This window comes from Zea mays, chromosome 3 (assembly GCF_902167145.1).
Source record: "Zea mays cultivar B73 chromosome 3, Zm-B73-REFERENCE-NAM-5.0, whole genome shotgun sequence".
Lineage (NCBI taxonomy): Eukaryota > Viridiplantae > Streptophyta > Magnoliopsida > Poales > Poaceae > Zea > Zea mays.
In genome coordinates, this window is record NC_050098.1 from 39,283,127 (window position 1) to 39,355,215 (window position 72,089).

The following is a 72,089-nucleotide window of genomic DNA, read 5'->3' on the forward strand; positions in this document are numbered from 1 at the left end:
TCCTCCAGCAGCTACTCCAGTGGCTCGGGCGCTCAGTGGTGGTGCAGGGGGCGCTTCCAGTAGGAGCACAGGGGAGCAGCTCCTCACAGACTCTATCTCCTGCTGAAGCGAGAAAGAAGAGTGCTGCTCCAGCTCCTGTCGTTGATGCTCCTGCTCCTCGTGCAGACGGTGGTGCAGCCTTTCCATGTGGCTAGACTGACCAGTCACTGGACGGCGAAGCGGACGCTCCGCGAGATGAGAGGGCAAGAAGGGGATGACAGACTTTCGTGCAGTGTGTCTAAGATGAGCCATCTACAAAAGACACCGTAAGCATAAGAATGAGAACAGAACTAATATGACCAGCAAGTAGACCATAAATGAATGAGGAATTATAATAAAATAAAATTTTCAACAAGGTATAATAATATATAGTAGAACATAGGTTTGGTCGATATGACCAACTTTTGAAGGGATACCAAAGTCAAGGTGATAATAGGGGTCTATAATCCTTAGAACGACAATTCTATTCTAGGTTAGCGGTCCTACAGTCAGCACGGCTTTGATACCACCTATGTCACACCCGGTTTTAGAAGGCAAACCGAATGCGAACCATTTACGTGCCAGGATCAGCAATTCACGTACACAGTAGTTACATAACTGGACATCATCACGCAGTGCTCAAATAATGACATAAAAGAGGGTATAATAGTCGATTACATCATGATGTTCGAGACATCCATATAGTCTTTAACAATAATCAAAGTGCGGAAAAGAAACGTAGATACACACGGCCTACACAGGCAGCCGACTGGGGTTTGCCTCTAACCCACGCCTAGAACTCATCGTACTCTTAGAACTCCTGGAAGTCCTCCTCCACGACTTCATCTTCACTTGAGCAGTGGTTGCAACGCGGACAACCTGGGGGGGGGGGTTGGTGTGTAAAGCAAGGGTGAGTACACATCAACATACTCAGCAAAATGTCCCGTTTGGCTGTAGTGGACTAGCTTTATGTGGAGTTAAGCCAAGCAGTTGCTTTTAGTTGGTCAGGTTATTATTTACTAGTAGAAAGCCAGGTTTTAGCATTAACCCAAGTTATTAACCTGATGTACCCTTTCCAAACAGAAAGAATACCACTTACCAGTACCATAAGCATAATCATAACCATCATCCCCATCACCACATGTAAAAGATACATCTCTCATCAAGTATCTCTAATCAATGGAGCTCCCTTGGCCGCTCATAACCGCGAGCAAGGCTGATATATCGGTTTCATAACACTCTGCAGAGGTTGCGCACTTTACCCACAAGCCATGATTCCCTCTTGCCTCGGGCCGATCAAACCGTTAAACACTACCAAGGTGAATAGGCAGGGTCTCACTACGTAGCCTTTACAAAGATTCCCTGGGGCTGTAGCCGCCCGTTAGGTTTCCTAAATGCACCGCTGTAACATCCTAAATCTCATTTTGAGAATATAGTAAGATTTTTCAAAGATCTTGAATAAGAATATTTTTCTTTCTTCTTTAGAATTCCCATAACATTTGAAGTCACATCTCCTTAAATAAAAGTTTTATAACAAAAATTCAATAAAAAGATTCTTATATAAATTAGCATTTATTGAAGTTTATAAGTATTAATGTGAGAACATTTTTTAGAGATCATACAATGTAAACTATTTTTCTTAAAATAATTACATGGGTGCTACATATTCAAAAGCAATTGCTTATGAAGAATAATAAATGAATGAATATATATATATATATAATTAATATTGCATCATGCTAGATTCTGATTGTGCATTTTGTTTGAGATAGAAAATTCAAACTCAGATTCAAAAGTGAATTCAATTGGAAATAGAAAACATAAAATAAAACAAAAAAAGAAACAACCACCCCACCTGGGCCGGATCTGGCGTCGCTCGGCCCATCTGCACCTCTCCCGCTTGCCTTTCACGTGCGCCCTCCCGTGTGACTGTTGCGCGGACCCCGCCTGGCAGGTTCCTAGCGTGGCTGAGCGAGGTCACGGAGTTGGGTCGCTGCTGTGTGGGACCCCCACATTAGAATCATCTTCACCCACGCAAGCTTCGTAACAAACTAGTGCGGGCGCCGCAGCCTTCGTCGGGATCTCCGCACGCGCGTTTCGGAAGGCCGACACAAGTCTGGTCTATAAAACCGAGCCAACGCATCTCCCCTTATCTCCTCCCTATCCGAGAATTTTACTCCACCACAGGGAGCAACTCGCCACCATGATTCCGCTGCGCCGTCGCGGGTGGCTCCACTGCACGGTCACCGAGGCATGAAGACTGTGCGCTGCGCGAAGCTGCCACCGGAGTACCTGGAGCCGCAAACGTCGTGCGCCCTCGTCGATCCCTCGAGACCAACCAGGGATGCTCGCGGAGCCTTGGGGAAATCGTTGGGTCAATGCCAACCAAAATGGGAGCCGGGCGCGTCAGTATTTGTATGCCGGTGGTGCTCCGTCGTTTCAATGCCGCCATGCAACGTCGTCGGGCTTCATCGGCGCCGAATCCGGGGTAAGTGGCCTCCTCTGTGATTCGTCGTGGTCCGCTTGTCGCGCTGAGCCTTTCGGATGGTGGTTGGTGCGTGGGTGTCAGGGCATGGTGTGCCCGCGGACGCGCTCGGACCCTATGCGCCGCCGCGCTCGGTGGTGCTGTGAAGGTTGGAGAAGATGGGGCTTCTGTCGTCAGTTGCCAGATGTGTGGCTCTGATTAGACGGGGAGCATACCTCTTCGGTCGCTTAATCCAGGCCACTAGACCTTTGGCCAATGGCCAAGATTGGATCTCCGGATAATGAGATAGCACCGTTAGATTTAGATCCGAGGGATCTCGTGGCGTACCGGTTCAATGTTTGGCCGATCTAATCAGTCCTGAATTAACCCGCAGTCGCATCTAAAAGAAAGAGTATAGCAAATCAGTCCTGCTATTTACAAAACGCACCCTGAACTCTCGAGATTTTGTTTTGCTGGTCCAAACTCTATTAAAATAAATCCCAGAAATTGTTTTTAGGTCTAAAAATAATATTTATATATCTAGGAACTTGTAAAATTCATATCTCATCCATTTTAGCTTCAAATTGATCCATTCCTGTTGCAATAATTTTGTATTAATATTGTCTATCAACTAGTAACATTGTTTAGCCATGAAACTTGAATTAAAATTGTTAATTTGGATTAATCTATTCTAAGCACTAAATAATTTCGGAAATTCATAACTTAATAACTGTAGCTCCGAATTTAGTGGTTCTTGTTTCTACGATCTTGTTACGCAGTGTAGAATATTCTTATTCAGTTGTTCTTATGTTTGGTGTGATGTTAATTTTGCCTATACATGTTTGTCTGTATTGCTACGTTTAGCAGTGAGGTCACGTGTCACCTGAAGAGCAAGTTGGTACCTGGAATCTCAAGTCCCAGGCAAGTTGTGCCCTTGATCACTTCTTTTTACCCAGTCATGTTCTGATTAATCATAATGATCTGCATAGGTTAATTTTGATGGGACCTAATAGGTTACCCTAGTTTGACTATCTTTATGCCTTGTTTACCACTGAACTTTTTGGGTAGTACTTGCTAGTGCTATATGTGGATTTGGGTATTGAGATACACATTATTTATACTTTTGTTATCAATTGTTATTTACTGTTCATGATAAGATCATTATGTTAATTGGAACATGGAGCGACCATCCGGGAAAACAGTGCTACCACAAGGGTTTAATGGGACGCCCTTGGCTGATTAATTAGGAAAGCTAGTGGAGGACTACCTTACCCGAAAGGGGCAAGGGCAGTAGGGGAGTGGTCAGTGTGGGGAGGTCCTTGGTTGATTTTGCTGCGATGGCGGTCAGGCAAGGGATCCTTGCATAGGAGCTTACTATAAACTGTAGCGGGTTTTCTGAAGCTAGTGGAACTTTGTAAAGGCCTCGTAGTGTTACCCTGCCTCGCTTCCTTGGTAGAGGTGTATGGGGCCCGTACAACCCCATGGCAAATGGGTAATATGACTTGTGGGTAAAGATGCGCAACCTCTGCAGAGTGTAAAACTGGTATACTAGCCGTGCTCACGGTCATGAGCAGCTCGGACCCTCACATGATTAATTTATGGAACTTAAATTCAATTTGTCATATGCATTGCATCGCAGGTGATGTTGTTACTTCTGTTCTACTACTTAATTGGATTGGTATTTACTTATACTTAGTAATTGCTAATAAAATTTTGACCAACTTTAAAAGCAATGCTCAGCTTCAACCATCTTCTTTGGTAAGCCTCACACTTCACATGAGCTCCCACCTTTGGCGAGTTCATGCACATTATTCCCCTCAACTTGTTGAACAATGGACGTATGTGAGCTCACTCTTGCTGTCTCACACCCCCCACAGGTCAAGAACAGGTACCACAGGATGAGGCGCATGGAGGATGCTGCGATGTGTTCGTGAGAGGTCTAGGTCGTCGTCTCCCAGTCAACTTTGGGTTGCTGGACCGTTGTCTCCTTATAATGTAATTATTTATTTATTTTGTACAGAACTCCTATTATATAGTAAAGATGTGACATTCGATCCTTTGCCATGATTCATCATATGTGTGAGACTTGGTCGTAGCACACGTTGTGATTATGTTCGCGCCCGGGTCTTGGTGCCCCGAAACCCGGGTGTGACAGAAGTGGTATTAGAGGAATGTTGACTGTAGGATGAAACCTAGATAGAACTGGACAACCATTCTCTACTTACCTTTGCTACTCTGATTCTTTCTAAACTTTTCTTAATCTTTTCTCATCTATTTCCGCTTTACTCTTATTATTCTTACCTTTTTCCTTCTAAAGACAAAAGTGGATTTCACACTTTGAAATCCTGTGCCTAGAGTAACCTTTAGGAATAGGAGACCTACTCTTAGGAACAAAAAAACTATTTTTTATATATGTATCTATGCACTTGAATGTTTGTTCTTATGATACTTGTCTGATTTGGATCTTTGATTGAGTGTGATGAATTGTGGAGTAATGTTCACAATTACATCTGCATATGCATATAGGAAAAAATGCTTATAAAAATGATAACTAGACAAACTAGATTATTCCCCATTAATGTAGCTAGCCTAACAATATCTATCTCATCTTAAAAGATTCTATCCTACACTCATAGATCCATCTCCTTTCAAAAGATCCTAACTTATCCTAATCTAGCTTAATAGATTTACCTTATCTTAAGAGATACTCTACTGCCTTAATAGAATCATCCTATCTTGAAAAAGATTTCATGTCATCCTAATAGATCTAACTGACCTCAAAAGATTCTACGGGATTCATCCTACCCTAATTAGCATATTTATCCCACTCTAGAATAACAACCATGAGCTAACCCAACCAATAGAGTCTTGATGGATTGCATAATCTATTAACCCTCACCTGACCAACCAGATTTTGACCTACATCATGTAGTCCATCTCACCCATAACTATTCTAACCATATTTCCCCAACTCCGATAATATACACTAACCTCGAATCAATGAGCTCAAGACCGGAGAAGAAAAGATCAACCTCGTCAAGGAAGGAGAGAAGTCAAACTCAACCTTCGGATGCATTACCACCCAACACGGAGTTCTTCCTCACCATAAACTTGCTTACCTCTGGCTATTCTTGCCCTATCCTATCCATCTCTTATATTCTACATAATAGGTAGCTGATACCTATGCTCTACTAATCACCCATTATTGACTAAAAAAATTAGACTCTAGATTTTTGGAACCAATTATAGAAAAAAACGAACTACAAACCAATCCTTCTATATCCCTTTTCTTACAAATCTCGAGGACGAGATTATTTTTTAGGGGGGGTAGGATTTGTAACATCCTAAATCTCATTTTGAGAATATAGTAAGAATTTTCAAAGATCTTGAATAAGAATATTTTTTTTCTTTCTTCTTTAGAATTCCCATAACATTTGAAGTCACATCTCCTTAAATAAAAGTTTTATAACAAAAATTCAATAAAAAGATTCTTATATAAATTAGCAGTTATTGAAGTTTATAAGTATTAATGTGAGAACATTTTTTAGAGATCATACAATGTAAACTATTTTTCTTAAAATAATTACATGGGTGCTACATATTCAAAAGCAATTGCTTATGAAGAATAATAAATGAATGAATATATATATATATATATATATATATATATATATATATATATATATATATATAAAATTAATATTGCATCATGCTGGATTCTGATTGTGCATTTTGTTTGAGATAAAAAATTCAAACTCAGATTCAAAAGTGAATTCAATTGGAAATAGAAAACATAAAATAAAACAAAAAAAACAACCACCCCACCTGGGCCGGATCTGGCGTCGCTCGGCCCATCTGCACCTCTCCCGCCTGCCTTTCACGTGCACCCTCCCCTGTGACTGTTGCGCGGACCCCGCCTGGCAGGTTCCTAGCGTGGCTGAGCGAGGTCACGGAGTTGGGTCGCTGCTGTGTGGGACCCCCACGTCAGAATCATCTTCACCCACGCAAGCTTCGTAACAAACTAGTGCGAGCGCCGCAGCCTTCGCCGGGATCTCCGCACGCTTGTTTCGGAAGGCCGGCACAAGTCTGGTCTATAAAACCGAGCCAACGCATCTCCCCTTATCCCCTCCCTATTCGGGAATTTTACTCCACCACAGGGAGCGATTCACCACCACAATTCCGCTGCGCCGTCACGGGTGGCTCCACTGCGCGGTCACCGGGGCATGAAGAATGTGCGCTGGGCGAAGCCGCCATCGGAGTACCTGGAGCCGCAAACGCCGTGCGCCCTCGTCGATCCTTCGGGACCAACCTAGGATGCTCGCGGAGCCTTGGGGAAATCGTTGGGTCAGTGCCAACCAAAATGGGAGCCGGGCGCGTCAGTATTTGTACGCCGGTGGTGCTCCGTCGTTTCAATGCCGCCATGCAACGTCGTCGAGCTTCATCGGCGCTGAATCCGGGGTAAGTGGCCTCCTCTGTGGTTGGTCGTGGTCCGCTTGTCGCGCTGAGCCTTTCAGATGGTGGTTGGTTCGTGCTCGGTGGTGCTGTGAAGGTTGGGGAAGATGGGGCTTTTGTCGTCAGTTGCCAGATGTGTGGCTCTGATTAGACGGGGAGCATACCTCTTCGGTCGCTTAATCCAGGCCACTAGATCTTTGGCCAATGGCCAAGATTGGATCTCCGGATAATGAGTTATCACCGTTAGATTTAGATCCGAGGGATATCGTGGCGTACTGGTTCAATGTTTGGCCGATCTAATCCTAGCCCTTGATTTCTAATCCAGAGGCTAGAAAAGCTTCGTACCCCTTCGGCCGTGTCATTTTGTAAAAGACACCCTGTGATATTCCTGAATTAACCCGCAATCGCATCTAAAAGAAAGAGTATAGCAAATCAGTCCTGCTATTTACAAAACGCACCCTGAACTCTCGAGATTTTGTTTTGCTGGTCCAAACTCCATTAAAATAAATCCCAGAAATTGTTTTTAGGTATAAAAATAATATTTATATATCTAGGAACTTGTAAAATTCATATCTCATCCATTTTAGCTTCAAATTGATCCATTCCTGTTGCAATAATTTTGTATTAATATTATCTATCAACTAGTAACACTGTTTAGCCATGAAACTTGAATTAAAATTGTTAATTTGGATTAATCTATTCTAAGCACTAAATAATTTCGGAAATTCATAACTTAATAACCGTAGCTCCGAATTTAGTGGTTCTTGTTTCTACGATCTTGTTACGCAGTGTAGAATATTCTTATTCAGTTGTTCTTATGTTTGGTGTGATGTTAATTTTGCCTATACATGTTTGTCTGTATTGCTACGTTTAGCAGTGAGGTCACGTGTCACCTGAAGAGCAAGTTGGTACCTGGAATCTCAAGTCCCAGGCAAGTTGTGCCCTTGATCACTTCTTTTTACCCAGTCATGTTCTGATTAATCATAATGATCTGCATAGGTTAATTTTGATGGGACCTAATAGGTTACCCTAGTTTGACTATCTTTATGCCTTGTTTACCACTGAACTTTTTGGGTAGTACTTGCTAGTGCTATATGTGGATTTAGGCATTGAGATACACATTATTTATACTTTTGTTATCAATTGTTATTTACTGTTCATGATAAGATCATTATGTTAATTGGAACATGGAGCGACCACCCGAGAAAACAGTGCTACCACAAGGGTTTAATGGGACGCCCTTGGCTAATTAATTAGGAAAGCTAGTGGAGGACTACCTTACCCGAAAGGGGCAAGGGAAGTAGGGGAGTGGTCAGTGTGGGGAGGTCCTTGGTTGATTTTGCTGCGATGGTGGTCAGGCAAGGGATCCATGCATTGGAGCTTCCTATAAACTGTAGCGGGTTTTCTGAAGCTAGTGGAACTTTGTAAAGGCCTCGTAGTGTTACCCTGCCTCGCTTCCTTGGTAGAGGTGTATGGGGCCCGTACAACCCCGTGGCAAATGGGTAACATGACTTGTGGGTAAAGATGCTCAACCTCTGCAGAGTGTAAAACTGGTATACTAGCCGTGCTCACGGTCATGAGCAGCTCAGACTCTCACATGATTAATTTATGGAACTTAAATTCAATTTGTCATATGCATTGCATTGCAGGTGATGTTGTTACTTCTGTTCTACTACTTAATTGGGTTGGTATTTACTTATACTTAGTAATTGTTAATATAATTTTTACCAACTTAAAAGCAATGCTCAGCTTCAACCATCTTCTTTGGTAAGCCTCACACTTCACGTGAGCTCCAACCTTTGGCGAGTTCATGCACATTATTCCCAACAACTTGTTGAGCAATGAACGTATGTGAGCTCACTCTTGCTGTCTCACACCCCCCACAGGTCAAGAACAGGTACCACAGGATGAGGGGCATGGTGGATGCTGCGATGTGTTCGTGAGAGGTCTAGGCCGTCGTCTCCTAGTCAACTTTGGGTTGCTGGACCGTTGTCTCCTTATAATGTAATTATTTATTTATTTTGTACAGAACTCCTATTATATAGTAAAGATATGACATTCGATCCTGTGCCATGATTCATCATATGTGTGAGACTTGGTCGCAGCACACCTGGTGATTATGTTCGCGCCCGGGTCTTGGTGCCCCGAAACCCGGGTGTGACAACCGCACTCCTCCCCAAGGGGCGAACCAACCTTGGCAGAGCGAGCCGCATACACAGAGCCCCATTAACAGCACGACGGCGAAGCGAACTACACCCTAGTTCCTCTAATTACTCAGCTAAGGGCGTCCCACTCCACCCTTATGGTTGCACTGTTTTCCCGGGCGGTCATCCAACGAACAGGTCCTTACGGAGAGGCACTCAAGAAACAGCTCGAGCCCCCTTAAGGGCCACAAGTACCATCATCATAATCAAAAGGGAAAACAGCGTATCATAGATAATCTCATCATGTTCATTGATTAATGTGAAGCGCTAGCATAAATCTAAACTGAAATAACCCAACCAAAATAGGTAAACAAGGACAAGATAGACAAAAGCTAGTCAATCCTTAGGTATAAACTGTATAAATACGGGGAATGAATTATAAGAATGAGTAGGATATAGATGGGGCAAGGGACACTTGCCTTCACCAACCGACTGCTGCTCAGGGTCTTCACCTGCAACTCCTTCGGACTCTACCAACTGATCGTTATCTATACGAGTTCAAACATACATTCCACACATTTAATACAAAAAAAACAGTACACCATACAATGGAATGCAATAAATAACCAGACGTTCGACGCAGGGCTCACACTTACGACTAAGCGAGAAAGAGAAAGTAACGGTCGAGGCTACGGTCGAAGAGCGATCACGTTACACGATTATAAATTAAAATACTCGTTTAAACATAATAGTATTAATTTAGCCATCGCGTTAAGCATAAGGTAAAGTCATGTTCCATGTTTAATTATTATAAGCAGATAAAGGTAAATTAAAAAGGATTGTCGCGCGTAACAACTCGTCGCGCGACGGAGTGCGCGACGAGACACTTGCATTAATTATAAAGAGACGTTAAGCATCGCGCGACGAAACACACGACGACATACGTCATCTGAACTGAAGTTAAAACGAAATGTCGCGCGACGAAGCGCGCGACACAGCTCATTAATAAAGATGAATCGAAAATGAATCGTCGCGTGACGAAGCGCGCGACGCAGCACATCGACTAAACTAAAATTAAAAATGGATTAAACTGAAAGTTGAACGTCGCTGAAAGGGAAATGTGCCCTTGGGCCATTTCTAAGTATTTTGGTGATTTAGTGTCCAACACAAGTGCCTAAGTGTAAAAAGGTGGACAAAGTACAAATCAAGAATAAAGGTATGTTTCTCAGACTTAGTACATTGTTTTGTGGACTAATGTATTGTGTCTAAGTGCTGGAAACAGGAAAAATCCAATTGAAAATGCCTTGGCTCGAGCAGCCAAGAATCTGCTCAGTCTGGGAGCACCGGACTGTCCGGTGGTGCACCGGACAGTGTTCGGTGCGCCAGGCTGGCTCGAGCAAAGTGGCTGCTCTCGGGACTTCGACGGCGGTGTACGGCTATAATTCACCGGACTGTCCGGTGGTGCACCAGACTGTCCGGTGGGCCGTTCACAGGCGAACTCGTCGCTCTCGGGAATTCATCAACGGCGTACGGCTATAATTCACCGGACTGTCCGGTGTGCACCGGACTGTCCGGTGAGCCAACGGTCGGCCGGGCCAACGGTCGGCCGCGCGATCTGCGCGGGACACGTGGCCGAGCCAACGGCTAGAAGGGGGCACCGGACTGTCCGGTGTGCACCGGATATGTCCGGTGCGCCAACGGCTCTCAGGCTGCCAACGGTCGACTGCGCCATATTTGGAAGGAAATCGGGCACCAGACACTGTCCGGTGTGCACCGGACTGTCCGGTGCTCCAGTCGACAGAAGGCAAGATCAGCCTTCCTAGATTGCTCTCAACGGCTCCTAGCTGCCTTGGGGCTATAAAAGGGACCCCTAGGTGCATGGAGGAGCACACCAAGCATTCCTACAACATTCCTAAGCACCAAGACATCGATTCCGCGCCTTTGATTCTTTGCGATAGCAATTAGAGCTCTAGTTGAGTGGTGAACTCATTGAGTTGTGTTGTGAGCTCTCGTTGTGACTTGTGTGCGTGGTGTTACTGTGATTTCTTGTCTTGAGTGTGTTGCTAATCCCTCCCTTGCTCTGTGCTTCTTTGTGAATTTCAAGTGTAAGGGCGAGAGGCTCCAAGTTGTGGAGATTCCTCGCAAACGGGATTGAGAAAAGCAAGCAAAACACCGTGGTATTCAAGTGGGTCTTTGGACCGCTTGAGAGGGGTTGATTGCAACCCTCGTCCGTTGGGACGCCACAACGTGGAGTAGGCAAGCGTTGGTCTTGGCCGAACCACGGGATAACCACCGTGCCATCTCTGTGATTGATCTTGTTGGTTATTGTGTTTTGTTGAAGATTCATCTCTAGCCACTTGGCGGTTATTGTGCTAACACTTAACCAAGTTTTTGTGGCCTAAGTTTTAAGTGTTACAGGATCACCTATTCACCCCCCCTCTAGGTGCTCTCAGTCGCACACGCGCCGGGGGCACGCGAGCCGCGCGGGGCACGAGGCCGCTGGGGCACGAGAGCCGCCAGGGCACGTAGCCGCAGGGGCGCGGACGCGGGGGCTGCCGGGGACGCCGGGGCACGGGCGTGGGGCGCAGCCAGGGGAGGGCGCGGGGGCGCGCCCGAGGACGGCGCGCGGGCGCAGGGGCGCGGCCAGGGGAGGCGGCGTGGGGGCGCGCGACCAGGGGAGGGGCGGCCAGGGGCGGGCGTGTGGGGTGGGGAGAGGAGGAAGAAGGGGAAGGGTAGAGAAAGAGAGAGGAGGGGCTCACCACGGAGATCCAAATTCCGGCGATCACCGTCTCCAAAACCTAGGGCACCACGGATAGAGAGAGAGAGAGGTGGAGGAGAGAGAGGGAGTTGCTGCGCGGGAGAATTGAATGAGGGGAAAAGACCAGAGGAGGGGGGCGCGCGCATGGGGTGGGGCAGGGCGCCACGGGCGCATGGGCCGAGCTGGGCCGGGCTGGGCCGCACCGCGGGTCAAAACCCCATGGCACGCACAACCATAGATCGGAATTCAAATTGCGGAACGAGACTGAGCAAAACACGCGATTAAGCACGACATCAGACAAAGAAATATGATTCGGCATGATGCAACACCCATGACAACTTAGGTTTGGTTTATACGTAATACGGACACCAGTCGCTACACCGCTTTGAAATTGGGAAGAAGGAGCGAAACAGGAAGAGAAAAGAGAGTAACGCCTGAATTTGGTGAGTAAAAAGAAGAAAAAATTCTACCCCCAAATTCAGGGCGTTACATAGACCCTGACCAAATTAAATCCATTCGGATTTTGGGACCTCCGACCTATAAGCTTGAAGTGCAGAAGTTCCTCGGCAAGATAAATTATTTACTGAGGTTTATTTCTAACCTAGCCGGGAAAACTGATGCCTTCACGCCTATCCTTCGGCTTAAAAATGATGCTGAATTCACTTGGGGGCAGAATAACAGGAAGCGTTTGATCTCATCAGAAAGTATTTGTCTTCGGCTCCCGTGTTAAAAGCGCCACAGGTAGGAGTATCGTTCAGATTATACATTGCAGCTGAAGATAAGGTTATTGGAGCTGTTCTGACGCAAGAAACCGGAGGAAAGGAGCATGTGGTAACGTACCTAAGTCGGAGGCTGGTGGATGCTGAAACGAGGAAAACTTTTATCGAGAAGTTATGCTTATGCCTGTTTTATGCATGCACCAAGTGTACATGTTATCTACTGTCTAGTCCTTGCACCGTTGCCGGCCAAACTGATGTGATCAAGTACATGTTGCAAAACCCGATTATGAGTGGTAGAATTGGTAAATGGGCTTATGCACTCATAGAATATGACTTGGCCTATGAACCATTGAAATCTATGAAAGGCCAGGTCTTAGCAAATTTTATTGTAGAACATCGGATTGATGATACTCATAAACTAGACATATCATACCTCACTGTTACTCCCTGGACTTTATATTTAGATGGATCGGTTTGCAATGAAGGGCAAGGAATTGACATCATGCTTGTTTCACCAAGTAATGTCTCCTTCGACTTCTCTAGACGATTAAAAACTTATTGCACTAATAATCAAGCCGAATATGAGGCCCTTTTGTTCGGCTTGGAACTTTTAAATAGTATGGGAATAAAACATGTGAAGGCATTTGGTGATTCTCAGTTGGTTGTCCAACAGGTATTAGAAGAGTGTCCATGTTTTGATGGTACTCTAAATAGTTACCTTGAAAAATGTTAGGGCATAATTCATTCTTTTGACGAATTCAGCATTCGACACATCTACAGAGTCGAGAATCATAGAGCTAACAATTTGGCACAAGATGCGTCAGGTTATCGGATAAAGCGAGGGAATTTCACAACACCGAAAATATGATAACCGGTACAGGGCCAATTCTCCAGGTCGCGGACCGTCCAGGTGCGGGCTGCGGACCATCCAGGGTTGCCAGGAAAGTTCTCCTGATTGATTCGGCTGGTAATGAAGCTGATGCAAGCGATTGGAGGACACCCATAATTAATTATCTATGAAATCCTAGTGTTAGGACATATAGGAACGTTCGGCGTACAACTTTCAAGTATGTTTTAATGAGCCATGAACTATACCACCGAACGGTCGATGACATCTTGCTTAAGTGCTTGGGCCCAAGTGATGCTCTATTAGCCATGGTCGAAGTATATACATGAAGGAATTTGTGGTACCCATCAATCGACTCCGATGATGAAGTGGTTATTGCAAAGATCTGGGTTCTATTGGCCCAACATGATAGCTGATTGTTTCAAGTACTACAAAGGGTGCCAAGTATGTCAGAAATTCGGTGACCTACAGTTGGTCCCTGCAGCCGATTTACATCCTATCATTAAACCTTGGCCTTTCAGAGGATGGGGATTGGACTTTATAGGAGAGATTCATCCTTCATCATCAAAAGGGCATCAATTCGTGTTAGTTGCCACTGACACTTTACTAAATGGACTGAATTCGTTGCTCTAAAGAACATGACACACAGGGAGGTGATTGAGTTCATAACTGAGCATATTATTCATAGACTCAGCATTCCCCAGACTTTGACTACAGACCAAGGGGCTTCTTTTATGTCAAAGAAAGATTTTGTCCGAAGCTTTGTGGGCTCACAGAATATCTAAGAACAGTGCTACTAAAGTATCTCCTTTTGAGCTTGTCTATGGGCAGGAAGCAGTGTTGCATGTGGAAATAATTTTAAATGCTGTCAGGTTCGCCAAGCAAAATGATCTAACTGTCGGTGATTATTATAATTCAGTGATGGACAATATTGATGAAGTAACCAACAAGAGAGCAACAACCTTAGGAGAAATAGAAAAGGACAAGATTATGGTCGCCAAAGCTTACAACAAGAAGGTCAAGGCTAAATCGTTTCAAGTAGGGGACCTGGTATGGAAGATCGTCTTGCCTCTAAGGAGTAAAGACCGGAAGTTTGGAAATTGGTCGCCAAGCTGGGAAGGTCCTTATAAAGTCATACAGGTGATATTCGGTAATGCCTACTTGTTGCAAACATTACAAGGCAAAGACTTGCCCATGGCGTTAAACGGGCGTTTCCTCAAACAGTATCATCCTAGTATGTGGAAAAATGCCTAAGGAAACCAATGCGATCACTTCGTGTTAGTTGCTTTTGGTTCGCTCAGCTCCGCCAAAAGGCAGGTGGGCATATGCTGGGCACCAAAATTTCCGTGCGGACGGTCCGCACTGGTGGTGTGGACGGTTCACGCACGCGCAGAGTTAGTTAGGGTTCCGAGTTTCTTGCTACAATTGTTAGCTAGATTCACGAAATTGAATCGGGAAATTTGTTTGTAACGAGTCCAGCCCCCCTCCTCTATAAATACAGAGGAATACGACCGATTAATCATCTTCAATCGAATCAATAATCGGTTTATCTCTCGTTTTTACCTTAGGCATTAGGAGTAGTTCTAGTTCAGTTCTAGTTTAGCATCTCAATCCCCAAATTCTTTGTTTCTCTTCGGCTCTATGTCGATTAGAGGTGTCTAGGTTGGCCTGCTGACCCTAGACAACACCTAGAATCTCTCCTCCCCAACGGGGTCCCTCCCGGGAGCGAGATTCAGGCGCCGTCGGTGAACTCCGTCGCCCCTGCTCACGCGCGGACCATCCGACCTATAGGCTCGAACCCTAGCCCTGCTCCAGGTCGTGGATCGTCTAGCCTCTGGCCGCGAACCGTCCGCTCCTATGTAGAGAGCACCGCCGCCGGTTCTCAACGCAGTGATTGGCGCCCAGATCGGTGCCAACATCTACCAATCATGTTGTCAAACCTCCTCTCTTCGGTAGAAAAAATATGATTATTAGAAAAAAATATGTGTTTATATTTTAAAGCTATGAGTAGGAAAAATATGTTGTGACATGCACCCTCTTTTATAATGCTTGACATAAAATATCCAACACCAAGAGAACAAGAGAGTTTGCAATTAAACGATCAAGCTCTTAATATAATCTATAAAGCTCTTGATCTAGAAGTCTTTGAACTGCAAGGCAAACAATCCGTATGACTTGTAGAGACGTACCTCATGATAATGTTTCGGACCCAACTGCCCTGTTGGGGGTATGCTTCGTAGCCAAAGATCCTAAAGAAAGAGAACACCTTCGGCAGATCCTATCAGGAACAGCGCCGAAGCTATCACCTATAAAGCTTCGGCACAATGACAGATCTCAAGACGAAGGGGTGAACCGACTTAAAGATGAAATGACTTAAAGACCCGTGATGTTTTGTGTCATTATTGTAGTCGATTGTAAGGGGCATAAATGTAATTTTACACAGGCTGCGCCCTGTGCCTATAAATAGATGAACAGTACCCCTGTACTGTTCACACAATCTTGTAACCACTGGCACATTATGCTGGAATTATTGCTTTCTGCCAAGGCGAAGGTATAAATGTACCTAAATATTATGTTTTAATATTTAGGTTCATATAATAAAATATGTGAATAATGTTATCTATTTTGGTATATCTTTCTATAATGTTTCATGTTTTATATTTCATTTCATATTGTTTTACAAGTCTGATCATGAAGGTGTGACCTTCGTGATATTTTGCTCATGGCCTTCGTCCGAAGCTCATTAAATCCTTGGGGAGATAATGCTTCAGCGGACGAAGGGCACTAATATTTAACATTTTGTGTTTCCTTGTTCTTAATTCATAGCATTTGAGAACAAGTCCCCAACATTGGTGCCCACCTCTGGTGAACTCACTTCCACTTTTTTGAGCTGATGGCTTCGTTCAACAACCAAGTTGGAGCTGCTTCGGCTCCGAAGCTGGTACTCCCAATAACAGGCGGTTCATGCTCAGAGCCAGCCAACAAGAAGTAGAAGAATGAGGCACAGAGAAGGGTACAACATGTCGGGGTGCAAGGACCCTTCATCAAGTCAAGATGGTCCCACATCCCAATTACCTTCTCTCAAGAGGACCTTCAGCTCAAGGATTACCCTCACAATGATGCTATGGTTATTTCTTATGTTATCAAAGGATTTCTGGTCCACAATGTTCTGGTTGATACATGCAGTGTAGCGGATATTATATTTGCTAAAGCCTTCAGACAGATGCAAGAGCTAGAGGATAAGATTCATGATGCTACACACCCTCTTTGTGGCTTCGGAGGAAGGCAGATTGTAGCGCTCGGCAAGATCACGATGCCAGTGACCTTCGGATTTGTCAACAATACAAGGACTGAGCAAGTTGTGTTTGATATTGTCGACATGGAATACCCCTACAATGCAATCATTGGTCGTGGGACACTCAATGCTTTTGAAGCAATTCTTCATCCAGCATATCTTTGCATGAAGATACCTTCGGATCAAGGGCCTATTGCTATTCATGGAAGTCAGGAAGCTGCCAGAAAGGCCGAAGGAAACTGGACAGATTCAAAAGCAATCCATAATATAGATGGAGCCGAAGCTTGTGAGCAATACAAGTACAGAAGGGAGAAGACTGCTTCGGCTGATCAGCCGAAGCCCATGCTTTTATGTGAAGATATAGCCCCTGTTTGTTTCAGCTTTTTGGAGCTTCTGGCCACCAAAAACTGCTGCGGACTGCCAAACGCTTAGCTTTTCAGTCAGCTTCTATAAAATTCGTTTAGGTAAAAACCATTCAAAATCAATATAAACACATAATCGGTTGAGTCGTTGCAATAGTAGGAATTCGTCACTTTCTACATCCTGAGTCCTACGGACACCTTTATCTTCCTCCGCACGTAATTCTAATGATACTCAGATTCTCTACACAGCCAGATTCTTCCCGCAGCCAGATTATCAGAAAAGCTGGTCAGAAAAAAGCTGAACCAAACAGGCCCATAGCAGAGCAGAAGGTGCTGATGGGATCTCAATTGTCTGAGGAGCAGGAGAAAACCCTAATAAGGTTCCTGTTCAACAACAAAGATGTCTTCGCATGGTCAGCTAATGATCTCTATGGTGTCAACAGGGATGTTATTGAACACTCGCTCAATGTTGATCCATCCTTCAGACCCAGAAAGCAGAGGCTTCGGAAAATGTCTGATGACAAAGCCGAAGGTGCTCGGAACAAAGTGAAAAGACTTCTCAGCGCTAGAGTCATCAGAGAAGTAAAATACCCAGAATGGCTAGCTAACACTGTTATGGTGAAGAAGGCCAATGGTAAATGGAGAATGTGCATTGATTTTACTGATCTCAACAAGGCTTGTCCGAAAGATGAATTTCCATTACCAAGGATAGATTCTCTAGTAGATGCAGCAGCTTCGTCAGAGCTCATGAGTCTACTAGATTGTTATTCAGGCTATCATCAAATCTGGATGAAGAAGGAAGATGAGCCAAAAACCAGCTTCATCACCCCCAGTGGTACATATTGTTACCTTCGAATGCTTGAGGGGCTCAAGAATGTTGGAGGAAGCTTCAGCAGGATGACAGCGAAAGACCTTCATTCTCAGATAGGCAGAAACGTGCTAACATATGTTGATGATATCATAGTAAAAAGCACGAAGCAAGAAAATCGCATTGCTGATCTACAGGAAACATTTGCTAACTTTAGGCAAGCTGTCCTAAAGTTGAATCCAGAAAAATGTGTCTTCAGAGTAAAGAAGGGCAAATTCCTTGGTTGTCTAGTTTCAACAAAAGGGATCGAAGCTAATCCAAACAAAATTGAAGCCATTCTTCGGATGGAGCCGCCAAGCACAAAGAAGGGGGCTCAGCGGCTGATAGGAAGATTGACATCTTTGAATCGATTTATATCCAGATCAGTAGAGAGAAATTTACCATTCTTTGTAGTGCTGAAGTCGGCCGAAGTCTTTCAATGGGGATCAGCTCAGCAGAAAGCCTTCGAAGAGCTGAAGCAGTATCTGATAGATCTAACGACGCTAACTCCACCAGCGCCAGGGGCTCCTCTGCTGCTGTATGTGGCAGCTTCGCACTCTGCAGTGAGTGCGGCGCTTGTCCAGGAGAAGCTTGAAGGACAAACTAAAAAGCAAGCCCCAGTGTACTTTGTCTCCGAAGTTCTCAGTTTATCAAAGAAAAACTATATAGAATTGGAGAAGGTGCTATATGCTGTCTTAATGGCCTCCAGGAAGCTTCGACACTAATTTCAAGCATACCATATAATTGTTCCTTCATCACAGCCTTTGAAGGATATTATGAGGAACAGAGAAGCTACTGGAAGGATTGGAAAGTGGGCTGCGGAACTCAACGAATTCAGCATTGATTATGTGCATAGATCTTCGATTCAGTCCCAGGCGTTAGCAGACTTCATCGCTGACTGGACGCCAGGGGCTCAGGAGGAAGAAGCAAGTAAAGATGCCGAAGCTTGGACAGTGTTCTGCGATGGTTCCTAGGGAACCTTCGGGGTAGGTGCAGCTGCTGTTTTAGTTGCACCTTCCAAAGTTAGAACATGCTATAAAGTGAAACTTGATTTCAGCTGCACAAATAATATTGCTGAATACGAAGCTTTGCTTTTGGGGCTTCAGAAGTTGAAGGCAATGGGGATAAGGAGGGCGGTTCTCAAAACCGATTCCCAAGTTATTTCTGGTCATGTTGACAAGAGTTGTAAAGCAAGAGATCCGAAGCTTGAGAAAATATTTGGATACAGTTCGAAGGCTTGAAGCTTCTTTCGAAGGGTTTTCTGTCAAGAATATTCCACGAGGAGAAAATGAGCATGCTGATTTGCTAGCCAAGTCAGCGGCACAGGGGCTGCCTTTGCCTTCGGAAGTATTCTTTGAGACAATAAAAGCACCTTCGGTGGAACTTCTTGAAAGAGCAGTGCTCAATATATCTCCTGTTTATAGTGAAGATTGGAGAACCGAGATCATGTCTTTTCTCCAGGGCAATTTCCTTTCAGATGACGAAGCTTATAATAAGAGAATAGAGGCAAGAGCCCGACCATATGTAATAATAGAAGGGAAGTTATACAAACATGGAGTCTGTTCTCCATTGCTCAAATGTTTATCCAGAGCTGAAGGTATAGAATTGATGAAGGAAATACACGCAGGTCTGTGTGGATCTCACATCGGATCTAGGCCCTTGCTGGGAAAAGTTTTTCGTCAAGGATTTTATTGGCCGAAGGCAGCTTCGGATGCAACAGAATTAGTCCAAAAATGCGAAGGCTGTCAAAAATGTGCAAGAGATCAAAAACAGTCTTCGTCTCTAACTCAGTTAATATAGCCCACTTGGCCGTTGCAAAGGTGGGGCCTTGATTTGCTAGGCCCACTTCCACCAGCACAAGGAAATTTAAAATATGTTGTGGTGGCAGTAGAATATTTTTCTAAGTGGATCGAGGCGAAGCCTTTAGCCACAATAACTTCGGTCACCGTTCAAAAAATTTTCTGGCAAAATATTGTTTGTCGCTTCGGAGTGCCGAAGGCTATTACTGTGGATAACGGAACACAGTTTGATGCCGAAGCTTTCAAAGAGTTTTGCGAACAAATTGGCACGAAGATTCGTTTTGCATCGGTTAGGCATCCGGAGTCAAATGGACTTGTCGAAAGAGCTAGTGGCATTATAATGACAGGGATAATGAAGTTAATCTTCAATCAGCCCAGGGGAAAGTGGCTAGATGAATTAATCAAAGTAGTGTGGAGCCACAACACAATAATGTCAAGGTCAACAGGCTTTACACCATTCAAATTGCTGTTTGGCGACGAAGCAATAACCCCAGAAGAAGCTAAAGCTAGGTCAATAAGAACAGTGGCTTCGGCGGAGGACGAAGCTGATTATTCTGTGGAAAAAGATGCTATAGAAGGGATGAGGCTTCAGGCTGTGGAGAACATCAATAAATATCAAGCCGAAACAATAAAATTGCGTGACAGAAAAGTTCGGTTAAAAAATATCAAGCCAGGGCACTTGGTACTTCGGAGAGTTGCTAACCCAGATATAGTAGGCAAGCTACAGTTAGAGTGGGAAGGACCTTTTCTGGTAGTATCTTCGTCAAGACCCAGTTCTTACAGACTGAAGGATATGGACGGCAACGACATTCCTAGATCTTGGAATGCGGATGAGCTTCGGCGATATCATGTGTAGTTTGATGTAATCATTTTTATTCTTTTTTCCTATGGCACCCTTTTCCTTTCCAAAGGGGGAGAAAGGTTTTTAATGGGGCCGTAGCATGTAATTTCTCTTTTTCTTATTTCAGCTCTATAAGAGCAATATCCACCAAAGATGTAAATGTAAAAACTGAGCATGCACCATCGAGTGCAAAGAGAAAAGAAAAAACAGGGAGAAGCTCGAAAGACGTCCCTAAGGGGATGCAGAGCACGACGAAGCTACAAAAAGTCGTTCCTAAGGGAGCGCCGCGTAAGTTTTCTGCTCAAAAGTCGTTCCTAAGGAAATGCAGAGCTTACAGCGAAAAGTCAACGCGATACCGCCGAAATAGAAGGCGAAGAAGTTCAAAAGACGTTCCCAAGGGAATGCAGAACTTACAGCGAAAAGTCAGTGCTGATACACCGAAAAATAAGCGGTGAAGCCGAAAAATAAATGGCAAAAAGACTTTGAGTATTCCTAAGGGAATGAAGGTTTTGGTTGTGGCTTCGTATGTGTCTTTGGACATTCATTTGCACGATACATTACATCATACATTTGCATTCATAAACATTCATTTAGACATACATAGGATCATCATCATCATAACATAGACAGTTGCTTCGGCTCTAAAGAGAAGGCTTCCAAAAAAAGGAAAAGAAGCAATTTTATGCTTCACTGTGTACGAAAAGAAGGGAAGGTGTTTTTCGCCTTCGGCTCAAAAATGCTAATTTCGTTCACACCAAAGCACTTTATACATTGATGGAAAGGTAAGAATATATTACAAGGTATGGAGAAAGTCCATGAAGTAAAATTTAATTACATCATTCTTTACACAAGTTATTACAAGAGTTTTTTGAGCTTTTTCTATAGACTACTCAAGCTTCGTCAGTATCCATGGAGCTTCGTCTCCTTACTCCTCAGCTTCGGCTTCGACTTCGTCATCCTGTATGAATCAAAGTATGGTAAGCAAAATTTAAGCTTGAAGGAAGAGGTAGGCACAAGGTAGAATTTTGTTACCGGCTTAAGATGACTTCGAGCTTCATCACCAGCTTTGCTCCGTCCACCCTTTGTCCATACCAATTTTATAAATCTATTGGCTATGCTTCGGGCAAGGTTGGGAATGTCATCCAAATCTACTAGTGATAAACTGAAATTGGGTCTATTGATAACCTTTTCGTGTTCGCAGCCAGACTTCAGGAAGGCAACAGCCGTGCCCCGAGAAGCTACCAGGGCACAAAAGTCACCATGTCCAGCAATAACTTCATCAAGGTCATCAATTTCACCTTCGATATGTTCGAAGGCACCTGGCAGGTCTTCAGCCGAAGGAGTAAATTTTTCGCTGCTGGCTCCAACTAAATAGAAGACCTGTTTCAGCCGTTGAACGCATCGATTGCTGAACTCCAGACATTTATTCTGAAGGCTTGTCAATGATTTTTTTCAAATCTGAACTTTTTTGGACTTCGGCCTCAAATTTTGCATTAAGCTTCTGTTTTTCTTGTTCGAAGTTTTCTGATTGATAAAGAAGCTTCATATTTAATTCTGTTATTTTAGTTTCAGCTTCCGCCAGTAAGCCTTCGGTTGTCTGAAGCTCAAAGTCTTTCTTTTCAATAGCAGCTGATTGCTCTTTTATTTTGCTCTCTAAATTTTCAATTATAACCTCATGTTTTTTATCTTCCAAGTCCTACTGCATTTTCAAAGCTTTGCTCAGCAGCATACTCTGCACATAAACAACCTCCGTTAGAAAACATCTTCGTTATTAAAAAACAATAAAAGTCAAAGAAACGTTGTTTACCTTGAAATTGGAATAAAATAAACTACCGACGATGTGCTGTCGTCGGTAGCGGCTGATATCTGTTTCGAGCTTCGGGAAACCAATACTCTTTGATAGAGTACTGATAACCTTCGCACCAGTTTGATCCCGCACGCAGCCCAACCTTTCGTCATCAATGCCACCGAAGAGAAGTGCTCCAGGCCGATATCCGCAAGATATAGCATATTCTTTTAGCTCTTCTTTTTCAGCCTTTGTCAGCTCTTGGCCAACTAAGTCTTGAAAGTTAAAAGCTTCATCTTCTGAAGGGTCTTCGGCTATTTCTTTCTCTCTCTCTCGGGCTCTGAGGCCGTAATCTCTTCGGTGGCTGCGGCAGCCTCTTCTGTGGCAACTTCTTCTGCGGCTATGTTTAATAGTATTTTATCTATATCAGCAACCATGCTTTCTAAATTAATATCTTCGGCTCTGGCAGCTTCGGCATTTGTGGCTTCCGAAGGTGCAGCCTCAGTAGCTATCGTGCTTTCAATAGCCGACGCCTTCGGGGCTGAAGCTCCTGGTGGTGTTCCTTCGATGACTTCTGTCACTGTGATGATTCTTTGCTTTTTTGGCCTAGCTGCCTTCGTTTTTGCGGGCTCCTTTTCCTTCTGAAAAAGCTCCGTCAGATGTGGCCCCAGTGGACTTAGTTTGACAGGCAATGATTCAGTCATTACCTTTAAGATTTCCTCTACTTCGGTAGCAGAGGGTGTTGCAGGAGTTCCTTCTTCTCCATCAATTGCTTTTTGCTTCGGAGTCGAAGCTTTTCTCTTCTTTGAAACACCTATTTTTGGCTCAGACTCCAGCTTTTTCTTCTTTGGTTGTCCTTCATCGTCTTTATTCAGAGCACCAGCTACTCTTTTCCTCTTTTGGCCTTCGGCATCCTTGTCTAGCCGCTCGTAGTCAGGGTATTCAAAATCCAGAGCATCCATTACTCGATTTAACCTCCGCTTCGGACGGGTGCCGAAGGCTGCAGTCATCAATTGGTCTTCTTTTTTAGAATAATTTCCGAGTATTTCATTGCACATTACTTCAATTGTGTCCAGCCACTCTTGGCAAGGTACTTTGAAATGTTTCTTGAATTTGTAATGGTAAGGCAACCGAACGAGTTCCCCCTTCTTCTTTTTCCCCTCCAGCTTCGGCATTTCCCACTCCTTCAAAGTTGGGAACACTCTGAAGGCCAAAAATTCTTGCACTAAGTCCCTAGTGCTAATATGATCTGCAATAACTTGAAATTCAGCCAAGGCAATTTGGCTCGGACTCCCCGGTGTCATATTGCACTAGGGTCTAGTCTCTCCGAAGGTCAATTCTAACAGACTCTGGACTAGCTTCTCCTTCTCTTCGTCAACTTTGACATAGAACCACTCAGATTTCCAGCCAGCTGGCCACTTGCTTCGGTAGCTAATTACTGGAAATTTTGTATTCTTGCGATAGGCAAAGTTGTAGCAGCCAAAATTTTCGTGTAGCCCATCTCCTCTAGCCTTCGTCTGATAGTGCAACTCGTGTACTCGACAGAAGCCTACACCAAATGGCTCCACCCCTTGGCTTCGGAGAGCCCAGATATAAACACTAAGCCTAACGATAGCGTTAGGAGTAAGCTGATGAAGGTAGATCCCAAATTTATGCAATACTTCAGCAATCATCTTGTTCAAAGGAAATCTCAAACCAGCCTTTAAAAAGCTTTTGAAGACCACTACTTCATCTTTTTCTGGCTTCGGAGTAGTTTCTTTCCCACCGAAACGAACCAGCTCTTTCTTCGCTTCACTGAAATAGCCCAATTTCAACATCTTAGGCAGATCATCTTCGGAGATGGTGGATTTCCCGAAATCCAGGTGGCTGGGTTTACTTGGCGCTGCGCTATAATCATCTTCAGACTCAGTCTCCTCAACATCAGCTTGCTCCGTTTTGGCGGTAGGCGCTTCCTCCGATGCTACCAGCCCTGAGCGCTTCATTACTTCGGAGATTGGGGCAGTCTCTGCACCTTCAACTTCCTCACCGTCGCGTGTAACCCTAGCTGTGGAACGCACTCTAGCCATATGATGATTAAATTCCCTGTTTTTTGAATTTCTTTACTTTGCCGAAGTTCTTTCTTGTTACGAAGCTTGAGCAAAGAAAATAGCTTTGGTTCAGGATGCAGCAAACAAGCTTCGGCTTCGGTCAATATTTTGGCAGCAAAACAGCGCAATAGCAATGAATGTTGTGGTAACTTCTGTAAGGGAATTAGGCTTACACCTACTTCCTAATTGATTTTGGTGGTTGAATTGCCCAACACAAATAATTAGACTAACTAGTTTGCTCTAGATTATATGTTCTACAGGTGTCAAAGGTTCATCTACAACTATACTAAATCGACTGTCCGGAATACCGTAGATTATTCCGGACAGAAGAAGCTCTTTGGAAAAACAGGCCAAGCGCGGACCGTCCGGGCCCTTGCAGCGGACCGTCCGCGACACAAGGATGACCCTCGGACAGAACCAATGCAAAAATCCGAGTCTGCACTATGGACCGTCCGGAGGATAAGCGCGGACCGTCTGGGACCTCGCTCGGACCGTCCGGCCTCAGGCGCGGACCGTCCGGTAGGCAAGGTTCCGAAAAACCCGAAGGTGACAGGTTCGGAAGAATGAATTATAGCGCGCTCGCGGACCGTCCGGGGTGCACGACCGGACCGTCCGCGACTGGGTCTGTCTGACATCTGACGACGCATTAAATGCAATATAGCCGTTGATATAGCCGTTACTGCTGACCGTTGCATTTTCAGCCGTTGATCTACAGGGGCGGACCGTCCGGACCTGGCGGGCGGACCGTCCGCGCTCAGCAGAATGGAGTAACGGCTAGGAAGTGGTTGGTGGCTATAAATACAACCCCAACCACCTCCATTCATAACACCCAAGCATTCCAACCTTCAACATTCAATACAAGAGCTAGCAATTCATTCCAAGACACATTTCAAGTATCCATCTCTCCAAGTTTCACAATTAAGAAAAGAGATCATTAGTGATTAGCGACTTGAGAGAGAAAGTGATCCGTGTGTTATTTGTCGCTCTTGTCGCTTGGTTTTTGCAATCGTGCTTTCTTTCAATCTTCATTGCGATCAAACTCACTTGTAATTGAGGCAAGAGACACCAATCTTGTGGTGGTCCTTGTGGGAACTTTGTGTTCCAAGCATTTGAGAAAAGAAAGCTCACTCGGTCCGAGGGACCGTTTGAGAGAGGGAAAGGGTTGAAAGAGACCCGGCCTTTGTGGCCTCCTCAACGGGGAGTAGGTTTAAAAGAACCGAACCTCGGTAAAACAAATCCGCGTGTCTCACTTCATTATTCGCTTGCGATTTGTTTTGCATCCTCTCTCACAGACTCTATTATATTTCTAACGCTAACCCGGCTTGTAGTTGTGATTATTTTTGAGAATTTCAGTTTCGCCCTATTCACCCCCCCCTCTAGGCGACTTTCAATTGGTATCAGAGCCCGGTGCTTCATTAGAGCCTAACCGCTCGAAGTGATGTCGAGAGATCACACCAAGAGGGAGATGGAGACCGGCGACAAGCCCACTACGAGCCACGGGAGCACTTCATCGGAAGAGTCCCGCACCAAGAGGAAGGAGAAGAAGAAGGACTCCTCCAAACGGAAGGAGAAAAGATCTTCTTCTTCTCACCACAAAGAGAAGAAGGAAAAATCTTCTTCCCACAAGTCGCATCGGAAAGGCGACAAGCACAAGAGGATGAGGAAAGTGGTCTACTACGAGATCGACACTTCATCAACTTCGACCTCCGACTCCGACGCGCCGTCCGTAACTTCTAAGCGCCAAGAGCGCAAGAAGTTTAGTAAGATCCCCTTACACTATCCTCGTACATCTAGACCTACTCCATTACTTTCCGTTCCATTAGGCAAACCGCCAACCTTTGATGGCGAAGATTATGCTAGGTGGAGTGATTTAATGAAATTTCATCTAACCTCACTCCACAAAAGTATATGGAATGTTGTTGAGTTTGGAGCACAGGTACCATCCGTAGGGGATGAAGACTATGATACGGACGAAGTGGCCCAAATCGAGCACTTCAACTCTCAAGCTACAACCATACTCCTCGCCTCTCTAAGCAAGGAGGAATACAACAAGGTGCAAGGGTTGAAGAATGCAAAGGAAATTTGGGACCTTCTCAAGACCGCGCACGAGGGTGATGAGCTCACCAAGATCACCAAGCGGGAAACGATCGAGGGGGAGCTCGGTCGTTTTCGTCTTCGCCAAGGTGAGGAGCCACAAGATATGTACAACCGGCTCAAAACCTTGGTGAACCAAGTGCGCAACCTCGGGAGCAAGAAATGGGATGACCACGAGGTGGTTAAGGTTATTTTGAGATCACTTATTTTCCTTAACCCTACGCAAGTTCAATTAATTCGTGGTAACCCAAGATATACACTAATGACTCCCGAGGAAGTAATCGGGAATTTTGTGAGCTTTGAATGTATGATTAAAGGCTCAAAGAAGATCAACGAGCTTGACGAACCCTCCACGTCCGAAGCGCAACCGGTGGCATTTAAGGCGACGGAGGAGAAGAAGGAGGAGTCTACACCGAGTAGACAACCAATTGACGCCTCCAAGCTCGACAATGAGGAGATGGCTTTAATCATCAAAAGCTTTCGCCAAATCCTCAAGCAACGGAAGGGGAAGGATTACAAATCCCGTTCCAAGAAGGTTTGCTACAAGTGTGGTAAGCCCGGTCACTTTATTGCTAAATGTCCATTATCAAGTGACAGTGACAGGGACAACGACAAGAAGGGAAAGAGGAGAGAAAAGAAGAGGTACTACAAGAAGAAGGGCGGCGATGCCCATGTTTGCCGGGAGTGGGACTCGGACGAGAGCTCCACCGACTCCTCCTCCGACGAGGACACCGCCAACATCGCCGTCACCAAAGGACTCCTCTTCCCCAACGTCGGCCACAAGTGCCTCATGGCAAAGGACGGCAAAAGGAAGAAGGTTAAATCTAAATCCTCCACTAAATATGAATCCTCTAGTGATGATAATGCTAGTGATGAGGAGAATAATTTGCGTACCCTTTTTGCCGACCTAAACATGCAACAAAAAGAAAAACTAAATGAGCTAATTAGTGCCATCCATGAGAAGGATGATCTCCTGGACTCCCAAGAGGACTTCCTAATCAAGGAAAATAAAAAGCATGTTAAGGTTAAAAATGCTTATGCTCTACAAGTTGAAAAATGTGAAAAATTGTCTAGTGAGCTAAGCACTTGCCATGAGACCATTGACAACCTTAGAGATGAAAATGCTAAATTAATTGCTAAGGTTGATTCTCATGTTTGTATTGATTCAATTTCCAATCCTAGAGATGATAATGTTGATTTACTTGCTAGAATTGATGAATTGAATATTTCTCTTGATAGCCTTAGGATTGAAAATGAAAAGTTAATTGCTAAGGTTAAAGATTTTGATGTTTGCAATACTACTATTTCCGACCTTAGAACTAAGAATGATATGTTGCATGCTAAGGTTGTAGAATTAAAATCTTGCAAACCCTCTACATCTACCGTTGAGCACACTTCTATTTGTACTAGATGTAGAGATGTTGATATCAATGCTATTCATGATCACATGGCTTTAATTAAACAACAAAATGATCATATAGCGGTTTTAGATGCCAAAATTGCCGAGCATAACTTAGAAAATGAAAAGTTTAAATTTGCTAGAAGTATGCTCTATAATGGGAGACGTCCTGGCATCAAGGATGGCATTGGCTACCAAAGGGGAGACAATGTCAAACTTAGTTCCCCTCCTAAAAGATTGTCTAATTTTGTTAAGGGTAAGGCTCCCATGACTCAGGATAACGAGGGTTACATTTTGTACCCTGCCGGCTATCCCGAGAGCAAAATTAGGAGAATTCACTCTAGGAAGTCTCACTCTGGCCCTAACCATGCTTTCATGTATAAGGGTGAGACATCTAGCTCTAGGCAACCAACCCGTGCCAAGTTGCCTAGAAAGAAAACTCTTAATGCATCAAATGATCATGATATTTCATTTAAAACTTTTGATGCATCCTATGTTTTGACTAACAAATCCGGCAAGGTAGTTGCCAAGTTTGTTGGGGGCAAACACAAGGGCTCCAAGACTTGTGTTTGGGTACCCAAAGTTCTTGTTTCTAATGCCAAAGGACCCAAAACCGTTTGGGTACCTAAAATCAAGAACTAAACTTGTTTTGTAGGTTTATGCATCCGGGGGCTCAAGTTGGATCATCGATAGCGGGTGCACAAACCACATGACTGGGGAGAAAAAGATGTTCTCCTCCTACGAGAAAAACCAAGATCCCCAACGAGCGATCACATTCGGGGATGAAAATCAAGGTTTGGTCAAAGGATTGGGTAAAATTGCTATATCACCTGACCATTCTATTTCCAATGTTTTTCTTGTGGATTCATTAGATTACAATTTGCTTTCTGTATCTCAATTATGCAAAATGGGCTACAACTGTCTCTTTACTGATGTAGGTGTCACTGTCTTTAGAAGAAGTGATGATTCAATAGCATTTAAGGGTGTGCTAGAGGGTCAGCTATACTTGGTAGATTTTGATAGAGCTGAACTCGACACATGCTTAATTGCTAAGACTAACATGGGTTGGCTCTGGCACCGCCGACTAGCCCATGTTGGGATGAAGAATCTTCATAAGCTTCTAAAGGGAGAACACATTTTAGGACTAACAAATGTTCATTTTGAGAAAGACAGGATTTGTAGCGCATGCCAAGCAGGAAAGCAAGTTGGTGCCAATCATCCACACAAGAACATCATGACGACCGACACGCCGCTTGAGCTACTCCACATGGATCTATTCGGCCCGATTGCTTACATAAGCATCGGCGGGAGTAAGTATTGTCTTGTAATAGTAGATGATTATTCTCGCTTCACTTGGGTGTTCTTTTTGCAGGAAAAATCCCATACCCAAGAGACCTTAAAGGGATTCTTGAGACGAGCTCAAAATGAGTTCGGCTTAAGGATCAAGAAAATTAGAAGCGACAACGGGACGGAGTTCAAGAACTCAAAAATAGAAGGCTTCCTTGAGGAGGAGGGCATCAAGCATGAGTTCTTTTCTCCCTACACCCCACAACAAAATGGTGTAGTGGAGAGGAAGAATCGAACTCTATTAGACATGGCAAGAACCATGCTTGATGAGTACAAGACATCGGATCGGTTTTGGGCCGAGGCGGTCAACACCGCCTGCTACGCCATCAACCGGTTATATCTACACCGAATCCTCAAGAAGACATCCTATGAACTCCTAACCGGTAAAAAGCCCAATATTTCATATTTTAGAGTTTTTGGTAGCAAATGCTTTATTCTTGTTAAGAGAAGTAGAAAATCTAAATTTGCTCCTAAAACTGTAGAAGGTTTTTTACTAGGATATGACTCAAACACAAGGGCATATAGAGTCTTTAACAAGTCCTCAGGACTTGTTGAAGTTTCTTGTGACGTTGTGTTTGATGAGACTAACGGCTCTCAAGTAGAGCAAGTTGATCTTGATGAGATAGGTGAAGAACAGGCTCCATGCATCGCTCTAAGGAACATGTCCATTGGGGATGTGTGTCCTAAGGAATCCGAAGAGCCACCACATGCACAAGATCAACCATCCTCCTCCACGCAAGCATCTCCACCAACCCAAAATGAGGACGAGGCTCAAGTTGATGAAGGAGAAGATCAAAGAGATGAGCCACCTCAAGATGACGGCAATGATCAAGGGGGAGATGCGAATAATCAAGACAAGGAGGATGAACAACCAAGGCCGCCACACCCAAGAGTCCACCAAGCAATCCAACGAGATCACCCCGTCGACACCATCCGGCGACATTCATACGGGAGGTAAATCCGTCGATCAAAAGGTATACCGGTCGATGATTGGTTCATTGCTTTATTTATGTGCATCTCGACCGGACATCATGCTTTCCGTTTGCATGTGTGCAAGATTCCAAGCCGACCCTAAGGAATCACACCTTACGGCCGTAAAACGAATCTTGAGATATTTGGCTTATACTCCTAAGTTTGGGATTTGGTACCCTCGGGGATCCACATTTGATTTGATTGGTTATTCGGATGTCGATTGGGCGGGATGTAAGATTAATAGAAAGAGCACATCGGGGACTTGCCAGTTCTTGGGAAGATCCTTGGTGTCTTGGGCTTCAAAGAAGCAAAATTCGGTCGCTCTTTCTACCGCCGAAGCCGAGTATATTGCCGCAGGCCACTGTTGCGCGCAATTGCTTTGGATGAGGCAAACCCTGCGGGACTACGGTTACAAACTAACCAATGTTCCCCTTCTATGTGATAATGAGAGTGCAATCCGCATGGTGGATAATCCCGTTGAGCATAGCCGCACTAAACACATAGCCATTCGGTATCATTTTCTTAGGGATCACCAACAAAAGGGGGATATCGAGATTTCATACATTAACACTAAAGATCAATTAGCCGATATCTTTACCAAGCCACTTGATGAACAAACTTTTACCAAACTTAGGCATGAGCTCAATATTCTTGATTCTAGGAATTTCTTTTGCTAATTTGCACACATAGCTTATAAATATACCTTTGATCATGTCTCTTTTATATGCTATGACTAATGTGTTTTCAAGTATATTTCAAATCAAGTCATAGGTATATTGAAAGGGAATTGGAGTCTTCGGCGAAGACAAAGGCTTCCACTCCACTCTACTACTCATCCTTCGCCGTCGCTCCGCATCACTCTCCATCTTTGGTATAATCTTCTCTTATATGTTTTCCTTGCCAAAGCGGAGAAAGTACCTAGAAAGGGCCTATATTTCATTCCAAGTATCCGTTTTTGGCGATTCATGCCAAAGGGGGAGAGAATATTAGCCCAAAGCAAAAGGACCGCACCACCACCTAAATTTAAAATGATTTTCAATTGGAAATTTCAAATTGGTATCTTATTATGATCAAAAGGGGGAGAAAGTAGTATTTCAAAATTGATATATCAAAACCCTCTTGAACACTAAGAGGAGAATTTCATTTAGGGGGAGTTTTGTTTTAGCCAAAGGAAAAGCATTTGAAAAAGGGGGAGAAAATTTCAAATCTTGAAAGATGCTTCGCAAAATCTTATTCATTTACCTTTGACTATTTTGCAAAAGACCTTTGAAAAGGATTTACAAAAGAATTTGCAAAAACAAAACAAGTGGTGCAAGCGTGGTCCAAAATGTTAAAAATAAAGAAACAATCCATGCAAGAATTTATATTGGCGCAATTCTAAGTAACCTTTACACTGACATTATGCAAACTAGTTCAATTTTGCACTTCTCTACTTGCTTTGGTTTGTGTTGGCATCAATCACCAAAAAGGGGGAGATTGTAAGGGAATTAGGCTTACACCTACTTCCTAATTGATTTTGGTGGTTGAATTGCCCAACACAAATAATTAGACTAACTAGTTTGCTCTAGATTATATGTTCTACAGGTGTCAAAGGTTCATCTACAACTATACTAAATCGACTGTCCGGAATACCGTAGATTATTCCGGACAGAAGAAGCTCTTTGGAAAAACAGGCCAAGCGCGGACCGTCCGGGCCCTTGCAGCAGACCGTCCGTGACACAAGGATGACCCTCGGACAGAACCAATGCAAAAATCCGAGTCTGCACTATGGACCGTCCGGAGGATAAGCGCGGACCGTCTGGGACCTCGCTCGGACCGTCCGGCCTCAGGCGCGGACCGTCCGGTAGGCAAGGTTCCGAAAAACCCGAAGGTGACGGGTTCGGAAGAATGAATTATAGCGCGCTCGCGGACCGTCCGGGGTGCACGACCGGACCGTCCGCGACTGGGTCTGTCTGACATCTGACGACGCATTAAATGCAATATAGCCGTTGATATAGCCGTTACTGCTGACCGTTGCATTTTCAGCCGTTGATCTACAGGGGCGGACCGTCCGGACCTGGCGGGCGGACCGTCCGCGCTCAGCAGAATGGAGTAACGGCTAGGAAGTGGTTGGTGGCTATAAATACAACCCCAACCACCTCCATTCATAACACCCAAGCATTCCAACCTTCAACATTCAATACAAGAGCTAGCAATTCATTCCAAGACACATTTCAAGTATCCATCTCTCCAAGTTTCACAATTAATAAAAGAGATCATTAGTGATTAGCGACTTGAGAGAGAAAGTGATCCGTGTGTTATTTGTCGCTTGGTTTTTGCAATCGTGCTTTCTTTCAATCTTCATTGCGATCAAACTCACTTGTAATTGAGGCAAGAGACACCAATCTTGTGGTGGTCCTTGTAGGAACTTTGTGTTCCAAGCATTTGAGAAAAGAAAGCTCACTCGGTCCGAGGGACCGTTTGAGAGAGGGAAAGGGTTGAAAGAGACCCGGCCTTTGTGGCCTCCTCAACGGGGAGTAGGTTTAAAAGAACCGAACCTCGGTAAAACAAATCCGCGTGTCTCACTTCATTATTCGCTTGCGATTTGTTTTGCATCCTCTCTCACAGACTCTATTATATTTCTAACGCTAACCCGGCTTGTAGTTGTGATTATTTTTGAGAATTTCAGTTTCGCCCTATTCACCCCCCCTCTAGGCGACTTTCAACTTCACACCTACCCGTCTGTTTATATAGTGCCGCAGGTGGGAAGGTGAATCGTCAAGGTCTTCCGCACCGAACAAACAGTCACCCGCACTCACTGAACGGTGGGCCACAGGGTCCGAGAAGGTGAATTGCCGGGGCGCGCGTAACTGCTGCAAGATAGGGCCACCTCGCGCGCGGATTATTTTAATCGTTTCTCGCCAACGAGCTCAGGGAAGGTGTTTTTCGGATCTTCGGCATCCCGAAGCCTAGAAGACTTTTTCACGGATCAAGCTCGTTACGAAAAATGATCTAGCACCGCGAAGGGGCTACTGTTGGGGGTATGCTTCGTAGCCGAAGATCCTAAAGAAAGAGAACACCTTCGGCAGATTCTATCAGGAACAGCGCCGAAGCTATCACCTATAAAGCTTCGGCACAATGACAGATCTCAAGACGAAGGGGTGAACCGACTTAAAAATGAAATGACTTAAAGACCCGTGATGTTTTGTGTCATTATTGTAGTCGATTGTAAGGGGCATAAATGTAATTTTACACAGGCTGCGCCCTGTGCCTATAAATAGATGAACAGTACCCCTGTACTGTTCACGCAATCTTGTAACCACTGGCACATTACGCTGGAATTATTGCTTTCTGCCAAGGCGAAGGTATAAATGTACCTAAATATTATGTTTTAATATTTAGGTTCATATAATAAAATATGTGAATAATGTTATCTATTTTTGGTATATCTTTCTATAATGTTTCATGTTTTATATTTTATTTCATATTGTTTTACAAGTCTGATCACGAAGGTATGATCTTTGTGATATTTTGCTCATGGCCTTCGTCCGAAGCTCATTAAATCCTTGGGGAGATAATGCTTCAGCGGACGAAGGACACTAATATTTAACATTTTGTGTTGCCTTGTTCTTAATTCATAGCATTTGAGAACAAGTCCCCAACATGCCCCATGGTCTAGCCAGTTCAGAAATGATAAGGCCTTAAGCCATCTCCAACAGATGCACTATCACATTCTCTATCTCATCCTTTATTTTTTAAACTTCACTCTACAAACAGTGTCGAGTGTCATTTATAGTTTTGTGTCCTCTATTTTACACTATCCACCAAAGACAACATTAAGAGCAAGCACACCAGCTATGATAGGCTTTCGAGAAGCACATAAAGCAACCTCCGTTTGAGGCTAGGAATGACATACCCCATCAAAATCTCTATGTAGCAATGACCGCTCGCTTCCTCAACTATACAAAGAGATGGAGGCTTCTGTAAAAATTCAAGCGAACTCAATTTGTACTCCTCACACAAATATAAGAGCTCAGGGTTTCATGTTGTAACACTCGAAAACTTTCCTTCAGTCTTGCCTAAAACAAGGACATCATGAGAGTGACACCGCAAGCCACTTATTGACATATAAATCTACTTGACATGGTAGAAAATCATGATAACTATGCTATGTTATAAACCCTAGAATCGTTCCTCTTTGTACGAAATCGTGCCCTGGACCATGACCTGGGCGGTGGGGCACAAATCCACCTGTGGTCTTATATGCGAGTGTTTATATAACTAAGTGCTAGTTTGGGAACACTATTTTCCCAAGGGAAAATGAACTAATTTACCTTGTGAAAATGAAAATCCCTTGGGAAAATGGTGTGATTTCGTGGATCCTATGTCACTTATTATTGAAATGGACTCTCAATTTTACACTATAAGATTTAAGGATCAGATCAGATTAGGATTGGGTCCTATTTCTATATATTTTTGAACTAAAATTTATTTTGGCTATATCATTTTTTGAAGAAGCATTTGAATCACGATCTATTATCACCCCAGCCCTAGATCATGGCCCGAGTGGTGAGGGCACAAATCCACCTGTGGTCTTATATGTGAGTGTTTATATGACTAAAGTGATTTTGTTTATTATTGAAATGGATCTAAGGGATTTAAGAATCGTTGGAGAAGTGTAAATAGAATAGATCTTCAAAAGGAGCTCTAAAAAAAACAGGAGCGGTCGTTAAAACAGACTCAGGGCCTGTTTGGAAATACAATTTTAAAATACTGTAGTTTTGAGATACCATAGTTTATATTTATACATGACATAAATACTACGGTATTTCTTTACCGCAGTAAAACTGTAGTATTGCTCAAAACCGAGATCTGTTTGATTCTATTGAAAAAACAAAATATATGTAGATAGAAGAGAAGAAAACTGATGTCTGAGTAAAGTTTCGAAAACTCCAAAAATACCATGGTTTTGGGTAAATCATGATATTTAAAACTGAGTTTTGACTATATAAACCTTTTAAGTTCTAATACTATAGTATCATCAAATACCTAGTATTGTTTCAAAACTGCAAAAGTACTATAGTTATAAACGGGGCCTCAAGTACAGTTGATAGGCTAAAAATGACTTTTTTGTTGTCTGATCTAATGGGAATGTACGGAATCTCGTCTCCCATCTCGCACTTGAGTTGAGACTACTGTTGTGACTATTGTGTGCGTGAGAGAGAAACAGAAGAGGAAAAGGAATCCATGGCGGCGACGCTGGCGAGGAGGGCGGGGCGCTCCGCGGCGACGACGCTATGGGGCGCGGCGAGGGGCTTCGCATCGGTGGGGTCCGACATCGTCTCTGCGGCTCCCGGCGTGTCGCTGCAGAAGGCGCGGTCCTGGGACGAGGGCGTCGCCACCAAGTTCTCTACCACGCCTCTCAAGGACATCTTCTACGTTCGTAGCGCCGCTCCTCCTCCACCGCTCGTGTCGTCTTCTGCTAGATAGTCCATACAGGCCAATTCAGTCGTGTTGACCCGGGATTCTTTGCTTGCTGTCCTTGTGCTTGCAGGGGAAGAAGGTGGTCATCTTCGGCTTGCCCGTAAGTTCCCCTCCCCACTACTTCCATTCTGCTCTCCATGTACATGTCTGGTCATTTAGGATCGCTAGATGAGGCCTTTATTTACATTGGTGCGGAATTGTTTTACTAGGTTTGCTAGTCCTGAATCTACATTTGGGAATTAGGGATGCCTCAGCGGAACGTTAATCATGGGTTTTTTTTTTTTTTTTTTTTGCTGTTAGAACGATCTGGGAAATATACGTAGGAATTGGGAATGGGAAGTTATGTTGTTTCAGTGACCATGGTGAAATCCGAATGATGTATCTTATATATATTAGATGACGTTTCTACAAACTAGAGGTGTTCATCTCTGATGCCTAGGAGAAAACATTACATTTCATTCGTCTCATCTGATGTGGCAACAAGGATAGGTGTACTCCATTATACTCAATGACAATGTTGTAAGAGCATAACACAGAATCCATGTTTCTTTTTCTAAGCCATGACAAAAAATTGTGATTGTGACACATTACACCCTACTCCCAGAGTTTCTAGTCATTGTTGTTTACTTGGCGATCCAGTCCATTGGAATTTGTAAATTTACACCTTTGGTATTGTTTTTTCGTATTGCCTTTCTCTATATTTTATTCTGAAAGGCAGAATTATCTCTCTTCAAATGTTCTAATGACTACATGGTTTGGCAACTGTCTTTTCAATTTATTGAAGGGTGCATATACAGGGGTTTGTTCACAAGCGCACGTTCCTAGTTACAAGAAGAATATTGACAAGTTGAAAGCAAAAGGAATCGACTCTGTTATCTGTGTAGCTGTGAATGATCCGTATGTCCTGGATGGATGGGCAAAAAAGCTAGACGCTAAAGATACAGTAAGTAGCTATCCTTTAATCTTTATTCTTTATATGTCTTATTAGCAATTTAGCTCATAATCTGAAATATAATGAGGGCATATAACATGTGTATCCAAGTATTGTGCTATTATCAATGTATAGGACTATTTGCCTTTTGCTGTCAGGTGTTGGTGCTTATTTGGAGTTCCAACTACATAAATGTTTGTCGTCATTATATTCCCTTCCTACTCTCAGTAATTCGTTACTACTTACTACTAAGGATTGTCCAATATGCCATCAACATGTGATGTTTTCCTTGTTCTGCCACCTAATATGCTTAATCACAGCCCTAAATTATTGATACTGTACATCAAATATGGTGCTTTTTCATACTTATGCTGCACTTCACCTTGGTGCATAAAACTACCAAATGCAAATTTCATGCTGTGTCTCATAAAGCTCACCCAAATTTCTTTATACTGATGAATGATCTAATTTAAACTTAGAATTTATGGGAAACATGTTTGGTGTATCATCTTAGGATCTTAATGAAAAAAACTATGAATTGAGTATGTGCAGTTGCTACTTATTATCTATATTAATTCTCTCGAGATCATGTGCATATTCATATTTTTTTTCTATGTGCAATTATTTTGGAAAATATAGATTGAGTTCTATGGTGACTTTGATGGGAGTTTCCACAAAAGCTTGGATTTGGAGATAGACCTTTCTGCTGCTTTGCTTGGCCGCCGTTCTCACAGGTTAATGGACTCAACTTGCAGAGATTATCAAACTGCTGCCTTTATATTACAGTTGAAGAATTGTGTTATGTAGTTTAATACTGAGTTACTTATCACACTGCCTGATTAGCAAAGCTCCGTTGTCTTCTGAGCTCTGACAAATTTGTCCTTGTTTAGTCAAATGTCTCTCTGGACACTTTATGTAATTTATTTCCACCACAGCAGAACCGGGTGCTATGGCTGCATAGGAAATTGTGAATGACCACCATATGGTGAAATGTTGCTTTCGTTTCACTAGGTTGATAATATAATACTGTAGAAGACATCCCAGCCTTACATGATAACAACCGTTCTTAGAGTATCTTTTAAATTTCTCGACTAAGCAAGGAGTGCGTATGAGTAATGACAATCCATCTTATGCTTGGTTTCTGTCTTCTGGTCTAAACCTTGACAACATTTTTAGGTGGTCCGCCTTTGTTGACGATGGTAAGATCAAGTCTTTCAATGTTGAGGAAGCACCGTCCGACTTTAAGGTTTCTGGTGCGGAGGTGATCTTGGACCAGATCTGAGCTCCTCAATGAACTTCGGCCATCTTCAGTTTGTGCGGCATACTTCCTCTGCAGCAGCCGAATAAAATTAAATCTCTTACGACCCGTGTAAGATGTTAAAGATACGATGCGCCCCAGACTGTATGGCCTCGGCCTCGGTTTTTCTGGAATGAATTGATCAGTGTTCACTGTGTGCGTTATTTCTATTTGCATTGGCTTCAATTGGAGCAATGAACTAGATTTACAGGCCGGACAAAGAACATCGACCTGAACAGCCTGCCTGTGGATTATACTCTTTCTTGGTGAAAATGCTTGATAGAGAACAGGGTGGAACATCGGGGTGGATTTGGTATGATGCCCAAGGGAGGAGGGAGCACAGCTGCACAGGCATTTCTTGGCTCTCAAATTAGTGACGCAGTTCAATTCCCGTGAGAACTCCGGTACTCCCAAGCAAACCTGTAGTTGATATCTTTATTTCAGATTTTCAGTGAACTTCCGAGAGGCGACAAGCTCGATGTCCTCACTGCTGAATGCTGATCGCAGCATTCGGCACTCAGCACAGTGAACATCATGCATACAGAAAGCAGACGGCTACCCGTTCGAAAACCGGCATAGAAAATAGCGAGCAGCAGTCGGCGGCGCCCATAGCCAGGAACCTGTTGAACACCACTCCACTCGAACACCCGGGCAATCCGCGCTTCCGCGATCAGGTTGACTCATGCGATTATCTTTATCTTATACGTAATTATCTATCTAATCAGGTGAGCATAAGAAATTAGAACATGACATGAAGAATCTGGACAAGGAGATCCAGCGACAACTAGATCAGGTGCTAAGGTGACATAGAAGTGGTACCTCTCGTTGTCTCGCAATTCAGGGTACATTGCCACCAGAAGGTCATTCGGGAGAGGGAAATAAACATCGATTACATGTCAACCGTGCTGCAACAGCTCCCCACGTGTCACACCCGGATTTAAGGGATAAAGCCGGGTGTGTCTTATATGTGCGCCAAGGAAGAACAACACATATAATAACAGAGTGTATAGAGATAAATGTCACAATATCATGAAAGTACTTATTACATAGCGGAAGTCTTACAAAAATAAATGATAAATATAAAACGAACTAAGAGTCCATCCAAGGCACCATAAAGCTGACTCGGAAATGCCACCTAGATCAAGTCGTACTTCTCGTTGTACGACTCTTCCTGGAGCACTTGTTCTTCTCCTGTGTGTGTGGGGGGGGGGGTTATATATCGCAAGTGTAAGTTCACAAAAGATCATAGCTCAACAAGTCGTGGAGAATAATGTGCATGAACTCACCAAAGGTGAGAGTTCATGTGATGTGTAAGGTTGATCAACAATAGAGGTTAAAGCTGAGCATTGCTTTTAATAAGTTGGTCAAATTTTATTAGCAATTACTAGATGTAAGTAAATACCAAACCATAACAATAATAGAACAAAATTAATAATAAATCCCATGCAATGCAAATGAAAAATTGAATTTAGTTCCATAATTTAATCATGTGAGAGTCCTGAGCTGCTCATGACCGCGAGCACGGCTAGTATACCAGTTTTACACTCTGCAGAGGTTGTACCCTATACCCACAAGTCATCTTGATTTTATCCTCGAAACCCTTGACAACAATCTCGATCTTTCTATCTTCATCATTTTGTTGCATTTTTAAAGCTTTGCTTAATAATAAACTCTGTAAAAATGAATTAAAAGTTACAATACTGTTGGGGACTTGTTCTCAAATGCTATGAATCAAGAACAAGGCAACATAAAATGTTAAATGTCAAAACCCTTCGTCCTTCGGATCATTATTTCCCTTCGGATATAATGAATCTAGGACGAAGGTCATGAAGGACATACCTTCACGATCATGATAAAAGATGGAGAACATTCATACAAAGTACAGAAAGTAACATAATTTTTGTAAACATTATTATTAATCTATTTCTATTTATATTACTTTTGTAAACAATAGTAAACTACAAATGTACCTTCGGCTTGAAGGAATGAGAATACAGGCGTGACGCAAAAGTGAATGCCAAGTCAGCGTGAACAGTACGGGAATAATGTTCACCTATTTATAGGCACGGGTCGCAGCCCATGCAAAATTACATTAATGCCCTTTATATTTATCAATAACTCTATAGTAATTCTTCGAGGTCTAATTTGGCTTTTCATCTTTAAGTCGGTTTCCCTTTCCCGCCGTTATGCCGAAGCTCTTCTGCACATAGCTTCGTGATCGTCTTATCCTTTGTCGTGATCGCCGTCCCAGTCAAGCTTCGTCTTAACCATGCTCTTGTATACTCGCAATCTGACTTCGAAGGTACCTGTTCACATATTTCTCTTGGAAAACATAGTCAAATTACGTTTTTGAGGACCTTCGGAAGCCGAAGGCCCCCAATAGTAGCCCCTCGCAATATTAATTTGCTGTAAAGATAAGTTTATATTGCGATATGGACGAAGGCTATGGGCCGAAGGTCCGAAAAAACACCTTCCTTTTGCTAGAATAGCAACAGTCATTGACAAGCGGGACCCTCCAGTTTTCGACATACTGGGTGTATAAATAAGGGCTCACCACAAGTTATTTGGCACGCTCTCTTGCCATCTGTTTTACCTGCTCAAATAGCTTTCTGCCCACAAATATTTGACTGCCTCCCTAGTTTTAAGCTTCGGAGCCGAGAGGCAGGATTTCCGAAGGGATGTCTCAGGAAAAGAAAGTTGCTGCCGGAGTGAAGCTGAGCCTTTCTGAGGAGAAAAATCTGGGCTTCATTGAATCAATAGCAAAAACAAATACAGAGAAAATTACTAGGGATATTTTGGAAGGCTTATCTGAAGATACTGGTGAAAGTGATAGTTATGATGCAGACAGCGGGGGCGAGGATTCCGAAGATCGACCATGGCGACCAAGCCATTCAGTCTTCGGAAAATCAACTATTGGGCAAAGTCACCTTGAAAACATGAGGGGAAGATATTTTCGAGATATGTCCATCGTGAGGACAGATGACGGAGAGAGGACTGTGCCGACTCCCGAAGATAATGAAGTCGTGATCTTTCGAAGCTTTTTTAAAGCTGGGCTACGATTCCCTATAAGCAGGTTTGTGGTAGAAGTTCTGAAAATATATCAGGTTTACCTTCATCAACTTACCCCTGAAGCAATAATAAGAATGAGAGTCTTCGTCTGGGCCGTGAAGAGCCAGGGCCTAGAGCCAAGTGCGAAAAGCTTTTGCAATATACATGAGTTATTATATGAGACGAAGCCCTGGGGTAAAGAGCAATATCATAACAACTTTGGTTGTTACAGCTTCGGTGCTCGTTCTGGATCAAGCTGTCTCGTGCCAACCTTTCGGAAGAGATGGCCCGGGGAATGGATGAAGGAATGGTTCTATGTAAAAAATGATTTAAAGGTTCGAGAAGATATTAAGGATATCATTATGTACCCTATCTGGCAGCGCTTCGGACTCCGGAAACCGAAGGTAGAAATGGATGAAGTAGCCGAAGAATGCCAACGGGCCTTCGGCGTAGTCTGCTCTTTTATTGGGACAAGGGATTTAATACAAGAACACATTGCCTTCAGAGTGTGGTCGCTTGCAGATAACTGGGAAATGCCGAAAGAAACTGTTAAAGAAACTAACGAAGGTGGGCTAGTCAGGCTGAAGTATGCATTCAAGTACGGAGACAAGTTCGTTGAACCAGATGATGATTGGTTAAAGAGCATTGAGACTGTAAGTGATGAATTGCTTGGGGTATATTCGAAGGCCGAAGACACTGCATTGTCAGCGGCCTTCGGAGGCCGAAAAAAGAAAAGACTCAACCAAGTATTTGATGCAATTGGTTTTGTCTACACCGACTACCGCTATCCAGCGCGGGGGCAAAAAAGAAAAGGCACAACTTCTGCGAAAGAAACTACTTCAGCCGCTCCTAGCGAGCTAACTTCTGAAGCGTCTGCTGAAGCATTTGTTGCTGAAGCTTCGAAGCAACAGACTGGAACTGAAGTCGGGCCTTCAGAGCCAACCAAGGTAAAACCTTTGGAAACAGAAGAAACGAAAATTGCAAAGGCAACCGAAAAAATGAAAATGTCAGAGCCAATTTTGGTTGAAGAAATTGATACTGCTGCCCCCGAAGCACCTTCCAAAATATACGACTATATTGTGCGACACGCTTCGGGGAAAAAATTATCCGAAGAAGAAGTTTTTGAAGCTAATCACTATGCCAAAGAATTGAAATATCCGAAGGGGGCACTAGTGTTCAATGGGACAAACGAAGATGACTTCCTATACTGCCTCCCAAACAACAAATAATTATCCGTCTGTCGGGAGATGGCTAGAAGTATGGGGTTTCTGAAGCTTGAAGCTGGACTCTGTGCTATGACGAAGGATGATCTTGCAGATAGTCTTGCATATAATAGCCTGAAGGTATGAGAACTGCGTGTTTGGAAATTTTATAATTTGCAAATCATTCTTTTATTCTTATACCAACTCTTTTACATATAGGGTTTAATACTAAGCAACGGTTGAGAGCGCAAAAGAATGCCGAAGACGAGAGCTATGATATTGCTTTCACCAACCTACGATCAGAGGTTATTAAGCTGAGAAACGAAGCTCTGGAAAAGGATAAAATTCTGCTTACATTGGTGGACAAGATAAAAGAGGACGAAGCTGCCTCAAAGGCCCAGGCTGAAGCCCAAAAATGCGAAATTAAAGATCTTCAGAAACAGCTAGCTAGAGCTAAAGAAGAACGTATACTTGAAGAGACAAAACGAGAGCTTAGTGATCAATGGGCCAATCATTTAGAAATAAATGTTAAAGAGCTTCGTGCATCCCAGAGAAGATGCTATGTTAAATCCATAGAGTGTGTTAAGAAGATAAAATCCAGCTTCGCCAACGTTGGCACATTCTCTAGTGAAGAGAATTTCTCAAGGGGCAATCCTGAAGGTCCGATTGAATGGATCAGTCACGAAGCTGAGGCCTTCGAGGAAATCCTGAATAGCCGCGGAGACATATGTGCTTTTTCGGGTGCTAGAGGAATTGCTACTGTTTTGAAGAGGAAAGGTTGCGAGCATGTAAAATCTTTAGCGCAGTCCGAAGCTACTTTGTCCTTGGAAGACATTAAAGACCACTCAGCCGAAGCAAGCATGGTCGGCGGAAAATTTTTCACCGATATTTGGGACAACGGCGGACGAGAAATGGCTCAAGAAATTATTCAAAAGAGCAAAAAAGGCATCCACGATGCTAGAAAAATAGCAGAGGCTGCTGAGAAAAGTACAGAGCCCGAAGGGCAAATAGGTACTAATTAGTGATAATTGGCTCTTCGCTGTAATCTTTTGATTTTGAACTTGTTCACGGCTTGTAATAATATGTAACACCCTGAATTTGGGGTATAAAAATTTCTTTGCTCGTATTCACAAATTCAGGTGTTACTTCTCTCTTCACATCTTCCCCAACCTCCTCCTTCTCCTTTTTATAGAAGAAGAGTGGTTATTTTCAAGTGCAAATGCAAGTATAAACTAATAGGTTAAACCCTAAGGGAACAACGGTTGTTGCATCATGTTGGAAAACATTTATTTTGTTTGCTTGTTGTTTGATGAATGGTTTGCTTGATCTTTCTATTAATCATTTGTTTGTGCATAGAGTTAAACTGAAATAAATAGAAAACAGAAAGAAAAGAGAAAGAAAAAGGAAAAGGAAAAGTAGCCCAGCCCCCCCTGGCCCAGCTCGGCCAGCCCACCCGCGCCCCCTCCCCCTCTCTTTCTTCCCCCTCGGCCCACCGCGCGAATCCTCTCTCTCGTGGGCCAGCTCCGCGTGCGGCCCACCCCAGCCCCAGCGCGCCCAGCAATCCCAGCCCAGCTGCGCCCGCGGCCGCTGGTTAGTGGGGCCCGCGTGCCGGTCCCGCGCGCGCTCGACGGCAGCGCGCTCAGCTCGCGCGCCTGCGTCGCGGCGGCCCAGCTCCCGCGTGCCGGCCCAGCTCGCGCGCAATCCCGGCCCAGCCGCACGCCCAGCGCGCCCAGCGCGCCCAGCTCCGCGCGCGTAGAGCGCCGCCGCCGCTGCTCGTAGGCCCGCATCAGAATGTGCAAAGTCAGATGGGGCCACCACTCTGAGGAAGAAGCAACCTGGGAGCGAGAAGATGATCTGAAAGCCAAATACCCTGAACTCTTTGCTGACCAACCTTGAATCTCGGGGCGAGATTCTTTTAAGGGGGATAGGTTTGTAACACCCTGAATTTGGGGTATAAAAATTTCTTTGCTCGTATTCACAAATTCAGGTGTTACTTCTCTCTTCACATCTTCCCCAACCTCCTCCTTCTCCTTTTTATAGAAGAAGAGTGGTTATTTTCAAGTGCAAATGCAAGTATAAACTAATAGGTTAAACCCTAAGGGAACAACGGTTGTTGCATCATGTTGGAAAACATTTATTTTGTTTGCTTGTTGTTTGATGAATGGTTTGCTTGATCTTTCTATTAATCATTTGTTTGTGCATAGAGTTAAACTGAAATAAATAGAAAACAGAAAGAAAAGAGAAAGAAAAAGGAAAAGGAAAAGTAGCCCAGCCCCCCCCCTGGCCCAGCTCGGCCAGCCCACCCGCGCCCCCTCCCCCTCTCTTTCTTCCCCCTCGGCCCACCGCGCGAATCCTCTCTCTCGTGGGCCAGCTCCGCGTGCGGCCACCCCAGCCCCAGCGCGCCCAGCAATCCCAGCCCAGCTGCGCCCGCGGCCGCTGGTCAGTGGGGCCCGCGTGCCGGTCCCGCGCGCGCTCGACGGCAGCGCGCCCAGCTCGCGCGCCTGCGTCGCGGCGGCCCAGCTCCCGCGTGCCGGCCCAGCTCGCGCGCCTGCGTCGCGGCGGCCCAGCTCGCGCGCAATCCCGGCCCAGCCGCACGCCCAGCGCGCCCAGCGCGCCCAGCTCCGCGCGCGTAGAGCGCCGCCGCCGCTGCTCGTAGGCCCGCGCGTAAGGAGCACTGTATATCTTCCCCAAAACGGCTCTACGCAGTTTTCTCGCCCACGACGTCTCCAAAACCGAACCGTCCGGGATTTTTGCGCAGTTTCTCGCCCACCATCGCCTCCCCTCGTCACGACCTCGCCGTGGATCACCGCCGGAGCGCCGCCGTTCGTCCGCCGAGGTGAACTCGCCCCGTCCTCTCTCCCCTTCCCCATTCTCTCTCCCACCGTGTGCGTTCGCTGTGTCCTGGCAGCCCCTCGTCGCGCTCTTCTTCGTTCCCCGGCGAGGCCTCGCCCTGCCATCGTGTCCCGCAGCGCGCAGCAAGTCCATTGCCCCGGCGTGCAGGCCCCGTGCGCACAGCCGCGCCGACGCAGTAGCCGCGCCCCACCTGCGCAGCGTGCCTGGCCCCTGCCTCGTCCTCGCCCCAGCCCCGGCCACCTGCGCGTAGTGCCGCCCTCGTCTCTTCTCCTCTGGCCGCTCGCAGCACGTCCAGCCGCGTGGACATCTAGCGCAGTAGCAGCCGCGTCCCGCTTCACCGACGAACCTCGCCCCTGCGCGTCGCAGCCGAGTTGCTGCGCGCTCGCTGCATGCCCAGCTCGTCCCCATGCCTCTAGTCGCCGGTGCGCTGCGAGCACGGCCGAACCCAGCCCAAATCGGCGAGCCGCCGCGCGTCCAGCATCCCGTGCCCGATTGACCGTGGCCGCCGTGGCTAACTATGGTGACCGAACCGCCGAGCCCGATCCCGCCGGTGTCCCTGCAGCCTGCCACGTTCGTTCGTCCACCATCGCCGTGCCTCGGACTCACCAACAGCCGTGTCGCGCACGTTAAGTCGCGTGTGCGCAGTGCCTCGCCGTGCTCTCGCAGCCGTCATCGCGCAACTTGTGCGCGCGCTTGCGTTCGCTTGCGCGCAGTGCGTCGATGGGACCCCGTCTACCCCTCCGTCTACCCCTCCGTCTACCCCCCGCCTACCCCTCGTCTACCCCCCCCTATGCTTTCATGTCGTTCGCCATCGCCCGCGTGTCGCGCAATAAGTCATCGCGTGCTGTCCGCGCGCGTTGTGCGTGCTGTTCACACGTGTCGTTGTGCGTTTTACGCACGCTAATGATTCATTTCACCTAGAATAGCTCGCGCTAAGTAAATATATATATATATTTAAGCAACGGTTATTCGAACAGCACACTAATCGGGACTAAGTGGTAATTTTACTCGGCATGTGATTATTTTCTGTTAATATGATTAAGCTGAATTAAATATTATAATTTATATTCGCTTAGTATACATGTGATATCTCTCGACCGTAGTATCAATCGTATCGGTTCCGTTCTCGCGTAGTCGTAGATGCGAATTCTTTGTCGCGTGCATATTTATTTGATCTATACTGTTGTATGGTGTACTGTTTTCTACCAATTCAAGAATGTTGGATGTATGTTTGCACTCGCGTAGATATCGGGCCGTTCGTGGAGTCTGAGGGAATTGCAGGAGAAGACCCTGAGCAGCAGCAGCTTGGTGAAGGAAAGTGTCCTCTGACCCATTATGTCCCATTTATTTTATAATACACTGTCCCGCATACTATGAACAACCTAAGGATTTACTAGCTTTCTATTTACCTTATCCTTGTTTACCTTTGGGTTATCATGGTTAGCATTCTGCTATTGCTTTAACTTAATCAATGAACATGATGAGACTATTTATGATACTGTTATCCTGATGATGTTGATGATCTTGTGATACTCTAGGGGGCTCAGGCTGTTTCCTGAGTACCTCTCCGTAAGGACCTGTTCGTTGAGAGACCACCCGGGATAACAGTGCAACCATGAGGGTGGAATGGGGTGCCCTTAGCTGATTAATTAGATGAACTAGAAGTGTAGTTGCTTCGCCGTCGTGCCGTCAATGGGGTCCAGGCACAGTGCTTGCTCTGCCGAGGCTGGGTGCCGAGGTTCTTTCGTTTTGCTTTTTAGTCGCCCTCCTGCGGGGAGAGGTACTGTGTTTATCAAACTGGAGAAACCTAACGGGCAGCTATGACCTCTAGGGAATCTTTGTAAAGGCTTCGTAGTGAATCCCTGGCCATTCACCTTGGGAGTGAATAAGGGTCTTGCAAGCCCGGGCTAGAGAGGGAATCACGGCTCATGGGTAAAGTGTGCGACCTCTGCAGAGGGTAGTGAAACTGATATATCAGCCGTGCTCACGGTTAAGAGCGGCCTTGGGATCCTCTTTGATTAGAGACACGAATGGTTCGAGATACAATGATTATGTTTATGGGTTTGGTTCGACTATGTTGATGTTGTTCCTCGATGAGGAAATGGTACGGGTTGTTAAATGCTAAAATCTGGCTTCTACTAATGATAAATACTTGACCAACTAAAAGCAACTGCTGGAGCCTAACCCCACATAAAGCTAGTCCACTTCAGCCAAACGGGACATTTGCTGAGTACGTTGATGTGTACTCATCCTTGCTTTACCACAAAACACCAGGTTGTCCGCATTGTAACCACTGCTCAGGAGAAGGTGAAGCCGTAGAAGGAAACTTCCAGGAGTTCCAGGACTACGACGAATTCTAGGTGTGGGTTGGCGGCAACCCCCAGTCAGCTGCCTGTGGAGGCCTTGTCTTTACTACGTTTCGCTAGTACTTTGATTTACCTGTTAAGTCGATGACTATGTGGATGTCTATGACTCTGTGATGTAATAAGTTAACACTCTTTTATGTTATTATTCGAGCACTGTGCGATGATGTTCATTTATGTAATCGCTGTGTACGTGAGTTCTGATCCTGGCACGTACATAGTTCGCATTCGGTTTACCTTCCAAAACCGGGTGTGACATAATATATCTGTACCTTTTCTTTTCTCAGAACCTGCTGAGCTAGCTCCAAGCCCTCAGACAAAGGGGGATAACGAAATTAGACAAATGGCAGAAGCCATCATGGATAGAGTTGTTGATCAACTTTTAAATGAAGCTGCAGAAGTAGTCTTAAAAGAAGATTAAATGCTACTGTAAAAACATTTAGTTTGTAATGTTTGTCAAAAATCGTGTAACATTGTGTAACATATTAGCTGTTTATAATTCCATTTTTGACGATGCATGAAACATCATACACATACCATTTTTGAGCCTTCGGCGAAAAAACACCTTCCCTTATTTTCATGCTTCGTAAAAATCAATAATCAATCCTTGTAAAATCAATAACCAATAGATCCTTTCATTTCAGTAATTGACGAAGGTATAACTCTTCAGCGGCTATTTCTTGTGCCTTGTCAGTAATTCTTTAAAACAATCTTCGGCCATCAATATCAAAACCCTCCCTTCTTGCATTGTTGATGCACTATGATGTATGATGTTATGCTATGCGAATGATGTAATGATGTAATGTTGTGCAAAATGATATTTGCCGAAGATTGATGAAATCAACATTTATTTTTCGCTGTAAGCCTCCCTTAGGAGCTTCTTCGCCTTTTACTTCAGCGGAATCAGTGTTTATTTTTCGCTGTAAGCCTCCCTTAGGAGCTTCTTCGCCTTTTACTTTCAGCGGAATCAGCGTTTATTTTTCGCTGTAAGCCTCCCTTAGGAGCTTCTTCGCCTTTTACTTTCAGCGGAATCAGCGCTTATTTTTCGCTGTAGGCTCAGAAAACTTACACTGCGCTCCCTTAGGAACGGCTTTTTGTTGCTTCGAATAAATTGTACTTTGTTCTTTAGAACAAGTTTTTGATAACTTTGAAAATCCTCCTTGCCAACATAAATTCTCATGCTTCAGCAGCTTAGGCCTATGGAGAAGATATATTTTTATTACAGAAAAAACCGAAACTATTACAAAAAATTGAAAGGCGATAAAAGACATTAAAACTACCCTTAATTGTTCCTTATTAAAAAGAAAGTAATAGTGAATATGAAAATACGAAAGAGCTGCTGCTGAGGTAGGATATTTGTCAGTAAATGTGCTTCAACTCTGGCACAATGCTATTGACTGTGCGAGCTTCGGACTCCTCTCTGAAGTCCCGCTGAAGGTTAATGCGCTGACTCCCTTCTGGCTGCTGACCTCTTTGTGTTGGTGGTGGCGGTGGAGGCTGCTGCCAAGATGCTTGGGGTTGGCTTGCTGAAGCAACAGAAGCTGCAGGGTGGTTGCCTACATATTCTGAAATATAAGGCGAATGATACGAAGCAGTATGCATGACCTGCTTCGACTGACTTTGTTGCGCTGCTGCTTCTGCTATCTCCTTCTGCTTCTGGATGGTAACGTGGCACATCCTGGTGGTATGGCCCTTGTCTTCACCACAGAATAGGCAGTAAATTTTTCTTGGCTGATCTCCAAACCTTCCCCCGAAGCCCCTGGCGCCTCTGCCCCTTGGCGCTGACGGCCGAAAAGAACTTTGCTGCTGCCCCGAAGCTTCTGAAGAGTATTGTGGCCTTTGCTGCTAGCTCCCTCGATCATCACTTTGAGTAGAGTTATGAATTGACCTAACGTGCCTCGGGTGAAATCTTCCTCCGAAGCCCCTGGTCATTTCAGAGAACCTGAATGCTTCCTCCCTTCTTTGGCGGAAGTCATTGTCAGCTCGAATATACTCGTCCATCTTCTGGAGCAGCTTCTCCAAAGTTTGTGGTGGCTTCCTGGCAAAGTATTGCGCTGAAGGTCCCGGCCGAAGCCCCTTAATCATGGCCTCAATGACAATTTCATTGGGCACTGTTGGCGCCTGTGCCCTCAGACGCAGAAACCTTCGGACATACGCCTGAAGGTATTCTTCGTGGTCCTGGGTACACTGGAATAGAGCCTGAGCGGTGACTGGCTTTGTCTGAAATCCTTGGAAGCTGCTTATCAACATATCCTTCAGCTTTTGCCATGAGGTGATTGTCCCTGACCGAAGAGAAGAGTACCAAGTCTGAGCGACACTCTTGACGGCCATGACAAAAGACTTTGCCATGACTGCCGTATTGCCACCATACGAAGATATGGTTGCCTCATAGCTCATCAAGAATTGCTTCGGGTCTGAATGACCGTCATACATGGGGAGCTGAGGTGGCTTGTAAGACTGGGGCCATGGTGTAGCCTGTAATTCTGTTGACAAAGGAGAAGCATCATCAAAAGCAAAATTTCCATGATGGAAATCTTCATACCAGTCTTCCTCATTGTAGAAACCCTCCTGATGGAGCTCTCTGCGCTGAGGCCTTCGGCTCTGGTCATCTTGAACAAGATGACGAACCTCTTCCGACGCTTCATCTATCTGCCTCTGAAGGTCAGCTAGACGAGCCATCTTCTCCTTCTTCCGTTGAACCTGTTGCTAAAACATTTCCAGGTTTTGGATTTCCTGGTCCAAGTCGTCCTCCGGAGGCGTTGGACTAGTAGCCTTCCTCTTTTGACTTCGGGCCTCCCTGAGAGAAAGGACGTCCTGATTGGGATCCAGCGGCTGTAGAGTACCAGCCCCTGTCGCTGAAGCTTTTTTCGGCGGCATGACGAAGGTGATGCTTGCCGAAGGTGTTCAAGGCTCAAAAATGGAAGTGAGTTCACCGGAGGTGGGCGCCAATGTTGGGGACTTGTTCTCAAATGCTATGAATCAAGAACAAGGCAACATAAAATGTTAAATGTCAAAACCCTTCGTCCTTCGGATCATTATTTCCCTTCGGATATAATGAATCTAGGACGAAGGTCATGAAGGACATACCTTCACGATCATGATAAAAGATGGAGAACATTCATACAAAGTACAGAAAGTAACATAATTTTTATAAACATTATTATTAATCTATTTCCATTTATATTACTTGTGTAAACAATAGTAAACTACAAATGTACCTTCGGCTTGAAGGAATGAGAATACAGGCGTGACGCAAAAGTGAATGCCAAGTCAGCGTGAACAGTACGAGAATACTGTTCACCTATTTATAGGCACGGGTCGCAGCCCATGCAAAATTACATTAATGCCCTTTACATTTATCAATAACTCTATAGTAATTCTTCGAGGTCTAATTTGGCTTTTCATCTTTAAGTCGGTTTCCTTTTCCCGCCGTTATGCCGAAGCTCTTCTGCACATAGCTTCGTGATCGTCTTATCCTTTGTCGTGATCGCCATCCCAGTCAAGCTTCGTCTTAACCATGCTCTTGTATACTTGCAATCTGACTTCGAAGGTACCTGTTCACATATTTCTCTTGGAAAACATAGTCAAATTACGTTTTTGAGGACCTTCAGAAGTCGAAGGCCCCCAACAAATACCTAAGTCAACACGAAGATACCAACGACAACTTGGAAAAAGGGATCTTACTTTGAAGTTCGAGTAAAACAAGCTGCCTATCATGTGCTGCCGTCTATATCACCTGATGTCTTTCTCAAGCTTTGGGAAACCAATACTCTTCGACAAGGTGCTTATAATTTTAGCACCGGTGCGGTCGCGAATGCATCCTACAACTTTTTCATCGACCCCGCCGAAGAGCATTGACACTGACCGATACCCACACGAGATCACAAATTCTTTTAGCTCTGATATGTCCTCTTCGGACAGCTGTTGGCCGCCCAAGTGCCGTAGATCGAAATTTTTGTCTTCCGAAGAGGTCTCCTCAGTTCTCTTTCCCTTATCAGTAGACGCTTCGACTACATTTTTCTCAGGAACCACATCAGATATAAGTCTGTCAATTTCTGACATTGTGGTAGCGAGATCATCGATTTTAGGTGTAGCTTCATTAGCTTTGGCTTCGGCAGCATCTTCAGCTTCTGCAGGCACAAAAGTTTTTCCCGCCGAAGTCGGGAACGGGGTTTGCTCAATGGCTTGCATCATGTTCATCTTTCGTCGTTTCTTCTGACCCCCGGCACTCCCCCCGATAGCCAAAGCGGTCTCCTTTGACTGCAATAGTCTAGTCATATCTGACCCTAGAAGACTTAGCATTGTGAATGGGATGGGTTCAGTCATTACCTTCATAATTTCTGAAATATCAACAGAGGAAGGAGAAGGGCATGCAGTCTTTTCTGGCACATCTTGTACCTTCACCTCTATAGGAGATATTCTGAAAAGCTTTCGTTTCTTGGGAGCCGAATCCTTTGACTCCGCTAGAATTTTTTGTTTCTTGATAGCCCTCTGATCCTCCTTGACGGACCGAATGGCCTGCCTGGTCAGAATGCTAACAATTCTCTTCCTTTTCGCTCCTCCGGCCCCTTTCTCAAGTCTGTCATAATCTGTATACTCAAAGTTCAAAGCATCCATCACTCGATTCAATCTTCATTTTCACGGGTGCCGAAGGCAGCAATCATCAGTTGATCTTCTTTGTTCGTGTAGTTCCCGAGAATTTCATTGCACATTATTTCTATCATCTCCAACCATCCAGTGCAGGGTTTGCTGAATCTTTTTTGGATTTTGAACCTATAAGGAAGGCATACAAGTTCATACTTTTTTCCCTCTTCCTTCCTCTTCGACATTCCCCACCCGCTAGAAGATGGGAATGTTTTGTTTGCTAGATATTCTTGCACTAAGTCCCTAGTGCTAATGTGCTCAGCCACGACCCTAAATTCCACTTCGGTCAGTTGGCAAGGAGACCCTAACTGCATATTGCACAAGGGTCGAATCATGTCGAAGTTAAGCCTTAAGGGACTCATTACCATGCTCATAAGCTTCTCCCTCTTCTTCTCATCAACCTTCATATAAAACCACTCATTCGCCCACCCGATCGGCCATTTAGTGTGGTAGCCAATCACGAGGGCCTTGGTATCTTTCCGGTATACAAAATTGTAGCACCTGAAGTTCTTGTGCAGACCATCGGTTCTAGCCTTCGTCTAATAATGAAGTTCGTGCACTCGACAGAACCCTTCGGCATTGGCACTTTTTCCTTGGCTTCGAAGAGCCCAAATATACACGCTAAGTCTAACAATGGCATTGGGGGTCAATTGATGTAGGTAAATTTCGAACTTCTTCAAAACTCCCCCTACCATCTCATGAAGGGGGAACCGAAAGCCCGCCCTGAAGAAGCTCTTGAACACCACAACTTCATCTTCTTTCGGCTCTGGAATTATTTCTTCCCTAGCAAAGCGAATCAATTCATCATCATTCTCTCCAAAATAGCCCATTTTTTTCATCACAACCAGATCCTCTGCTTTCACTATGGATTTTCCAAATTCAACATGACTAGGCTTGGTCGAGCACAGAATGCTATCGTCCTCTTCACTTTCCTTATCACTTTCAACTTCGGCCACAGCTTGTTCAGCTTCGGTGTTAGAGGTACCTTCGGCAATAGCTTCCTCTTGCACAACCAGACCTGACCGCCTCATCATTTCTGATATGGGTGCTGTCTCAGTTACTTCAGTCTCATCTCCCTCACGGGACACCCTAGCAGTGGATCTTATACTGGCCATTTCAGTGTTCAACTTCTTTTAGACGAAGTTGATCTTAAGTAACGAAGTGCTTGTTTGAAAGCACAATGCAGACAACTTCGCTTCGGTTAAAATTTTAACAGCACAACGGTGCAATTAAGGGTGAAAACGGTCGGTAATGGTCGGAAAAAACCTCTCACCATTTTCACCCACATAATTTTTTGTTCGGTTGGAATCGGTAAACGGGAAAGTCAGAAATAGATAACGGTCGGTAAATTCTGGTATATCGAAAACAGATAAATCCGAGCAAAATAGCTAAAAATTGATTGGGAAACAGTAACTGTAATCGGAAAAGCTCACAATAAACAAATCATAACCACACGGTTGTTCATTCACATCCACATACAAGTCTCATTCACAAAAATACACAAAACACAATCTTGTCAACATATAATTGGTCATACACTCATACATGTCCACTCTTAAATTTTAACATACAACACATAAGTCTTAAAACACGATTGTTCATTCCACATACAAGTCTCAGCCACACAAATACACAATACATAGTCATGACCACACATAAATGATCATACATGTTCACTGAAGTTTTAACCACATAATATATAAGTATTAAACACACGATACATAAACTAGAATCATGTGGCATGTCGTCTAGATCACTTGATATATCTTCTATGACATCTGAAACACTAAACCCTAAACCCTAATGGGTATAGTTCTTGCCTCCTTGGTTGTTTTGTGGACCGGGAAAATATGGTTAAAATACAGGAAAATACCGAATTTTCCCGAGAAATCCGAAAACAGACGGTAAATATGTCTCACCGTTTATCGTACTGTTTTCGTAATAACATATCTTGTTTCCGTCCTGTTTTCCGTATATCCCGAAAAATCCGAAAACGTCCGGAAAAATCCGGTAAACGGTACCGAAAATTTACCGAATTTTACCGACCATTTACATCCTTAGGTGCAATAGCAATGAATGTTGTGGTAACTTCTCACCAACCTGTCTGTTCATATAGCACTGCAGGAGAAGAAGACGAACCACCAAAGCGTGTATACTGGCTGAACGGTGGACCGACCAGTGCTCAGAATATTTTAATCGTTTTTTGATAACAAGCTCAGGGAAGGTGTTTTTTGGACCTTCGGCATTCCGAAGCCTTCGTGTTTTTCGCGGATCGAGCTCGTTATGAAAAAACGATCTAGCACCGCGAAGGGCTACTGTTGGGGGTCTTCTTCTCCACCGAAGGTCCTCAAGACAAAAACACCTTCGACAAAGTGATACATAAGTCTTTCCTCCTTCTGCCGAAGGTTCTCAAGACGAAGACCTTGCGTAGAAGTAACGATGCCAAATGCTGAAGCTATCATCAGCTTCGGTTCAGATCAAGCAGAGGAGGAAAGGACTAGATAGACCCTAGTAATCTAAGTTATGCCTATAAACAAATGTTAAGGGACATGAATGTAATTTTACCCGGGCTACGTCCCGTGCCTATAAATAGATGAACAATAATACCGTACTGTTCACGCTGGATTGTAATCGCTCTCTCGCATCAGCACCTTCGAACAAGCCGAAGGTATCGATGTAATATTAACTCTGTTAATATTTATGTGTATATCATAAAATACAAATGCAAATGAACCAATGAATTATATTTTGTTATCTTTATGCATTCTTATTTATCTATGAAATGATGAAGGCATGCCCTTCGTAACCTTCGTTCGAAGATCATTATATCTAAGAGGAGATAATGCTTCGGAGGACGAAGGTCCTTAATGTTCAACAAATATGTTGCCTTGTTCTTAATTCACAACACTTGAGAACAAGTGACCAACACATCGCTCCATAGTTGCACACCTTCGTCGCGCCACTGTCCACATCGAGTCTGATAAATTCAATACCACCCTGGTGGAGCCAATGTAGTCAGTGCCCCATATCGTCGATGGCCCTGGTCGTGGCACTGGCGGTGCAGGTCTAGGCACCCGTGGAGTTGCCCTGGGGGCCGACATGTGTGGTCCTATTGATGTACTCTTGGTTTTTTTCTTAGGCATTTGAGCAATTTTAGCACGTGAAATTATGCCTAGAGTGAGATGCTCCTATTCTATAGATATGAGCATGGTGAACAATAACATGAGAATGGTGAGCATAAGCATTTTTAGCATGAGCTTTCTTGGCATGATAGTTCTTAGGTTATATAATGTAATCATCATTATCATGAATGATTGGAGCCTTGTTGTTAACGAATCTTGGAAATTCCTTTCCATTGGCATTAGCTTTGGTGTTCTCTTTGGCTTCGGTTTGGAAGCCAACACCGTTCTTAATGTCAGTGCGTCTTCCATTATAAAGATGCTTCTAGCAAATTTAAAAGTTTTGTTCTCTAGTTCATGCTTGGCAATTTTAGCATCTAATTTGGCAATGTGCTCATTTTGGCTCTTAGTCAATACAACACTCTCATCAAATCATCAACATCTACATCTTTACATCTGGTGCATATATAAACATGTTCAAGCGAAGATGTAGAAGCATGAGCAACATTCAATTCCTTAATCTTAGCACATAGATCATCATTTTAAATCTTAAGACATGAAATTAAATCATTGCAAATTTTTAGCTCATTTGTAAGGATTTTATTTTTTTCTCAGTTTCATGAGGTAGGGCCTTCTCCAATTTGATAAAATTTAGCATGTTCAACAACGAGTAGACCCTCTTGACTCTCCAAGAGTTCATCCTTCTCATTGTTGGATTTAATTAATTCATTAATTTTGTCAATTTTGTCTCTACTAAGGCCCTTAAAAGCAGACGTATCCTCCTCATCACTAGATTCATCATTTGATTCATCATCAGAGGTAGTGTACTTAGGAGAAGATCTTTGATATACCTTATTCTTGCTTTCTTTTGCCATGAGGCACTTGTGGTCGACGATGGAGAAAAGGATGCCTTTGTTGATGGCGAGGGTGGCGATATCCTCATCGTCGAAGTCGGAGGAGGAACTTTCGTCTGAGTCCCACTCCTTGCTGACATGGGCCTCACCTCCCTTCTTATTGTGGAAGAATTTCTTCTTCTCCATATTCTTCACTTTCTTGTCTTTGTGCTTATGCTTTTCTTTTGATGGCACCTTATCCTTTTACTTCCTTCGGGCTTTTCTCCCGATGGTGCCTTTTCTTCAAGCTTCTCTCGAGAGAGTGTGTTCTCATTCTTGACGACTTCTCCCGACACCACTTAGAGTTTTTAGACTTTAATGAAGTGTCGGGCTTTAGTACCAATTGAAAGTCGCCTAGAAGGTGGTGAATAGATGAAACCTAAAATTTATAACTTAAATCACAAACTCAAACTCTGGTTAGGTGATAAAACGAGAACTAAATCAATTGGAGTAAGGGAGAGTTGTTCTTCTTGCTAGAGTTGCTCAAATGGTTGCAAAACTACTTTGGGAGCTTCTCAAATGATATAGGATCAAGCACAAGAGAACTAGAAAGAGATGGGGATGAAGAAACAAATCACAATCAAGTATCAACTTAAAGAACACGGGTGATTTGTTTCCCGAGGTTTGGCTCCGAAGAACCTATGTCCCCATTGAGGAGTCCACTTGGGACGTGTCTCTTTCAACCTTTTCCATCTCTCAAATAGTTAGACCGGTTAAGTGCTTTTTCTCAATCTCAAAGATATAATCTCTCACAAGGATCACCACACAATTTGGTGTCTCTTGCTAGATTTACAAAGTGAGAGAAATGTGGTTGGGAATGAGAATAAAACACAATCAAGAGCACAAGAACTTTGCAACAACTCAAGAACAAGTCTCTCACATAAGGCACTATCTTTCTCTACCTCAAATCAATCGAATGTGGCACTTGTATGGCTTAGAATGCTTATGAGAAGTTGCAATCATTATACAAACATTTGGTGTAGTTCTTTTATCTTCAATGCAGTGGTTGGGGTGTATTTATAGCCCCAACCACCCCACATAGTCATTGGAAAGAAGTACGGAAAATTGCAGTTTCCTGCTTCGCACCGAACCATGAACAGTGGTGCACCGGACCCCTATCACACTAAGCTAGCAAAGAACCATTCTAATGGGGGCAGGTCATGTTAGGGGCGTCGGACCGGGCCAAAGTGCCACCGGACCTCTGCCACGTCAGCAGAGCTGTTGGAGATGAAGATGATCGTTGAACTGTCAGGTGGTCTGGTGCACCAGCTCCTCTTTGGCTCAAAAACAACCTCTCTGGTAAACTGGTCTGATGGACCACTGGACCGGTCCGGTGCTCTAATCGACTCAGATCAATTTCCATCCCCTCTACGCACTTGGTCCGGTGCCCCTGAATCGATCTGGTGTGCCTCTGCACAATCCAACTTTCGCAAACTAGGGCATTTCTTCTTCAATAGAGTTTGGTTGTACAAGAAGGTGTTCCTATCACTTAGACAACCATATTGTAAGGAAAATGTACCCCGGGCCATTTGGCTCAATAGATTTTGGTGTTTGATGATCAACATAACCTGTGGACTAATGTGTTTGCTAGTGTTTATTTTTGTAGTTCACAGGATGCTAAAGTTACTTGGACTAAGGCATTGAGGAAAGCAACACCTCAAAAGTAGACATTATGAAGATCACAAGTGAAGATCAACAAGTGTCAAGCAAGTCTAAGAAACAAAGAAAGGTGTTGCCACGGGCGGACTGTCCGGTGGAGGACACGTGACTGTCCGGTGGCACACCGGACTGTCCGGTGCCACACGCCAGACTGTCCGATGCACCAAGGAACAGTAGCCCAACGACTAGTTCTAGGTGGCACTGGTGGAGAGAAGCCACCTGACTGTCCGGTGTGACGTCCGGACTGCCCGGTGTAAAAGCCTGCACCGCCAACGGTCACCTGCAGTGTCAGATCCAATGGCTACGCGCACCAGACAGCGGCACCAAACTGTCCGGTGTGCCGCAGAGAGCGGCAGCTTTTCTCCAACGGCTAGTTTTGTGTTGGGGCCTATAAATACCACCCCAACCGGCCATTCCAAGGTGTGGGAGCCTAAGGAACATACCAAGGCATATTGTAGACATTCCCAAGTGCTCATACACCCAAGTGCTTAATAGAATCACTCAATGATTAGCGTAGGTGCTTTGCGAAGTGCTTAGGTTAGTTAGACCGCTTTAGCGCTTGCTCTAGGTGAATCCTAGTTAGTTGAGTGAGTTTAGAAAAACCACACAACCCCTCGTCTCTTGCGTGAGCCGTTGTAATTGTACCGAGTGGGGTGAGAGTCTTGCGAGACTGTGACAACCGCGTTTGTGTCACGGCCGCCACTGTGTACCAGAGGGAACGAGGCCTGCGACGTTTTGGCCGGAAGCTCGCTAGTGCAGACGGCGTGGAGCGTCCAAGAGGAGCTGGAAGCGGAGCGCCACTTGCACATGGAGAAGGCCTGCGACTCTGTACGGAGTTACTCGATCGAGGTGCTTGGCCCTCCCGTGGGCTTCCCTTTGCGTAGGGGTACCAACAAAGATTAGTTGGGACCTTGCGTGGTTCCGGATACCTCGGTAAAAATACCGGCGTCATCCACGAGAGTTTGCATCTTTACCTTGCTCTTTAGCTTCCGCATTTATATTAAGCATTTAAGTTTCAATCTTGTATTTATACTTAGATTGTTTAGGATTGAAACTTAGACATTGCGGTAGAGATAGCAACACTTAGACAAAACCTAGTTTGCACATTCTAGTTTGATTATTTGCATAGGTTTTGCTATAGGGATTTATTTGTGGCCTAGTTTAGTGAAAGTTTTAGAAGTCCTAATCCACCCCCTCTTAGGCAACACCTATTTCCTTCAATTGGCATCAGAGCCTGGTTTGGCTCATTTGAAATGCTTTAGCTTCACTGCTAAAAAAACCGACACTTTTTAGAGAAAGAGGATGGATACCCATAGGCCACCACACTTCGACGACACTAACTTCCCATATTATAGTGCTAGAATGGCTTGTTACTTAGAGGCCATTGATCTAGGTGTTTGGAGAGTCATTCGTGATGGGATGAAACCACCCAAAAATCCCGAGAAACCCACCACGAATGAGGAAAAAGAAATTCATTTAAATGCTAGAGCCAAAAATTGCTTGTATAAATCTCTTAGCATGAATATTTTTAATCAAGTTTTTACATTAAAAACTGCTAATGAGATTTGGCTAAAATTACATCAGCTCCATGACGGCACATCCAATGTCCGTGAGATAAACATTGCCTAGTCTTAAATGAGTATATTCTTTAGCTATGAAGGATAATGAGCTTGTTAGAGACATGTATTCTCGTTTGAATCTAATCATCAATGAGCTTAATTCGATTGACATTAATAAGCTAGGTGATGCAGACATTGTGAGGAAGATTATCTCCCTACTACTACAACAAAGATATGGGAGCATCATCACTATTCTTTACAACATGGAGGACTTGAGTATTATGACTCCGACCATTGTGATTGGGAAAATCGCGGCCTTTGAGATGTCTCAAAAAATGTGTCAGGGAGAGGAACCAACTTCCTTAAGGTCATATGCTTTTGCATGTGATGAAAGGAAGGGTAAAAAGAAGGCTCCCACACCAAGTTCCTCAAGTGAAGAAGAGGAAGAAGAAGAAAGTGATGATGAAGAAGATAATCAACCATCAACATCATCCTCCAAGGACGAAGAAACAATCTGACACGTCGGAAAGGTAATGGGGATGATCTGCAAGATTAATCTAATGGGTGTGCCCATGCTAGGGCTGGGCAAAAAACCCGTAACCCGAAACCCGAACCCGGAATACCTGAACCCGAAATACCCGAAACTCAAATTTTGTTCGGGAATTTCGGGTAGCAACTTGCAAAACCCAATTTATTTCGGGTAATTCAGGTATCACAATTGGGTACCTGAAATACCCAAACTTTCATGTGTCATGTACTCATGTCATGCTTAATTATTAATTTGTACATCTATAATTATGTGTAAGTGTGCATAACTTGTGATTGTAGATTGCTTGTGTTTTATATGCACATGTATATCATTATTCAAACTATATTTTTATATTAATTTAATAGGGTGTATGTGTTTTTATGAAGCCGACACAATAGTTCGGGAAGTTCGGGAATACCCGAACCCGAACCCAAAATTCCGGGTACCCGAATTTTCGGGTATTGTAAAACCCGTTGTAATTTCAGGTATCGATTCTCAAAACCCAAAATTTTAAATATCCGAATTACCTGACCCAAAATTTTCGGGTAACCCGAACGCCCACCCCTAGCCCCTGCATGAAGAGGATCTTCTCTTTAACATTGACAGGAAAAAACAAAGAATGAGAGGATGCTTCGCATGCGGGGAGAAGGGCCACTTCAGGGATAGCTGTCCAACTATGGCCGAACCCAAAAAGGAGAGGAGCAAAGGCAAGGCGCTAACAAGTGTCAAAATTTGGGATGACTCTTCAAGTGAAGATGAACCTCCAAGGACGCGTAGCCACCGATTCTCATCACGCTCATCACGTTCATCACGCAAGTGCCTTATGACAAGAGGTAAAATGAGTATTCCATCCTCTAGTGATGATAGCCGTAGTGATGATGAAGGTGAGGGAAAGCCCTCCATAGATGAGCTTGCAGAAGCCATCAAATTTTTCTAGGATGTTTGCACTAAACAAAAGTCTCAACTTAAAACTTTGAAAAATAAGTTGATTAGCTCTCAAAATGACTATAAAGGTTTGCTAGAAAAAATTGAAATATTTGTAAATTTAAATTGTGAGCTATCAACTAAAATTGAGCAATTAGAGTCCAGTGTTCCATCCACAGCTACTAATGATGGCCTTATTTAAAAGAATGAAAAACTCAAGGCTAAGTTAGCTAGCTCCCAAGAAGCTATTGAAATTTTGCTAGGGAAAATGGAAATTCTTAGTATACACAATAATGAGCTAACTACTAAGCTAGAAAACATTGGTAGCACCGTAGAAGTATCTTTCGTTGAAATACCTGAAATTATTAAGAAAGATGCTTCTACTTCTTGCTTTGATTTAATTGATGATTCTAACCCTTGCAATCAAGTTCTTGTTAAGAATGTTGTTATAGAAACATGTTCGGACGAGATTGCAATGGAGAATGAGAAATTAAAGCAAGAGGTGGCTCACCTTGGCAAGGCTTTGTATGACAAGAAAGGGAAAGCCAAACAAATCCATCCTCCTCAGCATAACACTACTACGGGAGTGAACAAGCCTGTGGAGGGAGAAACTGTGATTTATAGGCTATGCCACAAGGAAGGCCACAAGCCTTTCCAATGCAAGGCGAAGACCGGGGATAAGCAAAAGCTCAAGCAAAATCCAACAAGAAAAATCTCCAACACCTACATTAGCAAGGTGGACAAAAAGGCTGCTACACCATATTTGATCAAGAAGAAAAAGAATGGTAAGGTAATAGCAATCAAGGCCAACAATAAAACCAACAAAGGAAAGGGGGCCAAACGCATCTGGGTGCCAAAGGAGATTATTTCAACCATGAAAAGCACCAAGAAGGTTTGGATCCCTAGAGGGAAGTGAGGAGTTCGAAGGACGTCGGGGAATTTGGAGACTTGGCAAAATTGGGATGTATATCATGGGATACATCATATTGGATCAAGTTTATTGCCAATTGGGTTAGTGCATACTTTGGACCCAAATTTCCCCACCCATGACTAAGGTAACTAGATTTATTGTATTTCTTGTTTTTAGATATGCATATCTATTATCATGTATCTAGTTTTACCTTTCATACCTAGTGTTTCAATTGCTATTTATTCTTGCTTAAAAATGCATGCATACTAGGTAAATCATATGGTAGGGTTGCTCGCTTTTAGTTCTTTTTCTTGAGCAAACCTACATGGTTTAAAATGTCTAATTAAGCACGACACATAGCTTATTTGACATTCCTAAGAAAATGATACCTCAATTGATATTTTCATATGACACATACTTCAAGTGGTATACTACTTCAATTATGCCTCAATTGGTATCATTTAACTTATATGTGCCAAAGCTCGGATTATGGATAATTTGCCCCTCTTGATATCAAATCAAATTGCATGTCTCCTACAAGTATTCAAAACTTGTATGCACACTTTCAGGGGGAGGTTACTCTATAATCTAAGTCTTTGAGACTAATACCTGCTTTTAAGTTTACTTCATGTAGTAGCCTCATTGAAAGGAAAATGGAGTCCCCGCAGAAAGATAACAAGCTTCCACTGCAAATCTACAAGAATTCTTATGTCTCACAAGCCTGCCATTGGTCTTCAAATGGTCCGCCATTGATTTTTAATTGGTATCTTTGAGACTACATTTGGTATCATTTACATGTATTCTCCAATATTTGGTTAGACTATATTTCATATCTTATACTTCTCATGTTGCTATACATGCATAAGTTGTTAACTCATATCTATTACCTATGCATAAGGGAAGTTAGTCTAATCAAATCATGTCTTGCACCTCTATTTCTCATATGCTTTTAATGTCTTCCTTTTCGGTGGTTGATGCCAAAGGGGGAGAAGTTTAGGGACCAAAGCAATGAAAATTGTATCAAACACCAAACACCACCAAATTAAAATTTCTTAATCTTTGTTCCTTCAAATGGTTTTGGCTCTTTGGTCTAAAATAGGAAGTAAGTGAATCATGGAGTTAGGGGAGGCTTAAGTCCATAATCTCACATTGTGGGGACACTCATGCATCCTAGCAAGTAGATTGTATATTTTCATTCAGATGTTGCTATATTTGCTTGCTTTGGTTGTGTTGTCATCAATCACCAAAAAGGGGGAGATTGTACGGAAAATGGAATCCGGGCCATTTGGCTCAATATATTTTGGTGTTTGATGATCAACATAACCTATGGACTAATGTGTTTGCTAGTGTTTATGTTTGTAGTTCACATGATGCTAAAGTTACTTGGACTAAGGCATTGAGGAAAGCAACACCTCAAAACAAGACATTATGAAGATCACAAGTGAAGATCAACAAGTATCAAGCAAGTTGAAGAAACGAAGAAAGGTGTTGCCACGGGCGGACTGTCCGGTCGAGGACACTAGACTGTCCGGTCGAGGACACCAGACTGTCCGGTGCCACACGCCGGACTGTCCGGTGCACCAAGGAATAGTAGCCCAACGGCTAGTTCCAGATGGCACCGGTGGAGAGAAGCCACCAAACTGTCCGGTGTAAAAGCCTGCAGCGCCAACATTCACCCGCGGTGTTAGATCCAACGGCTAGGCCGGACTGTCCGGTGTGCCACAGAGAGCAGCAGCTTTTCTCCAATGGCTAGTTTTGTGTTGGGGCTTATAAATACCACCCCAACTAACCATTCCAAGGTGTGGGAGCCCAAGAAACATACCAAGGCATATTGTAGACATTCCCAAGTGCTCATACATCCAAGTGCTTAATAGAATCACTCGATGATTAGCGTAGGTGCTTTGTGAAGTGCTTAGGTTAGTTAGACCACTTTAGCGCTTGCTCTAGGTGAATCCTAGTTAGTTGAGTGAGTTTAGAAAATGCACATAACCCCTCGGCTCTTGTGCGAGCTGTTGTACTTGTACTGAGTGGGGCGAGAGTCTTGCGAGACCGTGACAACCGCATTTGTGTCACGGCCGCCATCGTGTACCGAAGGGAACGAGGCCCGCGGCATTTTGGCCGAAAGCTCATTAGTGGAGACAGCGGGGAGCATCCGAGAGGAGCCGGAAGCGGAGCACCACTTGCTCGTGGAGAAGGCCCTCAGCTCTCTATGGAGTTACTCGACCGAGGTGCTTGGCCCTTGCGTGGGCTTCCCTTTGCGTAGGGGCACCATCGAGGATTAGTCGGGACCTTGCGTGGTTCCGGATACCTCAGTAAAAATACCAATGTCATCCACAAGAGTTTGCATCTCTACTTTGCTCTTTAGCTTCCGCATTTATATTAACCATTTAAGTTCCAATCTTGTCTTTATACTTAGATTGTTTAGGATTGGAACTTAGACATTGCAGTAGAGATAACAACACTTAGACAAAACCTAGTTTGCACATTCTAGTTTGATTATTTGCATAGGTTTTGCTCTAGGGATTTATTTGTGGCCCAGTTAGTGAAAGTTTTAGAAGTCCTAATTTACCCCCCCCCCTCTTAGGTGTCACCTGTTTCCTTCACATATCTAGAGACTATCCATATAGTCGAAGTTATGAAACATGGTTGTTTTATTTCCTTCAATGCATATTCATTATCTAGCGCAAATTGTCTCTAAATGCGCGATATTTTGAAACTGAGTTTTCCAACATTTCTAGATGTACCAAATAGGTTCCACTACAGGAATCCTGAAGATTCCCGTCGGCCAGGTTAACTCCTGTCGGCCAGAGCAAAGGCCGATGGGGATAAAGTAAATCTCGTCGGCTACCTACCAGCCGACGGGCATTAATTAACTCTCGTTAGCCCTGACACAGGCCGACGGGGATTACATTGACGCCCGTCGGCCTTTGCTCGGGCCGACGGGGATTAGCTTATTCTTGTTGGCCTTTGCTCTGGCCGACGGGGATTAGCTTATTTTCGTTGGCCCCATACTTGGTCGACGGGAATTAACGTTTTATGAGCGCAATGGATAGCCCACGCGGGCTCATTTCCTGTGCTCTCGTTCCAAACCGTCGTCACCGCCGCCGCCAGGAGATTGAGCGTCGTGCCCGACCCCCCCCCCCCCCCCCCCGAGCGCCGCTGTCGCCCCCAAGTGACGCCGCCCCCGACCGCGTCCCCAAGCACCGCCGCCCCAACCACCTCTCCCAAGCGCCGTCACCGCCCCCGTCGTCCCCCGCCAACTCGACTGCCGTTGCACCCACCTTGTGTCGCCTTGTCATTGAGGTATACATCCTTGAACTATTGAATGTAAATGCGAGTGTGATTATAGTAGTTAAATATGTGTGTAGATGTTTATTTTTGTCGGTTTTTATGGCCGACGGGAGTTAACTTTCATGTGATTAGAGTTAGTTCAATATCACATGTGATTAGAGTGTGATTAGAGTTAGTTTAATATCACATGTGTGGTTTAATGTTAGGTAAGTATTAATTCTATTATTATAGTAGATTTAACTTATGCTATTGAATTTTTGAATTTGATGTTATTTATTGATTAGATTTAACTTATAATATTAGGATGTATGAAGGTTTCGATATTGATAAATTTGATGTTATGGTTAAGGTTGTGAATGATGTAGAGGCGGCATTTGGGGAGGAGATGGTTTGTCGCCATGGCCCTGACTTTGACTGGCGACATGAACCGGTGGATCCCTCGGTGGTGTATGCAAGTGGTGGTGGAAAAGCACATGGACGGTAAGCTCTAACTTATGAAATTACATGGTTGACACTAAATTGATTATGCAGTAGTCACAATTTTTGAATCACTTATAGATACACACTCTTCGATGGATTCATTGACTCGTCGTCGGTGAGATCTCAGAGGACGGGTTTGTCTTCCCGTAGCTCGTGCTCTCGTCGACCGAACAAGCAGGAGTTGAAGATTATGAGGATGAGTGAGGAGATGAGACAACAACGAGAATTTATGGAGGCTTGCAATGCACATAACCAAGCGATCTATCAAGTGAGTATACATAATCCGAACTCTAAATTATTATATTTCAATACAACATCTTCAATAGTAACACATATGTTTAATAGTTAATACAGCAACAGAGCATGACACCAAATATTCCACCGCCACCACAATGGAGCTAGTTTGCATCCACACTAGCTCCGGTACGTTAATCTTAGCCAATTTGGTTTATAACATTGTCTAAACTAGCAATTCATCTAGTTAGCAAAACATGAACCGTATACTTAACTTGTTGAATATTCATTAAATATGGATTGGGGACTCAACAGTTCAACACCCCTCCGACACATATACCTGCACCTGGAGATAGGGTACGTTTGATAACTCTAGATGAATTTATACACTTGTATACTTGTTGATATTTGCATTTAACGTGTTGATATTTGCATTAAAAATGTTGATATTTGCTAACTTGCATAGGTTACGCCCGAAGCGGGTGGTAGTGGGTCTGATCCCACAGTAGGGACTGGATTTGTTGACTCCCTCTTAGTGTTCCCTCCTCCTGGTGGCGGCAGCGGTCAAAGCTCTAACCACCCAAGTGGTGGTTATCTCTAAATATGGTGTTATGTCGTATTTGTTTCTTAACTCGTGCACACTATGTTTTTTGTGAACTAAACACTTTAACTCATCTCATTATTCCTATTTGAAATGTTTGTGTAAACACTTTAATATGTTGGTGATGTGAAGTTTGTGATGTGTGAATTGATTATTGAAAGGGAATTAGGCTTACACCTATTTCCCAATTGATTTTGGTGGTTGAATTGCCCAACACAAATAATTGGACTAACTAGTTTGCTCTAGTCTATAAGTTCTACAGGTGCCAAAGGTTCACTATAAGCCAATAAAAAAGACCAAGAAAGGGTTCAAACAAAGAGAGCAAAAGGCAACCCAAAGGCACCCTGGTCTGGCGCACCGGTCTGTCCGGTGTGCCACCGGACAGTGTCCGGTGCACTAGGGCACTCGAGGCTGAACTCTTCACCTTCGGGAAATTCAGAGGGCGCTCCGCTATAATTCACCGGACTATCCGGTGTGCCAGCGGAGCAACAGCTCCTTCGCGCGCAACGGTCGACTGCAACCGCATTCAATGCGCTACAGTGCGCGTAGAGGTCAGAGCACGCGCGGGAGGCGCACCGGACAGTCTACAGGACCTGTCCGGTGCACCACCGGACAGCCCAGAGGCCCCACAAGTCAGAGCTCCAACGGTCGAACCCCAACGGTCTGCTGACGTGGCTGGCGCACCGGACAGTGTCCGGTGGCGCACCGGACTGTCCGGTGCGCCATGCGACAGCATACTTCCAACGACCATTTTTGGTGGTTGGGGCTATAAATACCCCAACCACCCCACATTCAATGGCATCCAAGTTTCTACACTTCTACACCTTACAAGAGCTATAGCATTCAATACAAGACACACCAAAGAGATCAAATCCTCTCCCATCTCCACACAAAAGCTTTAGTGATTAAAGAGAGAGATTTGTTGTGTTCATTTGAGCTCTTGCGCTTGGATCGCTTCTTTTCTTTCTCATTCTTTTTGTGACAAACTCAATTGTAACCGAGGCAAGAGACACCAATTGTGTGGTGGTCCTTGTGGGGACTTGTTGTCCCGTTTGATTGAGAAGAGAAGCTCACTCGGTCTAGGTGACCGTTTGAGAGAGGGAAAGGGTTGAAAGAGACCCGGTCTTTGTGACCACCTCAACGGGGAGTAGGTTTTGCAAGAACCGAACCTCGGTAAAACAAATCATCGTGTCTCACTCTTTATTTGCTCACGATTTGTTTTGCGCCCTCTTTCTCGGACTCGTTTATATTTCTAACGCTAACCCGGCTTGTAGTTGTGCTTAAGTTTGTAAATTTTAGATTCGCCCTATTCACCCCCCCTCTAGGCGACTTTCAATTAGTATCAAAGCCCGGTGCTTCATTAGAGCTTAACCGCTCGAAGTGATGTCGGGAGATCACGCCAAGAAGATGGGGATCGACGGTGAGAAGTCCGCTACAAGCCACGGGAAGGCTCCATCCGGAGAGTCCACCAACAAAGTGAAGGGATCTCCTTCACACAACAAGTCGGGTCGGAGCGGTGACAAGAAGAAGAAGATGAGGAAGGTGGTCTACTACGAGACCGACTCTTCGTCGCCATCCACCTCCGGCTCCGACGCCCCGTCCGTAACTTCTAAGCGCCATGAGCGCAAGAAGTTTAGTAAGATTCCCCTACACTACCCTCGCATTCCTAGACAAACTCCATTTCTCTCGGTCCCATTAGGAAAACCACCGATGTTTAACGGTGAAGATTATTCTAGATGGAGTGATTTGATAAGATTTCACCTAACCTCTCTCCACAAAAGTATATGGGACATTGTTGAATTTGGAGCACAGGTACCTTCCATAGGGGATAAAGATTATGATGTGGATGAAGTCGCCCAAATTCAACACATCAACTCCCAAGCAGCTACTATACTCCTCGCCTCTCTAAGTCTGGAGGAGTATAATAAGGTGCAAGGGTTGAAGAGCGCCAAGGAGGTTTGGGATGTACTAAAGACCACGTACGAAGGAGACGAGGTGACCAAGATCACCAAGCGGGAGACGATCGAGGGGGAGCTCAGTCGGTTCCGACTCAACCAAGGCGAGGACCCTCAAGCCATGTACAACCGCTTGAAGACCTTGGTGAACCAAGTGCGCAACCTCGGGAGCACAAAATGGGATGACCATGAAATGGTCAAGGTTATTCTTAGATCACTTGTTTTTCTTAACCCTACACAAGTGCAATTAATTTGTGGTAATCCTAGATATACACTAATATCTCCTGAGGAAGTGATAGGAAACTTTGTGAGCTTTGAGTTGATGATCAAAGGCTCAAAGAAAATCAACGAGCTAGATGGCCCCTCCACGCCCAAAGCACAACTAGTCGCATTCAAGGCAAAGGAGGAGAAAAAGGAGGAGTCTACATCAAGTAGACAACCCATCGACGCCTCTAAGCTCGACAATGAGGAGATGGCGCTCATCATCAAGAGCTTCCGCCAAATCCTCAAGCAAAGGAGGGAGAAGGACTACAAATCCCGCTCCAAGAAAGTTTGCTACAAGTGTGGTAAGCCCGGTCACTTTATAGCAAAATGTCAATTATCAAGTGACAGTGACAGGGGCGACGACAAGAAGGGCAAGAGGAGAGAAAATAAGAGGTACTATAAGAAGAAGGGCGGCGATGCCCATGTGTGCCGCGAGTGGGACTCCGACGAGAGTTCCTCCGACTCCTCCTCCGACGAGGACGCCGCCAACATCGCCGTCACCAAGGGACTCCTCTTCCCCAACGTCGGCCACAAGTGCCTCATGGCAAAGGACGGCAAAAAGAAGAAGGTGAAATCTAAATCCTCCACTAAATATGCATCCTCTAGTGATGAAGATAATGCTAGTGATGAGGAGGATAACTTGCGCACCCTTTTTGCCAACCTAAACATGCAACAAAAGGAAAAACTAAATGAATTAATTAGTGCTATTCATGAGAAGGATGATCTCTTGGACTCTCAAGAGGACTTCCTAATTAAAGAAAATAAGAAGCATGTTAAGGTTAAGAATGCTTATGCTCTAGAAGTAGAAAAATGTGAAAAATTATCTAGTGAGCTAAGCACTTGCCATGATACTATTGTCAACCTTAGAAATGAAAATGCTAAACTTATTGCTAAGGTTGATTCTAATGTTTGTGATGATTCGATTTCCAATCTTAGAAATGGTAATGCTAATTTGCTTGCTAAGATTGAAAAATTGAATGATTCTCTTGCTAGCCTTAGAAATGAAAATGAAAATTTGATTGTTAAGGCTCAAGACTTTGATGTTTGCAATGTTACTATTTCTAACCTTACAAGTGAAAATGATATATTACATGCTAAGGTTATTGAATTAAAATCTTGCAAACCCTCTACATCTACCATTGAGCATACTTCCATTTGTACTAGATGTAGAGACATTAATGTTGATGCTATCCATGATCACCTAGCTTTAATTAAGAAACAAAATGATCACATAGCTCAACTTAATGCTAAGATTAGTGAGCATGACTTAGAAAATGAAAAGTTTAAATTTGCTATAAGCATGCTCTACAGTGGGAGACGCCCTGGCATCAAGGATGGCATTGGCTTCCAAAAGGGAGACAATGTCAAACTTAATGCCCCTACTAAAAGATTGTCTAACTTTGTTAAGGGCAAGGCTCCCATGCCTCAGGATAACGAGGGTTACATTTTGTACCCTACCGGTTATCCCGAGAGCAAAATTAGGAGAATTCATTCTAAGAAGTCTCACTCTAGCCCTAATCATGCTTTTATGTATAAGGGTGAGACATCTAGTTCTAGGCAATCAACCCGTGCTAAATTGCCTAAGAGGAAAACTCCTATTGCATCAAATGATTCTAACATTTCATTTAAGACTTTTGATGCATCGTATGTTTTGACTAACAAATCCGGCAAGGTAGTTGCCAAGTATGTTGGGGGCAAGCACAAGGGGTCAAAGACTTGTGTTTGGGTACCCAAAGTTCTTGTATCTAATGTCAAAGGACCCAAAACCATTTGGGTACCTAAAATCAAGAACTAAACTTGTTTTGTAGGATTATGCATCTGGGGGCTCAAGTTGGATCATCGATAGCGGGTGCACAAACCATATGACAGGGGAGAAAAAGATGTTCTCCTCCTGCGAGAAAAACGAAGATCCCCAAAGAGCGATCACATTCGGGGATGGAAACCAAGGTTTGGTCAAAGGATTGGGTAAAATTGCTATATCTCCTGACCATTCCATTTCCAATGTTTTTCTTGTAGATTCTTTAGATTACAATTTGCTTTCCGTTTCTCAACTATGTAAAATGGGCTACAACTGTCTTTTTACGGATATAGGTGTTACTGTCTTTAGAAGAAGTGATGATTCAGTAGCATTTAAGGGAGTGTTATAGGGTCAGCTATACTTAGTAGATTTTAATAGAGCTGAACTCGACACTTGCTTAATTGCTAAGACTAACATGGGCTGGCTCTGGCATCGCCGACTAGCACATGTTGGAATGAAGAATCTTCACAAGCTTCTAAAGGGAGAACACATTTTGGGACTAACAAATGTTCATTTTGAGAAAGACAAGATTTGTAGCGCATGTCAGGCAGGGAAGCAAGTTGGTGTTCATCATCCACATAAGAACATCATGACGACTGACAGGCCACTCGAGCTCCTACACATGGACCTATTTGGCCCGATAGCTTACATAAGCATCGGCGGGAGTAAGTACTGTATAGTTATTGTGGATGACTATTCTCGCTTCACTTGGGTGTTCTTTTTGCAGGAAAAATCTCATACCCAAGAGACCTTAAAGGGATTCTTGAGACGGGCTCAAAACGAGTTCGGCTTGAAGATCAAGAAAATAAGAAGCGACAACGGGACGGAGTTCAAGAACTCTCAAATTGAAGGCTTCCTTGAGGAGGAGGGCATCAAGCATGAGTTCTCTTCTCCCTACACACCACAACAAAATGGTGTAGTGGAGAGGAAGAATAGAACTCTATTGGACATGGCAAGGACCATGCTTGATGAGTACAAGACTTCGGATCGGTTTTGGGCCGAGGCGGTCAACACCGCCTGCTACGCCATCAACCGGTTGTATCTATACCGAATCCTCAAGAAGACATCATACGAACTCCTAACTGGTAAAAAGCCCAATATTTCATATTTTAGAGTCTTTGGTAGCAAATGCTTTATTCTTGTTAAGAGAGGTAGAAAATCTAAATTTGCTCCTAAGACTGTAGAAGGCTTTTTACTAGGATATGATTCAAACACAAGGGCATATAGAGTCTTTAACAAGTCCTCAGGACTAGTTGAAGTTTCTTGTGACGTTGTGTTTGATGAATCTAATGACTCTCAAGTAGAGCAAGTTGATCTTGATGAGATAGGTGATGAAGAGGCTCCGTGCATCGCGCTAAGGAACATGTCCATTGGGGATGTGTGTCCTAAGGAATCCGAAGAGCCACCACATGCACAAGATCAACCATCCTCCTTCATGCAAGCATCTCCACCAACTCAAAATGAGGGTGAGGCTCAAGATGATGAAAGAGAAGTTTAAGAAGATGACCCACCTCAAGATGACGACAATAATCAAGGGGGACATGCAAATGATCAAGACAAGGAGGATGAAGAACCAAGACCGCTGTCGGGGACCATAATTAGGGGTACCCCCAAGACTCCTAATCTCAGCTGGTAACCCCCATCAGCACAAAGCTGCAAAGGCCTGATGGGCGCAATTCAGGTCAAGGCTCCATCCACTCAAGGGACACGATCTCGCCTCGCCCGAGCCCAGCCTCGGGCAAAGATAGCCGACCCAGGAGGATCCACGTCTCGCCCGAGGGTCTCCTCAAGCAACGGGCGCATCTTCGACTCGCCCGAGGCCCAGCTCGGGCAGGCTTCGC

The 72,089-nt window shown here is 44.1% G+C and overlaps 1 protein-coding gene across 1 annotated transcript; it reads left to right on the forward strand.

Moving 5' to 3' along the window:
• Window positions 1-35,431: 35,431 nt before the first annotated feature.
• On the forward strand, window positions 35,432-38,085 carry LOC100273860 (peroxiredoxin-5). The gene is made up of 5 exons (NM_001279672.2): window positions 35,432-35,649; window positions 35,765-35,794; window positions 36,479-36,637; window positions 37,265-37,359; window positions 37,802-38,085. The coding sequence occupies exons 1-5, from the start codon at window positions 35,458-35,460 to the stop codon at window positions 37,905-37,907; spliced, it is 582 nt and encodes a 193-aa protein (NP_001266601.2). The 5' UTR covers window positions 35,432-35,457; the 3' UTR covers window positions 37,908-38,085.
• The last annotated feature ends 34,004 nt before the right edge of the window (window positions 38,086-72,089 follow it).

Bases quoted from the DNA above. Each gene is read 5' to 3' on its own strand.
- LOC100273860 (NM_001279672.2), top strand. From the start codon at position 35,458: ATGGCGGCGACGCTGGCGAGGAGGGCGGGGCGCTCCGCGGCGACGACG. The intron at 35,650-35,764 runs GTTCGTAGCGCC...TTGTGCTTGCAG, and splicing joins CTCTCAAGGACATCTTCTAC to GGGAAGAAGGTGGTCATCTT. The intron at 35,795-36,478 runs GTAAGTTCCCCT...AATTTATTGAAG, and splicing joins TGGTCATCTTCGGCTTGCCC to GGTGCATATACAGGGGTTTG.